At 37.1% G+C, this 72,089-nt stretch overlaps 1 protein-coding gene and 1 long non-coding RNA gene across 3 annotated transcripts; one reads left to right on the forward strand and one right to left on the reverse strand.

Moving 5' to 3' along the window:
• Positions 1-10,413: 10,413 nt before the first annotated feature.
• LOC145139214 (uncharacterized) lies at positions 10,414-28,566 on the reverse strand. The gene is made up of 2 exons (XM_079073122.1): positions 28,116-28,566; positions 10,414-10,508 (listed from the first exon to the last, which is right to left on the reverse strand). The coding sequence occupies exons 1-2, from the start codon at positions 28,564-28,566 to the stop codon at positions 10,414-10,416; spliced, it is 546 nt and encodes a 181-aa protein (XP_078929248.1).
• A 32,272-nt stretch (positions 28,567-60,838) lies between these two features.
• Positions 60,839-63,381, forward strand: LOC145138111 (uncharacterized). 2 transcript variants are annotated; one of them, XR_013721325.1, is made up of 4 exons: positions 60,839-61,063; positions 61,447-61,583; positions 62,586-62,673; positions 63,217-63,381. It is a non-coding gene; the product is annotated as an uncharacterized LOC145138111 (long non-coding RNA). The 2 variants fall into 2 exon arrangements; XR_013721327.1 differs by having other exon boundaries at positions 61,447-61,580.
• The last annotated feature ends 8,708 nt before the right edge of the window (positions 63,382-72,089 follow it).

Raw genomic sequence — 72,089 nt, forward strand, 5'->3', positions numbered from 1 at the left:
CATTTGATAGTTAGATCACATCAATGTGAGCCCTACAAAGCACAAATCAAGCAGCATTCGAGCAGCAGAGACGACTGGCACTAAAACACAATAAAATCAGGAAGATCCTCACACGAAATTCTCGATCACTATCTCCCAGCATCTCGGATACGCCTTTGTCCTGCCCTTACTCTCTCAAGAGTGGCTAACCATCCCACACGCTATCCGAACATGAACTGCACACACTCATCAGACTTCCACCAACCCTGAAGCACTCGTGTATGCTAATCATACATAAAACTAGATCCTATAGACAGTCGAATACTTGATTCTACCCTAAGCCTTTCATCAAACAAGAACAGGAAATCAGGCTAAACCAAACATTCTAAGGCTATAGAATTATAGTTATGTACAACTATGATGCATACACTAAGCAACTACAATAATGATGTCAATTTCATATAAGGAAGACCCTAGGCTATCAGGCATCATATAATCAGGCAATTCTATCATGCAATTCCTGAAGATCCCTAGCCTATCACTAGCATGATGTTCTAACATATCACAATATCAAGTAACAGTGTGGTAATTTGGGGTCTACTTACTCGATTCGGTTGATCGTACACATCGCATCCTCGTTTGGTTATTTTTGAAAGCAACTTTGAAAATTATTTTTAAAACCCTTACTTTGAAAATCATTTTTAAAACCCTTTTCATTTCCTTAGTTTGAGACTGGATTCACACGAGTGTTCCTCCAATTCACTCAAACCAAGTCTTTGATACCAACTTGTAATATCCCAAAATTTTCAACAAATTAAAACTTTTCATAACAACCCATTTACTAATAAAAGTATTTACAAATCATTGTGTCCAAAACATTATTTAAAATCAGAGTCTTCCAAGATCCAATCATTCGTAAAACCAAGGATGTCTACGATCGCCCCTTCGCCTTGTCACGGTCCTCTGAACTACTTAAATTCATAAACTAAAACAGTAAGCATGAATCTTAGTGAGTTCCCCCACAGTACCAGCACATAAACAGATAACATGTACAAATAACAGCATCTACTGGGTCCACAACTAAAAGACTGGATTACCGCTGAACCCATAATATGAGTCTGGCTTGCCTACCGGGCCCACATGTCATATTTGGCTTGCTCCTAAGTCCATGGAATAATTCTGGCTTGCCCTCGGGGCCCACAGCTTATGTACGGCTTGCTCCCTCACCTAACCAGTCATCGGACTGAAATACCCTCAAGCCCTCAGTACGCATCTGTCACACCACCTGGTCCTCAGCTCGTATCTGGAATGCACCTAAGCCCCCAGTATGAGTCTGTCATGCCCCACCCGGGCCTCAGCTCATAACTTAAATGCTCGAGGGTTTTTTGGCTACAACATAAAGCAGTACAACCTTAACGCAACACAATATGCCTCAAGCCCTCAATATGAGTCTGACATGCCAATCGGCCCTCAGCTCGTATCTGGAATGCTCCCGGGTTTGTTGTGTACAGCACAAAGTAGTACAACATCAACCCACCAGAATATGCCTCATATAATATATAACAAGCATATACAATATGTCATGCAGACAGAATTACTGGTAGCCTATAGATCTACCAGACTAAGCATATCAGCAACTAGCATATAATCATGCAGATCTATTCCATACTCAACATATCAATTTATAACAGAATATCAATCCAACGGGCCGGCCTTGGTGTCTTCGACCCATAATTATAGTGAGGAAAACTCACCTCAAACTGCCGAATATCTTAGATAAAAGCTCGGACTGCCGATCCAAAAAATCCCCACGCGCTAGCGCCAACAAATAATACCAGATTAATAATTGGTCTACAACCCATAACTAGGATTCAAGTATGATTCCTCAACACTCAGGGTAAAAGTCCATTTTACCCTTTCCTCACTTGGCCCAAAAATCCAAGGCCCACTAATAGCATCAAAATCCCACTATGGCCCAACTTCCTAAAAGATACCTAAAGCTCTAAATGGGCCCAAGCACCAAAAAGGCCCACATACAGAAAACTAGGGCCCAACAAGGCCCAAAAGCCTAAAAACCACACCTTACGTCGTGATCGGCCTTGGTCACGTCGTGCGAGATCACTCAACCATATCCCCACTCATCACGATTCAACATAGTCAACTCAGCCAAGGAAAAGTCAACAAGGCTGCCCTTACGTTGTGAGAGTCCTTTCTCACATCGTGAACCCCAAGCAGATGACAAGAAACGGGACCAAACGCTTCTCACGTCGTGAGAACAGTCTGAGGCTAAAAACCCAACTTTTAAGTCCTTAATCCATTAAGCCTTTAATCCTACTTCTTCCAGAAGCTAACAAGGACTCCAAAGGCCAATAAAACAATTGCTTGATGGACATGAATGCCCTAAGCATGTCCTAAACCCATCTTAGGTCAGAATGACAAGAAATGGCCCCTAACTCAACCAAGATTCATAAATTACAACCACACTCCAGATCCATAAGACTAAGTCATAGAGAATGACTCATTGATCTATAAAGTTTCCAACTTTATGGATCCCAAGCATGCAATCCAACATAAACATGAAAAAAGGAGCTTAGAACTTAGATTTAGAAATTTGAGCTCATAAAGATTGGATCTTAGATACTTACAATGGTCCAAAATGTGCACAAGATGATGATGATGATGAAGCCTCCTTGTTGAACCAACACTCTAGAACCTCTTCTTTTAGCCACCAAACACTAAAATGGATTCAAAATCACCAAGATGGATTAGGGTTAGGGTTTTTCTGAGTTAGGGGGTGGTGGAGGCTAAGAAATGAACCCTAAAACCAAGATAAGGGGACTTAAATACGTGGGAAACCCTAAGACTTTGTGGGCTTAGGCTGCAGCGCTCCTCACGTCGTGAGCTCAGTCCCGGATGGAATCTTCATGCGGCCCTCCTCACGTCATGAGCCTCCATGCCTCACTTCGTGAGGACCCCATTTTCACAAAAATCCAATATTTTGACCCTCCGAAACCCTAATTCGATTCATCCATGGACACATATGTTACACACACACACACACATATACATATATATATATATATATATATATATATATATATATATATATATATATATATATATAACATCATAATTTCTAGCTAGAAGTATTGTGTTTTTAGTGAATAAAAGGTTAAATTAAAAAAATAATTGAAAATCGGGAAGATGAGAAAAAAATAATAATAATAATATTATCGGTATTTGATAGTTATAAATGTTGGAAAAATAACTGGTGAATTGAAACTAATCACCAAAGTTGAGGGGTTGAATGGTGTATAATCAAAAACTAATGTTCAATTTTCGGTTACACCTAGTAACTAATAACGTTATTAAGTATAATGTCGGTTACGAATTGTGTTTTAATGACAATTTAATTGTTTATTGGTTATGGTTTGTAGTATAAATACAACCATTCCACAACCATTTGAAAAACACCAAGAATGCAACCAAAATATTTTCTTCTTCATTTTTGTCTTCTTCATTTTCTTGTTATATCGAAGGTAAAATCTAGGCCTATTGAGGGTTTGGGCGGTCTAGAAGAACCACTTTAAACTGTTGTATCCTGGGAAACAAACACTCGGTAGCGGACAAATTTGTTTTAAGGACAATGTGTTAAACCACCATTTTTATAGTTTTAGCTGGAAAACAACACAATTTTTACAATTTTGCTGAAAAACTGCATCAGATTATGAAAAAACAACATCATATTTGTTGAAAAAAGAAAAATGGGTTTTACAGTTTTGTTTTTAACTAAAATTTCAGATTTCAGATTTCATAATTTATGGTTTAAGATTTAAGATTTGAGTTTTCCGAGATTGCAGATTTTTCAGAAATAGTTTGCTGATTTTAGAGTTTAAAATCAATTTCATTAGTTTTCTATCAGAAATCAATTTACACTTCAGTTTTCCAAGAAAAATAATATCAAATTTCTGAAATCAATTTAGGCATCAGTTTTGCTTCAGAATTAGATCAGTTTCAAATATCATGATTTAAGCATTAGTTTTGCTTCAGATTCAAAATCAGTTTTTGTTTCAGATTCTTTTTGCTTCAGAATTAAAGTTTCATAATTGTTGAAATATAGATTTTGAATTCTGTTGAATTCTATCCGAGAGAGAGGCAGAAATATTTTATGGAAATTATAAGTCTAAACACTTATATTTAGTGTATAAATGATTTTATACATGACACCACCCGGAGTGGCTGTGATTTCCGAAGTGGACTCTATGTATGCTAACTCTTCTGAATGGTGGATTGATACGGGTGCTACCCGTCAGATGTGTTAAAAGAAGGATTGGTTCAAGAACTTTAAACTATGTATATTTTTTGTTTCTGTCCATGTTGAGACAGAATATTATTTGAAAATTGAGATAAACACTTAAAAGTTGGTGTTTAAAATATTCCAGAAATGGTATCACCAATAAGAGACCAAACACCTAATGATGTGTTGTATGTTCCAGAGATTTGGAAGAACTTAGTCCTTGGATGGTTGTTGCAATCATGGTTTTTTCTTGGTGTTTGAATCCAATAAGTTTGTATTAACCAAAAAGGTATGTTTGTATGCAAGGGCTATGCGGATGGTGGAATGTTTAAAATTCCATGTAATGGCTAATAAGCCTACAATCAATGAAATGATTAATTCTTCCGCTTACTTACTTGAGTCTTCTTGTAACTTTTAATTTCATAATTACCAACCACAATGTGTCCAAAAATCCCATTACATATCCATATTATTTTAAAATTCAGTTTACGAAAACTAAATGTGAAAACCATGGAGAATGCATGTCGCGCCATCAAGCCGGGCCCTTGCCCTTATCAATAGAGGTACCTGAAACATGAAGTAAAACTATAAGCACGAGCTTAGTGAGTTTCCCAACACACACGAATAATATAATCACATAATACCATGCATACATACACACATATAAATTTGCCATGGACTCCCCCCATGGTCTTCATTGGAATTCCATGGGCTACCCCCATGGTCTTATATCCCCGAGCCATGGGCTCCTCCCGTGGTCTTATCATGTGCCATGGGCTCCTCCCATGGTCTTCACATAAATCCACATATTGATCAAATAACCACAATTACATGCTCCATTACTAATCATCTCATACATATCAATTAATGGGTCGGCCTTGGTGCCTTCGACCCATGAGTGTGGTGAGAAGACTCACCTCAGTCAGCTGAACATGAAATTTGCTCACCTAACAGTCTGAAATCACACACTGAACAATAATACCATTAACCCTAAATTAGGATTATAATACAATCTAATCAAAGAGTCTAACCACCTAAGCCCAAGTCCTTCCATAGTGGCCCAAAAGTCTTCCCTTTGCTAATGGGCCTAAGGTCCATGATAAAACTATTAATGGGCCACACGGCCCAATAAGGCCCTACCAATACAATTATGGACCAACTCAGAATATCAGCCCACAACTCTAAATGGGACCAGGCCCAACACTGATTAAAGCCCGCTACGCCTACAAGCCCACACAAAGCCCAAAATCCATCTGGAGTACGTACGCCCTGCATACCACTCCAGTACGCCCAACGTACTGACTATGAAGTTGTACGCGCAACGTACAACTTGCTACGCACGGCGTACAAATAGGTTATGCACTAAACGACCATTAAGTGCTTAATACTTAAGATTTCAACGTCAAACTTCATATCTGAGTCTAATAAGATGTCCTAGGGCATAAAGTTGGCAACTTTATGTCCGTGCATGCCATGAATGACCCCAATAGACCATATTTTCCATTAACGCCTCATTTAAGACTTCTAACTTATGCATAGAGTCCAAACCACTTCAAGATGTCACCTTTATGCATCTAACAAGCTCAAGGAGCTCAGATCTATCTATTCTAGTAACTGGAGTTGCCTCAACTGACAAGAGAAGGTCTAAAATCCAAAAAAGGACTCCTTAGCAAAACCCTAGCTCAATATAATGAAAGAGATGACAAGGTTATGACTTTATACCTCCAGAAGTTCCTCAAGATGATCTAGATGAAGGATCTAAAAGCTCAATGACACCCAAAGCTTGATCACCACCTTCTCCTTCTTGAATGTTATGTAAAATGGCCACCAACACACTTTCTAAGCTCAAGAATCACACTCACAAGGAAATCTGAGGTTAAGGGACGATATGAGGCTATAGAGGCTAGTTAGGGTTTAGTCCCAATGACTTAAGGATGCTTAAATAGGTGTCATGTCCGGAAATTAGGGTTTTGAACATTAGTCACGTACGCCCTGCGTACCCCTTGGTACGCCCAGCGTATGTGCGAACCCTCCGCGATCATCCATCCTTAGTACGCTAAGCGTACTCCTGGAGTACGCCCAACGTACGAAGGGACCATTATGCAATAATTTTTATTTCAAGGGTATAAAGGGTAATTACCTGATTTGGAGTGTTACAACTCTCCCCTACTTGAACTAGACTTCATCCTCGAAGTCCGCAGACGTAAATAGATCTGGGTAATGCTCTTGTATCTCATCCTCCGGCTCCCACGTCCATTCTGATCTCTTTCGGTGCTGCCATTGCACCTTCACTAGTTTCACCTCTTTGTTACGAAGAGCCTTAGTCCTCATATCCAAAACTGCAATGGGGTTCTCAACATAGTTCAGACTCTCATCCACCTTAATGTCATCCAAAGAAATAATTGTAGCCTCGTCTAAAACACACTTCCGAAGCTGAGACACATGGAAGGTGTTATGAATCTGACTCAGCTCATCTGGAAGATCCAATCGATAAGCAACCCTGCCAACTGGGGCAGAAATCCTGAACAAACCAATAAATCGGGGCCCCAGCTTGCCCCTCTTCCGAAACCGATGACACCCTTCCAAGGTGACACCTTCAACAAAACAAAATCTCCTGCCTGGAACTCGAGATCCGAACGACTTTGGTCAGCATAACTTTTCTGACGGCTCTGTGCAACTCGCAGCCTATCGTGTACCTGCTGAATCTGTTGGATTAATGTCTAAGTCCATAACTATAATTGGTAAGACTTGACCCGACCCGGCATGGTCCATTTGGGTTGCATGGCATCATGCATTTGGATAGACTATAATGAGAGAAATAACACTTAAGGTTGGTTAATATATTATAAGTTCTAATATATTAATAAGGTTATTTAATTAGTATTGATCAAGAATTAATTTGGAATTAATTAAGTGATCAAAAGGAGACTAATTAAATATATGGGTTGATTGTGTAAATCATTCATTCTTATATATGTGGGCTTGTGATCCAAGATTCCTTATGTTGGACTAAGTCCATGGGGTGACCCATGGATACTCCATGGAGGTTAAAATCCATGGAGCATAAGGAATGGGTAAAGTTATGAGTTACATGGTGTAACCCTAATAGCCACCATATAAAAGAATCTCATGGCTCAAGAAATCGTGCACTAATGTGTGAGTGTGAGGGCTAGACGGTTTCAAGGAGTGTTCAAGTTTCTCTCAAGTTATTCCAAGTGTATTTGGTGTTGTGTGAACCATTTGAGGTGTCACACTTGGGGCACTAGGCACTGAAGCTTCATGAAGACATTCTACATCAAAGAGGTATGTATTCTATCTTGTTATATTTATTATTTTGTATGCTAGATTAGGATAATACCTTGGATGTTCATAATTGTATGTATAATAGAGAAAACATAGATCCAAGGTATTTAGGGTTGCATGTACACTTAGGAGTCTTAGAATGCTCATAACCCAACAGAATCAACTCAGTATTCTTCAGCACCACTTCGGTGCTTCCCATGACTCGATGTCCAACCTCACCCCCAACAAACTGGAGTTCTACACCTCCGACCATACAAGATCTCAAACGGGGGTCGGTCAATACTAGCATGATAACTGTTGTTGTATGAAAACTCTGCTAGCGGAAGGTAAGTATCCCAGCTCTCTCAGAAATCCAATATGCATGCCCGAAGCATATCCTCGAGCGTCTGGATCGTCTGCTCGCTCTGACCATGGGTTTTAGGGTGGTAAGCGGTGCTGAAATGCAATTGAGTACCCAACTCCTCGTGAAACTTCCTCCAGAATCTGGAGGTGAAATGAACATCACGGTCCGAGACCACAGATACCGGCACCCTGTGCCTGACCACCACCTCCCGCACATAAATATATGCTAATTTCTTGACGGAGATATGCTCAGAAATTGGAATGAAATGCGCACTCTTGGTCAACCTGTCCACAAGGACCCAAATGGAATCCACACCCCGCGTCATCCTAGGTAACTTTGTGATAAAATCCATAGTAATAGCTTCCGTTTCCACATGGGGATAGGTAAAGATTGAAGCTTACTGTGGGGCCTTTGATGTTCGGCTTTGACCTTTTTGCAGGTCAAACAACGCTCAACAAACGATGCAACCTCCTGCTTCATGCAGGGCCACCAATAACTCAATCTCAGATCTCGATACATCTTCGTGGCCCCTGGATGGATAGAAACTTGGACTTGTGCGCCTCATCCATGATCTTCTGTCTTACTCCTCCAAATGTTGGAACCCAAACCCTGTTGCACTGCATCAATAAACCCTGACTATCTCAAGCAAACAGTGGAATTTGTCCCTGAATCCTCTCAACCTTCCAGTTCTCCTTTTTCAATCCCTCCACTTGTGCCTCCTTGATTATATCCAATAAAGGTGAAATAACTGTCATTCTCAGGCAGACATGTGGGATCGGAGAACTTGCCGCCTTGCGGCTCACAGCATCGGCCACCACATTGGCCTTCCCGGGATGGTACAAAATCTCACAATCATACTCTTTTACTACATCAAGCCATCTCCTCTGCCGCATATTAAGGTTCTGTTGATCCATTAAATACTTCAAACTCTTGTGATAACTAAAAATGGTGCATCGAACTCCATATAAATAGTGCCTCCAAATCTAGTGGGCAAACACCACCCCCCCCCCAATTCCAAGTCATGAGTGGGGTAATTTGCCTCATGAGGCTTCAACTTCCTCGAAGCAAAAGCAATCACATGCCCCATCTGCATCAGAACAGCTCCTAATCCTAATATAGAAGCGTCACAATACACTACAAAGTCATCTGATCCCTCGGGTAGTGCCAGAATCGGGGCCTCGGATAACTTCTGCCTCAAGGTCTCAAAAGCCGACTGCTGATCAGGACCCCACCGAAAGGTCACACTTTTCTTAGTCAGACGGGTCAGAGGTACGGCGATATTGGAGAAATCCTGAATAAATCTCCGATAGTACCCCGCTAGACCCAAGAAACTCCGGATCTCAGATGCGTTCTTCGGAACCTCCCAACGCATTACCACCTCAATCTTGGCTGGATCCACCAAAATACCCTCGTGGTTGATGATGTGCGCCAAAAACTGCACCTCACGCAACCAAAAATCACATTTGGAGAATTTGGCATAAACCCTCTCCATCCTCAAGGTCTCCAACACCTCCATCAAATGCTACTCGTGCTGCTCATTGGTCTTAGAATAGACCAAAATATCATCAATGAAAACGATCACAGACTGATCCAACATTGGCTGCAAACCCGGTTCATGAGATCCATGAACGCCACTGGAGCATTGGTGAGCCCAAATGGCTCCATAACGAGTTCTGAACGTCGTCTTCGGTATATCTTCATCCATGATCCTCATCTGTTGATACCCTGACCGAAGATCAATCTTGGAAAACCATGATGCACCCTGAAGCTAATCGAACAAATCATCAATCCTCGGAAGCGGATAACGATTATTCACCGTTAACTTGTTCAGCTTCCGATAATCAATGTACATCCTGTGCGACCCATCCTTCTTTTTCATGAACAGGATCGGTGCTCCCCAGGGGGAACTGCTCGGACGAATGAATCCCCGGTCAAGCAGCTCCTGAAGCTGCATAGACAACTCCTGCATCTCAGGTGAGCTAGGCGATATGGTACCTTGGCTATCGGAGCCTCACAAGGCACTAAATCGATACCGAACTCTACTTGCCTCACGGAGGAAACTCCTCTGGAAATACATCAGGAAAATCTCGTACAATCGGTACACTGCTCAAATCTGGTGTGACCTTCACCCTTGTATCCGAAACATAAGCCAAAAACCCAGAACAACCCTGCTGAAGTGATATCCTATCCCTTGCAGCCGAACAGAGAGTTGGGCCATGCGAGACTCGCTCTCCATGAATAACCAGTTCTCCCTCACTTGGGGTTCGAACCCTCACCAATTGATGCTTGTAATCTATCATGGCACCATTGGACCCCAACCAATCCATCCCAATGATAACCTTCAATCCTCGCAAAGGAATCAGAATCAAGTCGATAGGAAACCTCTCCCCGAACATATTCAGAACACTCCTCCAAAAACTCACGCAGCGCTCACGGTGCGGTCATCCGTAATCTCCACCTCAAGTGGGGAATCCAAATTCCATGGATCATCTCAAAACTTCTTGTCGAGTGCAAGAGATACAAACGATCGGGTAGCCCCCGAATCAAAAAGAATCTGATCCGACAAACCATTGACCAAAAAGGTCCCTATATAAAATCATAACAACATAAGCATAACAATAAAATAAACAAGACATAAATAGATCACATACCAGTCACGATGTCAGGCACTGCTCGGTCCTCCTCAGTAGTCAGCTGAAAGCGCGGCTCCTCACTGCAGGAGATTCCACCTTGATCGGGTGGCCATCAGTAATCCTCATCGAGGTGGGCACAGGTGCCGCCAAAGCTCCTCCTCCTCTAACCAACTTCAGATAGTTGGCCTTCTTATGACCATTCTGGTTGTAGTGGAAACAAATCAAACCCTTCTTGGGGCAATCCCTACTCATATTGCCCAGCTGGCCACAAGCATAACATGTCGAGCCTGCTACCCGACAGGCTCCAATGTGCGGCTTACCACACTTGGCACAACGGTCACGACCCTGCTGGCCCCTGCTGGGAGGATCGGAGGTCTTAGGCTTCTTGGCCAAACCTACTATTGCATGAGCCTGCTCTGGCTTCCGCTTCGTGTGGAGCTCCAACTTAATTTCCCGTTCTCGGACCTACTCTACCATCTCATTCAGGATCTTGCACCCCGAAAAGCTCACAAAATCCCGAATGTCATCCCTCAACATGAAATGATACCGCGTCTTCTTCATATCCTCATCTACAGCATACTGCGGAATCAAAAGTGCCCTCTCCCGAAACTTGGCGGTGATCTCCGCCACAGTCTCGGTAGTTTGTTGTAAATTCTGGAATTCTCTCACTAAACGCTGCACCTCGATGGATGGTGCAAACTCCTGATCAAACCTCCTCACAAACTCTTCCCAAGACATCTCAGCCACACCTGCTGATCCCACCTTGCGAGTAACTTCCTCACACCAGTCTCGTTCTCAATCCCTCAACATACAAGATGTGAATGTTGGGTTTTGAGCATTTTAACACTCCTATGGTGTACATGAAACCCTATAAACCTTGGATCTATGTTTTCTCTATTATACATGCAAATATTAACTATTCCAAGGTTTCATCCTAACTAGCATATTATGAAGCATCTATACTACAAAGTTCTAGTTAGATGACATACCTTTTGATGTAGCTTGATGTCTTCAAGCTTTAAGAGCTTAGCCCCAATAGTGTGGAAGCCTCAAATGGAATCACAAATCACCAAAACACCTTGGAAGAATTTGAGAGAATATGTATGCACACTAAAATCGGCCCACTCTTATTTTCACACACTTGTTCCAATTTTGTGAGCCAAGGACCCCTTTATATATTATGGAGGATTAGGGTTACATCCATGTAAACCCTAATACCCATGACCTTTCATTTACATAGGATCCATGGGTTAAAAGCTCCATGGACCATCCATGAAAGCTTAGCCCAACCTAAATCAACTTGGCCCATTCCATATATATAAGAGTCCATATTTAATTAGTTCTTTTTGATCACTTAATTAATTCTAAATTAATTCTTGATCAATACTAATTAAATAATATGATTCCATATTAATATATTAGAACTTATAATATATTAATATAAATCATAAATATACTATTCTCAAAATACTATCCATATAAATTGTGTCGGTGAAGTGCAACCCAAATGGACCATGCCGGGTCGGGTCAAGTACATACCAAATATAGTTATGGACTTAGACATTAATCCAACAGTCTCCCACTTGGATAAGTCTAAAACTATTATTGAGTATGACTTCAAAACCTAACTGGTAATCGTAGCTCTTAAAGCCGCTGTCGAACTCTGACCTTGTCAATGACTTGTCCATTAGATAAGGGATCATATATTCCTCCATTCTAGATATCATATGGACTGAGACATGGATTGTAATCATTCTCTCTGTCCATTTTTTGTTTCCTGATTTTCGATTTATGATGACTGACTGATTGAACAAATCAAATCAGTCTTGGCTTGGCCAAGCACTCACATGTGTCATCGCTAAATCATCGAGGGGCCCACAGATATCACTTTTATCCCGAAGGTAAAAGGAATGGATAAACTTCGACTCATATGGCTTGTTCTACTACTTGTTGAATCATACACAAAGGCACATTTTATAACATCGAGTTACCAAATGCGTTTTCGTGCAATCAATGTATAACCAACTCATAGTAACAACTCATATCTCTAGGTTTGAAGAATATAAGATATTATCATCTCATGATCACTCGTGATAAAATCCATGAAGTGATTCAAATGAGCGCGGGTTGAATCTAATACTCAGAACTTATGAGCACTCATGAGTGTTGTAGCACCACTTTGTCCACCAACTTGGACCTCTACAAACCAACCCATGACAGTCTTGATTCATATCTACTTCCAACATATGACCGACTGTGGATGGTTTGAATAACTTAATCATTCAGGAAGAGCGACTTAGTTATTCTGGAAGTCAAAACATGCAAAGTGAAACACAAGAATAAATGAATCAAATATGGTATCAAACTCTATGAATATAAATAAACACTTTTATTTATCACCATACTAATTACTCATTATTCATTGTTTCGGTTTTATCAACTTTATATTTGAATTAAAAACACTAATTGTCCCATGCTCCAAGCATGTACACTATGTTTTTCTTAAACAATAGCTTTGCCATACACCAAGTATGCACTCTATGTTTGTCTATGATCCTTACTTTGTGAAATAAACCAATTGAACATAATTTCAATGATTCTAATTTCACACTCCCAAATCCTTATCGAAAAATGTGAGAATTTCAAATTCCTATCATTTATCGAAATCTGTTTAGATTTTAAACTTATATGCACTGACCCTCCTGTAATGAATATGTACAAAGTCACAAAGATTTGTCCACAGTCATTATAAGGTATTCCAATGGAGATCAACTCCATGGAAACTAAGTCTCATATTCAAAGTACATTGCTTTGGACATGCTTCTTGCATTAAGTTTTCTAATCTTACACAGATAACTTCCACCTATGGAGACAACTCCATATTCTCATTTTGACTATCACTTCTGAATAAGAGATGCCTCTTTTCAGAATATGTCAATATGGTCCTTCCAAAATTAGCACTATACTTCCAACTGTCCCTGAGCAACCAATCTTTGGTAAACCTCAGATTGTCCTCGACAATTGCTTAATCATTTTAGTCATATCCAATTCTAGACCTTTTCCCTTCTTAATGCCTCTGGGCATTTGGAAAAATTTAGAAATGACAAATATTATAGCACATGCAATCGATCCTGTACCCAAAGCAAATGGTACACGATTCATGATGTCTCACATAAAGACATGATTCTAGACCAGTCTTTTGCTACAATATTTTTATTTGCCATGTTTTCAAAATTTGACTATGAAGAGGGATGCCGTAATCATAATCGAATTTTGAGAACGCAATATATAGAATTTCCTTAAGTTGAACCAATCCAACATGAAATTCATATATATATTCTTGACTAAAGATGATTAAGGTCTCAATCTAAGCCTTTAGAACTGAAATGAAGTATATCCTCTCCCTTAATTATAGCAAAACAACTTTTTCAATCCCTGCACCCTCACGAATTGAAACTTTTGTTTTCTATAATTAACATTGCTAACTTGCAACACTAACAATAATTATCATGCTCCCACTAACATGATGATTATTAGCATAACACTTATGCTCCCACTAGCTTTGACATGTACTCAGAAATCAGCTGAACTTCTAGAAATCAATACTTTATTGACTTTCTTACCAAAGTTCAGATTTCTGATACGAGATGCTTTGATAAAAATTTATCAAACTCATACACCTTTCCTTAGATAGCATGCATGTGTGTCTAAACAATTTCAGAACTATGAAAAGGGATGTCGTCATCATAGTCTCAATTGTTTAGACCTTTTGCCATCTGCTTCAAATCTACTTGGTGGAAGTGTTTCCTCACCATCATTTTCATGAATCGGAGAGAAACCTTATGACCCTTAGATTTTATGGTGTATGTGTTCTTATCCATGTGAATCGTCAAAACCATAGTCACAAGACAAGGATAATGACAAATCCAAACTCATATGGACTGAATTTATGCAATCTTAACTTCTTGCCACCTGGCAGTACAGGGCCTGCCATTGCTTCCAAGTTGTTATGCAACCAATTGAGAACTTTCAGAACTCCTATGTAAAGCCAACTTTAACTGGAATGGGCACAGAATATGTCAACACGATAGGTTATAAACCTCAAGTCGTGTGCTAGTGAAGAACCTCAGGTTTTATTCTTGATTAGTTCTTGAAATTCTTTTTAGGATCTTTAAGACTCCCACTATCCTCTTGACATATAAGACTATCTTGCCAAATATTCAAGAGATAGTGCGGATTCTTTATCAAGACAAACACTTCACACAATTAGCCTTAGTTGGTCTTTGTTTTATCCAAAACATCACAACTTACCAATTTCAAATGTACAAGAGTAGGACACTTTTACTCTTACATTTGACAAGTGTTTTAAACCTTTCTTTAAGATATGTCACTCAAGTTACAATCTTGGAGTATGACTCTAAGAATTGTTTTGGAGCGAAGTATGACTCATCTTCCTGATCTAACCATTTTAACAATTCATGACTCCTCTTCTTAGTCATAAGAATGCACTAAGATGACCTTTAGAGGACTAATTGTGATATGATTTCTAAATCATTAAGATGATCACAAACATGATACTAAAGTACTCTCCCATCTTTTCAGATTTGAGAAACTTTTATCTTTCTGCCTAATTTGATTCTTCCCATTCGTTCTGCCATACATTGAGACTTTTCCAATGTTTCAGAATTATACTTAAACTTGTAAGTATAACCATATTTACTAAACTTTAGTAAATCAAATAGTCTTAACGAGCTTTGTGGTGGACATGACCAGTGCACAAGAATGTGTACTCGATCCCTTTAGTCCTTCACTTGACTCACACATCTATGTGAACAAGTAATTAGTCTTGATTTTCCAATGCTTGAAAGTTCTCATTCATCATACTATTCAACTTGCATGATTTCAAGTTTCGGTCAAATTGAAACTTGGGTGATGAGGAACTTTCCTGATTTGGTAAATTTAGACACTACCACAAATGAAAGAATCAAATCCATTTTCCAATATTGCTGTCAGTGGAATCATATAAGCAACAATTTTCCACAAACGTCATTGTAAGGATACTTCAAATAAATAAAATTAAACAATTTTCTTTTATTTTAAAACTTTGCGGAAAAACTTATCCTTACAATCCACATGGAAAATTGTTGTTATCTATTCTTTAGCAATATATCATAACTTCTTAAGCAACTGCTCAAAATTCTGATGCGATCGAAATCCACCTTCGCGATCAGAATCAGCATATACTTCCTTTAAGATTTCTCTCTATTCTTTGATTCTTAAAACATCAACATGTGACACAGTCACATCATGTAATGAGGATCTCAGAATAGAACTTAACAGAGTTAGATAATGGGCTCTACCTGATGTAGAGTCAAACTTATTGACTTTAACATCCTTAGGTAAATTTGGCAGCTTTGCAATCAACGCCCCTTCCTTTGGCAAAATAAACATATGGACCCTTTGGTAATGGGACTATCTCAGACTTAGCCTTTCTCTTTACCATTTGTTCAACCGGGTTGACTATGGTCAATCCCTTTCCATTGGGAAGAGAATGCTTTTTCTGGATTTCCAGTGTCACCATTGTCACTATCCATAAAGTTTTTGGGAAGTTGATCTTCTAATCAAATTTGCTTTACTATCGTTCCAAATCATTGCTGATTCAGCAGCACCAAGCAAATAGATATGATCATTAAGGTTCATGTCATAGTCTGTTTCATAGTAGTCCCAAAGGAACTCACTATGTGACTTAGAAACTTTCTCAAGACTTTGACACCCAACTCTCCCGGCTTGTCAATATGTGACTTCATCTCTAAGATGTGATCACACATTGACCTTGCTTGCCATTAGGGCTTGAGTGACCTTGAACTTGTGGGTTAGGGAGAATAATTAGAGGAGGTGGAGGAAGAGAAGTATGACTTCCATGAGCCAAACTCGGGAAGTCATATTCATTAGGAAAGCTTGGTTTGGGAAGATCATTGTTGTCTAAACCAGACATCAACAATGGGAGAAATTCACGTAAAGTTGATTTAAGTCCTTAATATAACACCCAATATGATATATTAAGGCTAGGACCCAACAAACTATTTTATAACTTGGAAGAGGGATGCCGTAATCCAAGCTATAAAATATTTGAAGGTAGGTGAATGACGATTCACCAATTTCCACCAAGATAAACGAAATGTATTATTAGGTTTTAACTGGTTTTGAAACTCCTACATTCTTTTGAGATTCATTGAACTTTTCAATGGCATGTTTCAATCTCGAGTGTGCCCTTCAGGTTTTGTGACTGGGATGCCGAGGATCACAAAACAAGGTGTGAAGTAACCATGCAAATATACTTGGTACCCTTAATATTTACCCCTCAATCGATGTGTCGGTTAACCACACACGCTCCAACGATACTATGATAAACATTAAGTTACCCTTTGCCTACCTTGTTAAGTCCAGGTTAGTGTGCCGGTTAACCACACACGCTCCACTAACAGCTTAAACAAAGTGCAAAGTGTAATTTCATGGATTAGCACCTTATTCACATTTTCCTAAGTAACTAAGATTGGGAATTTATAAGTGTTTAATTACTTAGTATTTATCATTATACTTATAATGAAGGGAGAATTATAGTCCTTGTCCTACCTGTTCGGCTAACGACCCTCCACCGGTCAAGGAAGCGGTGAGTGAGAGTGGACACCCATTAAACTGCCATTTTATAGGCAGTAACCTTATACCCCCCTTATAGACCGGCTTCGTGAATGAGGCCTACTAATGGTAAGACGACTTGCTCTTATACATATAATATATTAAACTTTTAATATTATAATAGTATAAGGGTGTATTTTAGACATTTAAAATACTTGGTGGTTTAATCTATTAATTAAACTAGACTTTTAATTTAATTAAACTCAAACCATATATTTATGGATTAATAATACTCTTTTAATTAAACGCTTTAATTAACTATTAATAAAGTCCATAAGAGTTAATTTGAACTATTCAACAAAACATCATAATTCCAATTATTAAACTCAAAATTAAAACCATTTAATTAATTGTTTAAGTTATGAACCCAAGAGTTTTAGAATTCAATTTTTTTTTTTCAAAAAAAACTTTTCTCAAATTCCAAAACTTGAGGGCAAGTTTTGTAATTCTTGAAAACCTTTGGATTCCATAACTTATGGAATTAATGGTGTTTTATGATGAAACTTTCCATGTTCCATAACTTAAGAACAAGTTATGGAATTCTTTAAAACATTAACACCAAATTTTGTCACTCCATAAAAACTTTGAATCAAATTTTTTTTTTTTTTAAAAAAACTTTCATATCCATAACTTATGGAAATTTCAAAAACCCTTAAGATCACAACTTTAAAAAAAACTTTTGAGCTCCAAAATTTTATGACAAAATATGTAACTCCTTCAAACATTTAGATCAAACTTTTAAAACTAATAAAATAATCATATCATTTTATCTTTTACTAAATTTGACCTAATTCAACTCATATAACAAATGATTCAAATTTTACAAATAATTCGTTTTTCACAAAACAAGTAATTATCTTAAAATTTGACAAACGTCATGTTTTTTTTTCCTTTTTTTTTCAACTTGAAAACAAAACATTTGCATCAATATAACAGAAAACAACCCATGGCTCTGATACCACTGTTGAGTTTTGAGCATTCTAACACTCCTATGGTGTACATGAAACCCTATAAACCTTGGATCTATGTTTTCTCTATTATACATGCAAATATTAACTATTCCAAGGTTTCATCCTAACTAGCATATTATGAAGCACCTATACTACAAAGTTCTAGTTAGATGACATACCTTTTGATGTAGCTTGATGTCTTCAAGCTTTAAGAGCTTAGCCCCAATAGTGTGGAAGCCTCAAATGGAATCACAAATCACCAAAACACCTTGGAAGAACTTGAGAGAATATGTATGCACACTAAAATCGGCCCACTCTTATTTTCACACACTTGTTCCAATTTTGTGAGCCAAGGACCCCTTTATATATTATGGAGGATTAGGGTTACATCCATGTAAACCCTAATACCCATGACCTTTCATTTACATAGGATCCATGGGTTAAAAGCTCCATGGACCATCCATGAAAGCTTAGCCCAACCTAAATGAACTTGGCCCATTCCATATATATAAGAGTCCATATTTAATTAGTTCTTTTTGATCACTTAATTAATTCTAAATTAATTCTTGATCAATACTAATTAAATAATATGATTCCATATTAATATATTAGAACTTATAATATATTAATATAAATCATAAATATACTATTCTCAAAATACTATCCATATAAATTGTGCCGGTGAAGTGCAACCCAAATGGACCATGCCGGGTCGGGTCAAGTACATACCAAATATAGTTATGGACTTAGACATTTATCCAACAGTGAACCCCACCTTTGCCGCCTCGGGGCAAAAGCTCGTGGGCTGGGCATTCTATATGTCTGCCACCCAGCGTCGACTAGTGATGGGATCCCTAACCCCGAAGAACTCAAGCGCTCCACACGCCTTAAACTCCCTGAACGAGGGAGCTCGGGCCCCAATCTGGCCTTCAGCAATCTCGGCTAGGAAAGACCTGAGCGGCTCCTCCATGATCTCCATGATGCCCTCCTTGACAGTACCAAAAATCATCGGGGTAGCGTCAAGGATACCACGAGTAACCTCAGCTGTGATGAGATCGTGCAACCTCTCATCAATGGGCTCTGCACCGGAGCCTGAACCTGATCCGGATCCTGAACCTGAACCTTGTGTGATCATCACCATCCTCAACTGAAAATATCACAATTAACAAAGATAAGGAATTCGAAATAGATTTCTCTTATCGGACTCCTAAGAACTATCAGGTCTGTCATTGATTCGGGTATAGGTCCTGTGTTTTCAGTAGTACGGGCCCAATACTACCTTCCACATCTACTGGTACCTTCCCCAAGGCCATACCTGATACCCCTAAATCATCCAATCACAATCATGACTCATAAATGCAACACTAACTCAGGTCCTAGACTACCCTAGGATTCTCATCCCTCACCAAACCAAAAACTCAGATTAATCATAACAGGTTGCCCTATGCATGCAAGTTATACACAAAGAGAATCACATAGACTTTCAAATAAAGCTTCTACCCTAAACCACAACCAAACAAGGAACATGAATAAGGCAGATTCCCTCATTCTAGGACTATGCAATCCTAAGCATGTACAACTTTGAAAGCATACACTTAGAAAATAATTCATGCAACTTTAACTTCCATATACACTATAGCATGGCTAAAAGGGAACACTTACTTGAGCTCGGCCGATTACGCGCATTGCATTCTTCCCTTTTTTACAAAATCGTTTTCAGGAAATAAAATTTTGGATTCTTTTTGAAAAGAAATTTGTTACCATTTCCTCAGTTTGAATCCTAACACACCCAAAAGTGTGCCTGAATCCCTCAAACCAAGGCTCTGATACCAACTTGTAACAGTCCAAATTTTACAGAAAATTTTGAGCTTTTAATTTTATAATTACCAAAAACAATGTGCCAAAAAATCCCATTACATATCCATATTGTTTTAAAATTCAGAGTACGAAAACTAAATGTGAAAACACTGGAGAATGCACGTCGCACCATCAAGTCGGGCCCTTGCCCTTATCAATAGAGGTACCTGAAACATGCAGTAAAACTGTAAGCATGAGCTTACTAAGTTTCCCAACACGCACGAATCATATAATCACATAATATCATGCACACATACATACATATAAATTTTCCATGGACTCCCTCCATGGTCTTTGTTGGAATGCCATGGGCTACCCCCATGGTCTTATATCCCTGAGCCATGGGCTCCTCCCATGGTCTTATCATGTGCCATGGGCTCCTCCGATGGTCTTCACATAACTCCACATATAGATCAAATAACCACAATTACATGATCCATTACTAATCATCTCATGCATATCAATTAATGGGTCAGCCTTGGTGCCTTCGACCCATGAGTGTGGTGAGAAGACTCACCTTAGTCAGCTGAACACGAAAGTTGCTCGCCTAACAGTCTGAAATCACACACACTGAACAATAATACATTAACCCTAAATTAGGATTATAACACAATCTAATCAAAGAGTCCAAACACCTAAGCCCAAGTCCTACCATAGTGGCCCAAAATTCTTCCCTTTGCTAATGGGCCTAAGGTCCATCATAAAACTATTAATGGGCCACATGGCCCAATAAGGCCCTACCAATACAATTATTGCCCAACTCAGAATATCAACCCACAACTCTAAATGGGACCAGGCCCAACACTTATTAAAGTCCACTACGCCTACAAGCCCACACAAAGCCAAAAATCCATCTGGAGTGCGTACGCCCTGCGTACCACTCCAGTTTGCCCAACATATTGACTATGAAGTTGTACACGCAACGTACAACTTGCTACACACGACGTACAAATAGGTTATGCACTAAACGACCATTAAGTGCTTAATACTTAAGATTTCAACGTCAAACTTCATATATGAGTATAATAAGATGTCCTGGGGCATAAAGTTGGCAACTTTATGCCCTTGCATGCCATGAATGACCCCAATAGACCATCCTTTCCATTAAGACCTCATTTAAGATTTCTAACTTATGCATGGAGTCCAAACCACCTTCAAGATGACACCTTTATGCATCTAACAAGCTCAAGGAGCTTAGATCTATCTATTCTAGTCTCTGGAGTTGCTCAACTCACAAGAGAAGGTCCAAAAGCCAAAAAGGGAATCCATAGAAAAACCCTAGCTCAATATAATGAAAGAGATGACAAGGTTATGACTTTATACCTCCAGAAGTTCCTCAAGATGATCTAGATGTAGGATCTAGAAGCTCAATGACACCCAAAGATTGATCACCACCTTCCCCTTCTTGAATGCTCTCTAAAATGGCCACCAACACACTTTCTAAGCTTAAGAATCACACTCACAAGGAAATCTAAGGTTAAGGGACGATATGAGGCTATAGAGGTTGGTTAGGGTTTTGTCCCAATGACTTAAGGATGCTTAAATAGGTGTCAAGTCCGGAAATTAGGGTTTTGACCATCAGTCATGTACGCCCCGCGTACCCCTTGGTACGCCCAGCATACATGCCAACCCTCCGCGATCATCCATCCTTAGTACGCTAAGTGTACTCCTGGAGTACGGAAAACGTACGAAGGGACCATTATGCAATAATTTTTATTTCAAGGGTATAAAGTGTAATTACCTGATTTTGAGTGTTACACTTCTAATGTGTGTCACGCTAGACTAAGACATGTTAATTTTGACACATTAAGATGGTTAATCAAATTTGAACACACACATTTAAGTCAAAATATGGATGCAACACATGTGTTGAATCAAATTCAACATGTCAATCATTCAAGTTTGTTCACAAGACACCTAAACCTCTTGGATTAATTCATTCAAATGTGTGTGATATGAAGTCGAATCCATCTAAATGTGGAAATAAGTACTTGATCACTTTTATTGATGATTGCACTAAACTATGTTATGTCAATTTACTTAAAAGTAATGATAGACAAGTTCAAAGTGTATAAAAGTGAAGTTCAAAATCAATTCAACAAAAAGATTTAAGTACTAAGAAGTGATTGTGGAGGTGAATATGTATATCACAATTTAAAGAATTTTTTGCAAATCATGGTATAAGACATGAGATTATTGCATCTTATTCATCACAATAAAACGTGGTATCACAGAAAGAAAAAATTGAATCTTAAAAGATATGTCATGTTGATAAGTTATGGTTTCCTCGGTCAATGTGGGGGTAGCTATCTTGTAAGCTAATTACCTTTTAAATAAGGTCACCGAAAGAAAACGAATAAAACACCATACGAGTTATGATCGGGTATAAAACCATCTAACAAATACATTTGAATGTGGGGGTGTCTCGCAAAGGGTGATATACCTAACCTAAAGGTTGTAAGGATTGGACACTAGATATAAAAGACAAGTTCTCCAAAACAATTAGGCACAAAGAATCCTCTCATGAAGAAGAAATGGAGGAAGAAATAGATCATGATGGAGTAAAATGGGACAAGTGAGAAATAATTTAGAGATGATTTATGCATGTTTATGGTTGAATGAGAGCCTCAAACTTTCAAAAAGGAATTCATTTCCTCTAAAAGATCCCAATGGAAAAAGGCAATTAAAAGTGAAATGGATTCTATCTTCCCAAATCACACATGAGAGCTAGTGGATATACATCTAGTATGTAAACCACTAGGCTATAAATGGATTTTCAAGAGGAAAATAAAAGCAGGTTGATCCAAAGAATATGAGAATCGGTTAGAACATAATCATCCATGATTTCTATAGAAATATGCACAAATTTCTTGTTTGGAAATTTAGAATCAAATGATATTTTTATACTCTAAAATGTTACTTCCATTAAATCCAATAATATTGGTTGGAGTTCATCAAAATAAGATAAAGTTTTTGATGAATATTAAGATATTCAACATGAAGTTGAAAGGACTATGAATGCGCATATGAGTATTCTAAATTTGGAATCATATAATCGTTTCTTAGAAGATCATACTGGATTAAGTTGTAAAAACTAATAATGGTTCTATCATTTAAACTATTGAGTTTGAGAAAAATCACTGCAATTTAGTGGGTTTCCAAATGAGAAGTAAGAGTTGATTACATATTTGAAATATATGTTTGAATTACAAGCATAAGAATATCTTGATTAATTTCATTTGTATGCTCGTATAATTATATGTGGTTGTAACTTCTCGAAATTTGGAAGTATGTCATTCTGATATGAAACTAAAACTTCTAAACATAGTTTTAGAAGTATAAATCTACATGGAACTACCAAACAGTTATCTTGCCCGAGGGAAAGCAACAAAATGTGTGAGTAGTAAAGTCATTATATGACTTAAAGCAAGTTTTGGAACAATGGTGTCAAAATTTTGACTATGTCATTTCAACATTAATGAATGTGTTGAAATCGATCCATTTAAATGACACTCAAAATGTTGTTCCATTTTGTGACATATTTAGGATCCTTGAGATAGGATGCCTTAATAATTTTACATGTAGATGGTTAAAGCAAGAAATTGCATTGAAAAATACGATATTTGTAAGGAGACTCATGTATGGTATATTCATAATTACATCTGACCAATGTTATTGTGAATTCACAACTACATGTAGTGCATATGCTTATCGTATTATGTTGACACAATTATGCATATTCAGTAGTGGTAACTATGGTGTAGTAATAACCATATTGATAATGGTCAACATTTGTTGGAAAATATAGAAGAGCAAGTTAACAAGTTTATCCAAGGTTGGACAATAAACTAAAGGGATTTGTAAGTTCTTGGGAGACATCCCATGATGAGCCAATAACTTCTATATATGTACATGATGATGTAAATAATGGTGAGTCTAGACATATTTTTCAAATACAAAACACCATTCAACAAAGACTCTCAAGATGACTACATAAAGTCAAAATAATATTGCGGATCCGCTAACGAAATGCTTGGAATGAGAGGTCGTTATGAGGAATGGGACTAAAACCCATAGATCAATAAGTTATTGCGAAGGAAACCCCAACCTAATTGAGTGGAGATCCCAAGATCTAGGTTCAATGGGGAAACCTACTTGCATACAACATTTGTGAATCATTGTGGGGGTTAACCGCAACCCTTTCCTAAAACAAACAGTGATGCAGGTTAAGCTTATAGTCGTGGATGATAAAATGGAAATCATCACGAATTAGCTTTTAATGATTATTATAGAATCACCTATGTGAGAGAGAAGTGGGGTCGCTTCAAAAGGAATTGTATGGGCACATTCCTAAGAGCTCTTACAGAACCAAGCAAGTGTCTAAGACCATAACGGACACATCAATGCGAATCTAACTAGGTCGGGAAAATCATGTGAGACACATATTGATTATTTACACAAACGGCAGAATAGTTCAAGGACATCAAGTCTACTGGTTATCTAGAAAAATAAATATGTATCTTAGTGGAAGTTTCAAAGGGTAACACCTACCTATCCTATGCATGATTCAACTGTTAGATTTTATCAGAGTAACTTGAAAATGTTTGATGAAGTTCAATTCATGTGGGGGATTGTTGGAAAAATAATTGGTGAATTGAAACTAATCACCAAAGTTGAGGGGTTGAATGGTGTATAATCAAAAATTGATGTTCAATTTCCGATTACAACTAGTGATTAAGAACAGTATTAAATATAATATCGGTTACAAATTATGTTTTAATGACAATTTAATTGTTTGTTGGTTATGCTTTGTAGTATAAATACAACCATTCCACAACCATTTGAAACATACCAAGAATGCAACCAAAATCACTTCTTCTTCATTTTTGTATTATTCATTTTCTTGTTATATCGAAGGTAAAATTTAGGCCTATTGAGGGTTCGGGTGGTCTAGAAGAACCACTTCAAACTGTTGTATCATGGGAAACAAACACCCGGTAATGGGCGAATTTGTTTTAAGGACAATGTGTTAAACACATGCCTCCGTTTTTTCTGTTTTCTTGTTTGTTTTTGTACATTACCGTAATATTATTCCTACAATAAAATAATAAGATTTTAGTGTCTAGCGACATATGTTTATTAGAAGGACCAATTGCATCAATCAGGTGAAACTGAGGTTTGACTAGAGAGTTAACCAACATAATAACTTGGAATAAGTTTGTGAGGAATGGGATGGGGAGGGATCATTTTGGAAGCTATTAGAAGTTCCTGTAACATCTAGTTTCAAGATGTTTCTAATTTCAGGATGACGGACCATAATTTGATCAAGTAAAGATCTTGGGCTTCAGGGGAATAAATTGTAGACCTTATTGGATGTTGATAATGTTGGTTACGTGATTTAACCCTTTGAAATGTGTTTTGGAGCCAAATGATAGAATGGGAAAAAGTGATATTTAGATTCTTTGCATGTATTAATGATTTAAGTTTAGTATTCATTAAGTAATGTAATTAGAATTATGAGTCTTTTTAATACCTTCGCGTGCATACAAACATCACTGAAAACGAATTTGAAACGAAGAAGTTATGATTGTTTAAAGTCGGAAAGGAATAATCAAAAGTCTGTCACCACGTCATGGTGATAAGGCCTCCATGGTGCGGTAGCTGTGCAGTCCAACCCCATAAATTTAAGGTTTTCACCGTATTTAAAGGAATGGTTTCGTGTTTTAGGTCATTTTCCCAACCTCATTTTCATCACTTTGAGCCTCTCCTCTCTCCTCTCATCTATTTTGTGTGATTTTTGTGACTTTTCTCAGCCAACCCCAAGCCCATAAATTTAGGATTTTCACCGTATTTAAAGGAATGGTTCGATAACTTGGTTCTTTGTGGTGAATCACAGCAACAATGTGATCATATTTTGGGTTTAGTTGTAACGCCTGGTTCCTGGTATGCTTTTAACTCATTTATTTATTCATTTTGGAAGGGTAACTCGACGACTTGGTGGCCCTAGCTCGTCGAGTAGAGGGCAGATTATGCGCGGGGTTTGAGCTATCTACTCGACGAGTCAAGAGCCCTCGACTCGACGAGTAGATTGGCCAGAATGAAACCCTAATTTTGGGGTTTTGCACCCTATTTAAGCTCCTTAACCCCCACCCCTTGGCCTCATTTCCATCCTCCTTGTCCCAAACCCTAATCCACGAAACCCTAGAGCTTTATTTGAGAGTGTGAGCCATTTTGATTGATCTTTGTGTGCTTTTGAAGCTTGTGGAAGAAGAAGAAGATAGAGGGCTCAAGAGGGAAAGAGTAGATCCAGAAACTACACTCCATTTGCTACATTTTCTGGTAATCAAGTTTCTATCTTGGCTATTGGTTCATTAGATCTATTTATGTCCTCTTTATGTGGGTTTTTGGTCCAAGAATGATAGATTTTGGAGAATGATCGACCCAAGTAGGTATTCTTCCAGATCTAGGACCTATAGGGACTGTTATGACATAAAGGTGCAAACTTTATGCCATTGGAGCCCCCATACAAGCCATAGAGTGTCATGTTGGCCTTTTTAGCTCTAAAAGGTCATGCATGTGGGGAAAGGTGGGAACTTTACGTGTCTGAGTAGTGTTAGGGTTTAGATATGAGGTTGTAAGCTTTAGTTTGGTGTATAGATGGTTTAGGGACCAAGTGCTAGGTCCCAATGAATTAGGGTTTGAGTTAAACCCTTTAAGAAGTGGTATTAATGGGTAAAGTCAGAAACTTTACCCTTAAAATGACATTTTCAGGGTTTATGTGAAGTATGAAGCTTGGATCTGAAGTGTAGGGGCTTAAGACATTAAGATATCCCAAACAGACAGGGGAACTCGGCGAGTCCAGAAAGGGACTCAACGAGTTGAAATCAGGTTGTCCCGATTCTATACCAGGTAGAACTCGGCGAGTCTATGAAGGGACTTGACGAGTTGACTCGGTTGACCTCGAGTCTGAGTAGTATAGGAACTCGTCGAGTTAGGAGGTAACTCGACGAGTTGAGTCGGCTGGGAGTTGACCTTGACTTTGACTTTAACCAGGATGTTGACTTTGACCAGAGGTAAAATGGTCATTTTACCCTAAGAAGGATTATCGGATTTTTGATTAAGTGTTATTGTGAAATTGATAGCCGGGGAGTCGTTGGAGCAGCCGTCAGAGATTCCTCACACGAGATTTCACAGCTAGCATTCGAGGTGAGTTTGCTCCAGTAGGAACGGGTCTAAGGCACCAAGGCCGGCCCGTTTAGTTAGTAATAGTTCCGGACTACGGTCCGATAACGGGCGGGGCCCGATGTAGGTTTATATGTTTTTTCGGATTCCGATCCGATGTCGGGGTGGTCCCGAGGAATGCTTGTATGCTTGATGTCTTTGTGATTTTTGCATGTGTTTGCATTATATGTTACCGGACTTCGGTCCAATGTCGGGGCGGTCCCGAGGAATGTTAGTATGTTATCGGATTACGGCACGATGCCGGGCGGGGCCCGAGGAATGTTTAAGTGTTAATGTTACATGCTTAGGTTTATGTGTATTATTATTTATGCTCACATGTATTCCGAGATGTGCTTGATGTCGGGCGAGACCCGATGCCGAATAGGGTTCGATGTCGGCCGGGGCCCGATGGGAGAAAGCCGATGCCGAGCTTGACTCGGTGTAGCAGGGGCGGGGCCCAAGATATGTTTATGTGATATGTGTATGGTATGTGGTAGTAGGGGAGACTCACTAAGCTTCGTTCTTATAGTTTTCAGTTTTGGTTTCAGGTACTTCCGCTAGTAAGGGGAAGAGCTCGGGATGACTGCATGACACACACCACAACTTTTAGCCTGGGAGGAATTTACTCTGATTTTTGACATGTGATTTTGATACATTGACAGATATTATGACATTTTTGAGATATATGGTTGTGACTTTTATGTGATGGATAATATTGATGGTTTTTATTACTGATTTAAAACGAAAATTTTGAACTATAATTTTGGGATGTTTCATTAGTCCATTGAGAAAATAAGTGACAAAGGTGTGTTCCGTAACTTGGTTACCGATATTACCTAGCAAATGGATGGTGACCTTCATCTTCTCATAGAACTCATTGATCGATAGATCTCCCATGGTCATTTGTTGAAGTTTGTTTTCAAGCTCCATGATGCGAGCATCCTTGTTGTTATGGAATAGAGCTTCAATATCAAGCCATAGCGAGTGAGCGGTGGAGCTAGGTTTGGTCACCATGTTAATGAGATATTGAGTTAGGGTTCCATATATCCACATCTTGACAAGAGAATCAAGGGTGGACCATTCTTCATCTTTGTCTCCCTTTGGTTTTGATGTCCCATCGAGATGACCATGCACACCAAACCCAGTACAGTAGGTTTGGAACAACTCCCTCCACAAATCATAATTAAGTTGATTCAAGTCGAGAATGAGTGAAAGGAAGGCTTTGATTTTGGTAATGGCGTATGGCTTCATGTTTCCACCATTAGGTTTAGATGATTCACCAGTCATGATGGAGAAGAAGAATAGTGATTGACGGTAGCAATAGATCGAGAGAAGGGCATCGGTGGCAAAAATAGGTCGACACAGTGGGTGTCAAGATATTGGGAAGAGAAATCGATAGGAACCCTTTACAACTTTGATACCATATTGTAGTTATAATATTTTCCAGTAAAACATAATTTCATTCCTTAAACATATATATACATATTACATGCATACAAGGGGTGTAACCTAAGAGGCTTACAACAAATACAATACATCGGCAATCTAGAATATGGCTAAATACATAATACAAAGTTACAAACTAATAGTAATACCCAAATTATACAAAATTTTCTGCATTAAAAATCAATAGACAAACACATACAATGAAACTGAAAAGGGTATCAAACTATCAAGAGAAAAACACATACAATGTAGATTAAAATCCACTAATTATAACAAAATGGCTAAAATACCCTTGATTACATCCAAAAATACTTTAAAGAGGCTAAAGAAAAAAAAATTAAAAAAGAAAAGGTAAGGACTAAGGATTGTTAAGTCTTCTCTTCTTATAAGTAGCTTTGAAGCAAGCTTGCCTAAGCTTCTTTGTTCTTTCTGTCAATTCCATACCTGGCAATTTCTCCATCATCTTCTTGTGCCCTTCTAACGTCTCTATCTCCTCCTTTAATCCCAACTCCTAGTTTTTAAAGGTAGATGCAATATATTTTTCATGTGAGTTCACAAAATTTACAATTAATTAAGTTTATATAAATATAAATCAGGAAATTGTAGTAAATCAATTGATTTGATGTGGCATATGCCTAGGGCCTATGTTTATGTTATAAAGAAACTAATAATTAAAATTTTAGAAAATACCAAAACTACTTTGGTTACCAAGTGCATGCATGCATGAATAATGTATAGAAGGTTATTATCGTAATTTACCTTGGCATTTTGAATGAGGGATTGAAGGCTCTTAAGTTTTCTATGAGGCCATCTGTTTATGTTTAGCTCTCTGCATCTTTTCTTCAACACTGTTAACCCTATCCCTAGTTCCTTTGCTGCCATGATTATCGGCATCTCAAAGTACTTCTGTATCTCTTCAAACTCCAGCGGGCTCATTCTCTTTGCCACCTTACGGCCACCGTGATCAGTGGTGGCAGCACTAGAACTACATGTAGCCTCACCACCGGATTTAGAGTCTTCATTGAAACTGACCAATGGTAAATTACCATCCTCCCAACAATCCCAAAAGCTTAAATCTTCAATTGGCTTAAAGTCTTGAAACCCTAAAAGATTTGTTGTGGCAGCAGCAACTTCACTGTGACAATCACTATTATCATCATTGTTACTAAGAAACGGTAAACCATCGCACCAACAATCCCATAAGCTTATATTTTCAAGGGGATCAAAATCGTGAAACTCATTTCTAGAAATGATGTTTTGATCTTTTTTAAGTACTGTGGAAACGTTCTGATCGAGCACTTCATGCAATTTTTCCGACAACTCGTAATCATGATGGTCGAGCATGCCACCACTGCAAAAATTCAAAAACTCAAGATAATCAAATCCAACACGATGAAAGACACTTTTTGATCACTAAAAATCCAAACCATGCATGTTTTGATCAATATCGACAAAATCACTTTTCTGTGCGAAAGATGGTGTAATGAGTGACGTTTATATCTACCTGAAAAGATCTTGATGATCAAAGTACTGAAACCAATCGAGGTCATCTATGGGGTTTTGATGATCTGCAGGTGGATCCATTTGTGAGGGAGAAGTTAAAAGTCGCGGTAAGAATGTGATGATTTATATAAGTGAAGTGGGAGAAGTAATTAATAGGAAATGTGGCCACGGTCATGGAAGTTACGTGCATTATCCAGTATTGAAAATTGAAATAAATAGACACATTTTCCAATTAACTCATTATTTGCCGTTCTAAAAAAATTAACTCGTTCATTATTACGCTTCATCATTATCTTAACTAAACATTAATTTCTCATACAATTACAATTAAAAGAAAGTTTTTTTTTTTTTTTTTTTTTTTGGTATTTTAGAATCAAATTAATCTAACTTTTATAATAAGGTGATATGTTGTTGCCACAAAACTGATTTAAAAAAAATAAAAATAAAAAAATAACCTAGGATCGCTCACCTTTAATCAAATATTTTCAAATTGTGCGTTGTAATTTAATTTAGAGAAATCAAATATGTTTTTGCTCCTACTCTATAACACTTAAAATTGATCACACACTTATATATCCACAACTTAAAGCAACTTGATTTAATTTATCTTTTAATTTAAATTAAATATGATAATCTTGACTCATTTTAATAAAAAGAATAGTTCAATTACGGTTCTATATTTTATATTAAATGGATCAAACAAATAAACTTTAAAAAATAACTAAAGGTAAAGCTAATCAAACAGGCAAAAAGATTATTTAACTGTTTGCGACCTTTAAAAATGTTTTATTGTAAAATACTGTTAATTTTTATATGACATGTTTTTATAATTTTTTATAAAAAAATTTAAAAAAAAATGTTAATGTTAATGGACAACCACAAAACCACACTCGATTCTATTTAGAAGTCATTATTTCTTATAGGTTATCGTGTTTTCCCCTATTTTTGCATAAATAAAATTTGTAAAATATGTAATTAGAAGAAGTAATAAATACGTGAACCACAATTAAAAGATTTGTAATGAGTGTTTAAAGCCGTCACACGGCATGCCATGCACGTGCTTCTCTCACACAAATGATGACAAGTCCTCGTTTTCCCAATGTATGCATATGGATATGGTGGTTGGTGGCTTGTTTCGGAGGATCTCCTCCGCCCTACCACCAATTACCTCCGCCTTCACCGCCCTATCCTATTTTTCTTAATGGTTGATGCATGCTGCCATGTCATCATTAAACTCATTATACTTTTTTTTTTGCGGAATTTGGTTTTAGTCATCATCGATCATACTTTATAATATGCATGATTACAAGCCAAAAGAAAATAAAAATAAAATACAAGTTATTATTCTTGAATAATTGCTACAATACTTACTAATTAACTAGAAATTGTCATCTTCCCGTTTTCTAAGAAACATATATGATGTTTTATTTATTATGTTCTAGTTACACAAAAGAAAAGTACTACTATTAATCGTTTTATTGTTTTATGAGAACTGTTTGGGTAGGGATGAGGATTGGAACCGTCGGAACCGGAACCGGAATTGGTAATAAGGTCCGGTTACCGGTTCCCAATTTTTATGAAAACCGGTCCCGGTTTTAAAACCGGAACCGATTTGATATTTTTTTCTTTTTTTAAAATGCATATAACTCACTCATATGAAGTTGGAATTAATTGATTTTTTTTCAACATGTAATTTGGAGTTTGTAATTCATTTTTGAGTGTACAAACATATATTTTGGTTAGATATTGAATCAGACACATGTCCCGAAAGAAAGAATCGATGTTGCGTTTTTTCTATTTCAACAATTTTTTGGTTTTTTTGAATCTGTCCCGTTTTTTTGAATCTGTCCCGTTTTTTTAAATATGCATAACTCATTCATACGACGTCAGCATTACTTAATTTTTTTTTCAGCATGTAATTTGGTGTTTGTATTTCATTTTAGACTGTACAAACACATATTTTGTTTAGATATTGAATCAGTTATAGACCCCGGAAGACAGCATATCAATGTTGTGTATATTCTATTTTAGCATTTTGTTTTTATTTTTTGGAATTTGTTCCGTTTTTAGAATGTGCATAACTCACTCATATTAAGTCGGAATTAGTTGATTCTTTTTTCATCATGTAATTTAGTGTTTTTGCATTAATTTAGAATGTAAAAAGTCTGAATTTGGTTAAATACTGAATCATTTACAGGCTTTGGAAGATAACATATCATTTACAACATTTCAACCGGTTTTAGTTTGAAAAAAACCAAAAAACTGAAACCGGAACCGGAACTAGAACCGGCGGTCCGGTTCCCGGTTCTTATAATAAAGGAAAACCGGTTCCGGTTCTAAAACTCATCCCTAGTGTGAGGGGACCAAAGTTGCCCACGTATGAAAGAGTATGGACCAAATTTGTGAATTTTCTATTAGGTAGGGACTATTTTTGTAATTTTCTAAACATATGGACCGATTTTGTAAAAAAAATCCACAGTGACATTTTCTATAAATTACACGGATAATTTTTGTAATTATTTTAAACATATGGATGGTTTCTGTAAAAAAAATACACAATGACATTTCTGTAAATTACAAAGACAATTTTTGAAATTTATTTTCTATACAAGGGTCAAACTTGCCAACATATAGAAAACTTAGACATATGGACTATTTTTGTAAAAAATTAACTTTACACGGACCTTTTCTATAAATTAAAAAATTATAGGGACTAAATCTGTCAAAATCTAAAACTTTTGTGGCATAACTCCAAAAGTACAAGTCATTGTTGTTCATAAGGCCATTGTTTTTTATTATTTAAAGTAATGTCAAAATTAATCAAAATAGAAAGAAATGGAACCTTTTTTAGCTTGGTTGACAGGCCGGAATTGAGATTGATCAAAAGAAGGTCGTTCCAACACACTAGCTCCTCCTCTTGATGATATAAACCCACAGTCTGAACAAACAGGAAATCGAGGGTTAAATTTTGGAAGTCGGCGAAGGATTTTTCACTTAACGCAACTTCAAGATCTTGTAGAGATGGAGGTTTGTTGTTTAATCGATTTAGAAGATGGCACAAAAGGAGGAAGAGAACGATTCGACCATAAAACGGTCATTGTTAAACCATCTGACTCCAAACCACCTGGTTTTGGAGCCGGCTCCAAACTTGCTCATGTTCATAAACCGCAATGACTTTTTTTTGGAATCGACGGTTGGTGCAACGAAAGCCTCTCCTCCGTTATTTCAGAAAGATACCGAGTTCGATTCATCCCAAAGGGGCAGATAACCCATAGGGGTCCCAGGAAAAATTCCTCCACAAGGAGCTTAATACAAGGAATTATGGGGTCTTTGAGATTCGAACTCTTGTAAACCCCGGTGCATCTCTACCAGCTAGGCTGGAGGTCATTTGCGCAATGACTTTTAATTTGTATAATAATGTTTTCTAGCTAATATGACTTATAGAAACAGACTCATTAATCATATAATAAAAATTAACATTTTGTGTAGATCTTAAAAAAAATTAATAATATATAAAAATACCATGTCTGTTATGAAATATTAATTTGTGAATAACCATTAGATTCCCCAGTTGCCCCAATATCTATCCATCATTAGTAAGCATTATAACAAACATTATTAGGAGTTTTATGAGTGTAGTTATGTACCACTTTAAAGAACATTCATAACATAACTCACATTTCATCTTCTTTGTTTTAGTATAAATAGTGAGTAATATGTATTGTAAATATTTGTTGTTTTTACCACAAGTGATAGAATAAAGTTCTTTACAATCTCATTTCCTACTTTGTTCTTTATATTAGCTTCATATTTTATAACATGTTATCAGCACACATCTACCATAAAGCTCTAACTCCTTATCGCTCTTGTCATTTTCATGTATGTATTTTTTATAAGTTCACATGTACAGCGCTTAGAAGTTATTTTATGGAATTTCTTACCAAAGATTATGTGGTGAAACTATAACCAATGAAGTCATGCTAGAGAAAAATATTTCTACTTTTCATGCCACTAACATGCTCCTGCAACAAAAATATTGTGAGAAAGGTTTTAAAAAATATATTATGAATTATTCTCATGTCTTCTTGTGTCTGAACAAAACAATGAGCTATTGATGAAAAATCATCAATCAAACCCGACCGGTTCTAGTTCATTCCATGAAGCGAATGCAACATCATATAATCATAATAGCCATGAGTCTAACCGAGGTCGTAGAGGTCATCATAATTATCGTTAAAACAATAACAAGATTACAAGTAACCACCGGAAGCTGAAAAATAACAAAAACCCACATCCTAATGATAAAAGTGGTCAAGGCAAAAAGAAAGTTGAAAATATTTGTCACCAATGTGGAATGACCGGTCATTGGTCTCGTACATGTCGTTCTCCAAAGCATTTTGTTGATCTTTATCAAGCTTCTCTGAAATCTAAAGAAAAAAATATCGAAACAAATTTTATTCAAATATTTTCACGAAGATAAACCAAAAATGGCACATTTGGATGTTGCTGATTTTCTTGTCTACCCAAAAGGGACAAGTTGTGTTATGGATGGTGATGGAAAAATAATATGTAGTTTTGTTTCATGACATGTCTTATGTTTTATGTCATAGTCGGGTCATGAGAAATGATATCACAATCTTATCAAAGTAATAAAATATGGTTTTATTTTTCTAAGTCGAATTTTTCTTTTTATTTATTTATTTATTAAAGAGAAATATGTATATTCGCAAGCGAAACGAGGAAGATATGTGTCTCGCAGACAGCGCAACAACACATAGCATTTTTAATAATAAAAAGTATTTTTCTTACTTATCAATTGGAGAAGCAAAAATTAATACAATAACGAGTAGTACAAAAATGATTAAATGCTCCAGAAGAGTGAATATAGTATTACCACAAGGGACAATAATTACAACTGTGATGCATTATTTTCATCCAAATCACCAAGAAAATTATTAAGTTTTAAGGATATTTGGTCTAACGGATATCATATTGAAACAACTAATGATGGTAATAAAGAGTATCTCAATATTATAAAAATGATATCGGCTAAGAAAAGCCTTTTGGAAAAACTATATGTATTGTCCTCCGGATTGTATTATACAAATATTAGAATGATTAAATACCATGTTATTGAAAATAAAAGTTATGATAACACCTTCAAAGCTTGGCATGACTTGTTGGGTCATCCCGGATCAATTATGATGTGTAGAATAATTGAAACTTCTAGTAGTCATTTCTTAAAAAACCGGAAGATTTTCAAGCTAATGAATTTTCTTGTAGTGCATGTTCTCAAGCAAAATTAATTTCTCGTCCATCATTGAACAAATTTGGGTATGAAAGTCCTAGTTTCTTAGAAAGAATTCAAGGGGATATATGTGGACTAATTCATCTACCATGTGGACCATTTAGATATTTTGTGGTTTTAACCGACGCCAAATAATCCGCCTAAGGGCACATTTTCCCGATTACCAAATTAAGAAAATCTGAATTGAGAATGCTAGAGAATTTGCATCACAATATTTTAATTACTATTGCATGTCGACTGGGATAACTATTGAACACCATGTTGCACATGTTCATACACAAAATGGTCAAGTTGACTCGTTAATTAAAAGCCTTCAATTAATTGCAATACCAATACTAATGCATTTTAAACTTCCTACATCGACATGTGGACATGAAATTTTACATGCATCATCACTTATATGCATAAGGCCAACTAATTATCATAAGTTCTCCCCTATTCTACTGGTTTGCGGCTAGGAACCAAATATTTCCCATCTAAGGATGTTTGGATGTGCAATTTATGTACCCATTTCTCCACATCACCGCACAAAATAGATCCTCAAAAAAGAATTAGAATTTATGTTGGATATGAATCTCCATTTATAGTAAAATATTTAGAACCATCAACTGGAGATTTATTCATAGCTAGATTTAACGATTATCATTTTGATGAATCGGGCTTTCCAACATTAGGGGAGAAATAAAGAAGTTGGAAAATAAAATCTATTGGAATGAATTATCACTTTCAATTTTAGATCATCGTTCAAGTCAATGTGAACTTGAAGTGAAAAAGATAATTCATCGACAAAGTATAGAAAATTAATTTTTAGATACATTTGATGACCCTAAGAGAATATCAAAGGTTCATGTACCATCTGTAAATGCTCCAATTAGAATTGATATCCCAAAAGAAAAAAATACAACTGCAAAGGAATCTAAGGCATGCCTGAAGCAAGGAAGACCAGCCGCTTCCAAAGATAAAAATTCTCGAAAACAAAAAGGAGCAAATATCATTCATGGTCCAAAAGAGAAAAAAAAATCTCTTGAAAATATTAGTGAAGATCTATAAGAGCCCAATTACATAACAAAAGAAACTGAGGTACCTGAAAATTATGAAAATGAAGAGATCTTAATAAATTATGTCATGAAAAGAATAAGATGAAACCAAAATAAGACAGACATTGATGGTAATTTTTCATATCATGTTGTACGCGATATTATGGAAGAAAATGAGGATCTTGAACATGGATCTATAAAGGAACGTAGGAATAGAAAAGATTGGACAAAATGGAAAGATGCAATCAATAAAAAGCTTAATTCTCTTATTCAATTAAATGTTTTTGGATCTGTGTAGTCCGTACACCAAACGGGGTAAGACCAGTATGACACAAAATGGGTATTTGTGCATAAAAGAAACGAGAAAAATGAAGTTGTAAGATATGCAAGACTTGTTGCAGAAGGTTTTACCCAAAGGCCCGAAATTGATTATGAAGAAACTGAAATATCTAGTATGCTCAAGAGTCATATTAAAGTGATATTACTAATTAACATATGATCCTAAAGGGTCACATTAATAACAACTTGATACCAGGTATTATTTATTAGAAATTGATTTTAATAAATATTCAATAAACTCTTATAATTAGTTGGAAATTATTTATTTCATGGAAATATTAATTTTCATTAGCAAGTAACATAATATATATCATATGATATGATTTATTAACTCATGTACATTATTTTAGACTAGTAAGACTTTTGTCTTTTAGCCGAAACCCAAAGTTTATATTTTATTAAAGAAGTTTACAAATTTATAAACTTTTGTCTTCTTTTATATCTTTATAAGAATGAATAAAAGAAGCTTGGCCTTTTGATTATTTTAAGTAAAAGAAAGCATGGTTTAGAGGTATGGGGAATATTAGAGACATGTAGGTCTTAAAAGTGTTAAGGCCTTAAGGGTATTACCTTTACTTTAATACCATAACATTGGGCTTTCATTTTGTCATGTTTTAGACATGCATAAACCGTAGCATCTCTATCTCTCTCTTATTCTTTTCTTTCAACGTGTTAGAGGTTATTTGTTGCTTGTATTTTTCTCTATTTAAGTCATATTTTGATATGCACTTAAAGCTTAAGAGCTAAAGAGTCTAAAGACTAGCATCATCATCAATTTGGATTATTGTTGGTGTCCACAAAGGAAAGAGTTCTAGTCACATTCTCCATCAACTTCCTAACCTCCCATTGAGGATTCAAAGGCTACAAATGTTTTTATGTTCTTCTTCTTCTTCTTTGGTTGTTGTTTTCTTTCCAAGCTTTGCAAGATGGTCCTTTGTGGATTATAAACTAGTTTTAAGATATTCATTTTAATGTCTTCCATTTGCCAAATTTTTGAGTTTTATGAAACTAATTTTGAATATAAACCCAACAATTAGTATCAAGAGCCACCTTGCATTTTTGGTTTGATTTTATGATTTTTGGAAATCTTAGTTTTTGGAGAATATGGATAACTTGTTTTTGTAAAAATAAGTTCATACATATTTTCTTTGACAACCTTTTAATTCTTATTTTATGTGACAAAAACTTACTTGCATTTTTTGTCACTTAAAGTTGTCTTAGAAAAACAAATGTTGTTTTATGTTTATATGTATTTTTTAGTGCATAAACAAGCCTTGGACCTTCTGTGTTGTTTTTTATGTGATTTGGTCGAAAATAGTTTGTAATATTCTTTTATTCATAAAGTATGTAATAAAAGTAGCTAGTTTTTATTCTTGTTATTTTTATGTAATAGATTAGTTTTAGACTAGATTTATTTTATAAAATATGTAACAATATGAAGATGGAAGCCATTATTGAAGATATCAAAAGGAGGCCACAATTTTATAAAGATTTTATAAAAGTTCATAACTTTTATAAAGTTTTTATAAAATTGCAACAAAGTTGGTTGCTATTGCAAGTGGGAGCTTGAAAATCACATAAAGAACAAGTTGTAATATTTGGTCCCCTTTGTGCATTAAGAAGGACTTAACACTTTTGTGTTGGCTCACAAAAGTGTTAACTAGATCAAGGTTTGTTTATGTTAAATGCATGTTTGTGTTGTTTATTTTTCAAGTAAATATTTTGTGTGGTTGATAATCTTGCTTTTCACAAACTCAAACTATTTTTTGGACAAAATAAACATCACATTGAGTTTGGGTTTCAATTTAAAAAATGAGAACATAAGATGTAACAAGTTATAACTTTAAAATAAAAATCAGTTTTATTAAAATGTTAATAATGGCAAATTTTGAAATTGTAAAATTATAAGTCTAAAATGGTGATTTTATAACTTATTCAAACTCCAAAAAATTAATAATAAAATGAAGTTTTATTAAGTAATAAATACGGTTATATATGGCTCAAAATTAAACTTAATATTGGATATTATCATTAAAATTGAACAACGTTAAAATATAAAACCTGATTTTATATTTAAACCTTAAATGTGATTTTTTGGAAAATCGATACCATGATTAACTGGGTGCATGCAATTATCATTATATCATATGTTTTTAAAAAATTAGAATTATAAAACATATAAAATACTATTTCAAACCTCAAATCTATGCAATTCATCTTGAAGAACACTCGCACGTCTCTCGTATGCACTAGTGAGATAAAGGTCACCTATGACCTAACCACTTAGTGTTATCTTTTGATGGTCGGGGGGTCTTCGCGATTTCTAAAACCAAGCTATAGTCCGATTACACATGTTTTTTAAATTAGATGATTTGATCGGAAATCTATTGTGATAAAGGTCACATAAGCAATAGAGTTCCGAAGCATAGCTAAGATCAAACATGTCTAATTAAATTTGTTATTAGTGATCCCATAAATCTAGGAATTATATAGTAGAATATAATTGATAATCAATATCTACTGGGTTGGATTCAAATGAATAGGATAAAGGTCACCTAACCATTTATTTGTTTTGCAACTTGGATCCTAGAATTTGATAAGTAATGTTTTTGGAAACTAAAAGGGTATTAATTATTAAAGAGTTTAAATATTGAAAATACTAAATGAATTTTGTTAAAATGTTGTAGATGAGAACTAAATCCAATCTCACTACCATGCATGTCCTTGAACTTAAAGATCTACGAGAGATCATAACATTCGATGGGTACAATATCATTCAATGGACTCGTTCCTTAAAAGAGAATCTCGAGAGATATGAGAAATTCTATGCCATAAAAGGCCCTATCCCTAAACTACCTTCTTTGTATAATTTACCTACGCATGATGTATGGTGGATACACAAATGTGATTTCGATGATGTCTGTGAGACTATTATGGGTACAATCATTCCTGCCTTCAGGAAAGAGTTGGAAGGCTTGGATGCATTTCATATGTATCGTGAGGTTACAAAGATATTCCAAAGATGCAATGACATCTGGTATGAAACAGTTCAAACATTGGAAGAAACCAAGGCTGAAAAGAGTCACCATGTGTGCTCTAAGAGGACTCAAGTTTATAGAAGGATCACCATTAGGGCCAAGAAATCCAAGAAGTCCCACATAGATGGATCTTGTTTCTTTTATGAAGAAACTGAACATTGAAAGAGGAGTTGCTCCTCTTATCTGGAAAGGAAATCTGGAAGAGACTAGTACGTTAGGTATCTACTAGATAGAACTTATACTTTTAATATAACACTTAAGTACCTGGTATTTAAATGTTAATCTAATATTTGTAAATGACTTACAAATATTTACAGAAGAGTAACTAGTTGAACACAATCAAGTTAGAACTACACTCTTGGAGTTTAGTTTATTAATTATGCTAGGAATATAATGTACTTGTACTGTAAAACATAGTTTGTTTTGGAACAATGTATGTTTTAATTTATCTTTTCAAAATATATGTCTCGGTTAATTTATGAATGATTAACTATTTACTTAAATCGTTTTTCACAACGATCACCTTCATATTTGGAAATGATTAAAATTTTGTTTTTGATACTAGATCTCTTAACAAGAATTATAAATTAAATATCAATGTTTTCTAAATAACAAGTTCTATATGCAAAGTACATTTTATCTTAAACTTGTTTTGAATCAAACACATCTTTGACATTGTTATATTTATTATATAAATGAAATTCACGTATTCCAACTTCAAGAAATGGATCTTTGAAGGAAAATAATGTAGTTTATTTGACACATTAAAAGATTCCTGATGATATTTTCACAAATTGTAGAGAAAATAAATTATTGAAGGACTATACACTGTGATGTATGACTTCATTTCTAATGAATGTCTAAGATTTAGCATAAGATACCCAATCAACTTTATTAAGAACTATAGTAGTTATAATTATATTTTACATGGTAAAGCATAATTGTGAAATCTTGGTTGAAACTTATAAATATAAATTTGAGATACAAACTGGTAAAAACTATCTAAAGCCTTAATGATAATAAATGATGAATTAAATATTACTTGCTATGATTTACTTTCTAATCGGTATAAATGTCCTCCTTTTATTTCCTTGGGATAACACCTAGAACACTATCAATTGTACCTTGAGTACAAATATCAACTAATAAGTGGATAAAACATTTTCTCTATAAGATTTTGTATGGAAAGGCTCCATCCTTACCTTATTTAAATGTTTTGTGGATTTGAAGTCAATGTTGGACTAAAGCTTCTAAACCCAATATCTACTACATATATATTTATAGAATTCTATAAATGTAGCTTAGATTATTATATACAAACCCACCAATAATACGTTCTCTTATTCCTTTGATAGCTGAGTTAGCAGAAAGCAAGCTTCTGATAACAAAGCAAGTGAGAGGCACATGGAACTTGAAGCAGCTCAAGAACCATAGCCTGATGTAGTAACAGTTCGCACTAGTTTTAACAAGGGATTGTTAAACTTGAATAATAGCTATTCATAAACACAAATTGTTCACATAATTGGTATAAATCATTTGTGACTTGAGAAATGTGGAATCTCTCATTGATGAGCTATTCTTGATGGTTTCTAGCAAATCCATCAATTACCAAAATGCTATATCTGATCTCGAATCTGATAAATGGATTAGAGTCTTGAACATGAGATGTAATCCATGTATAATAATCAAGTGTGGACTTGATGAAACTTTCTCCCTATATCAAGGCTAGAAGGAGTAAGTGATTCTTCTAGAAAGAATATATTACATGGATAACTATACACATTTAAAGCAAGACTTGTTATGAAAGGATTTTCTCTTACTCATGTCATTGACTATGGTCCTTATCATACTCATGACATTGACTATGATAAAACCTTTTTCATAAGTAGTTATGATTAGATCAACAAGGATATTATTTACTATAAATTCATATTCTTACTATGACTATAGCAAATAGATTTCAAGAAATACCGCTTTTCTTAATAGACATCTACTAGAAAACATCTATATAGATTATCCTGGAGGTTTTCTTAAACCATGTTATCCTAGAAAAATGTGTAAATCTTGTGATCCACTTATAGATATAAAGCAAACATTTCAAGGTTGCAATCATCATTTTAATATATATAAAACCTCAAGGTATGCTTTTATATCAAAATGAATAGAACATGTGTGTTTCTAAGAACTAGTGGGAGCATAGTGACATTCCTAATCTTGTATGAATGAGACATACTTAATCATGAGAAATTACTTTCTGACCATGCTAGGCCTTTTCAACTTAACTCGTGATGTGTTTCTAAGATGAAATATTTAGAAATGACAAGATACATTCTTGGAATGTAAAATCTATAGAGATAGATAAAATGAATGTTAAAAGTTTTATATCTTTATGCATATATAGACAATATCTTGAAAGGGATCAAGACACAAAGTTCATTTGGAGGAATCTTGGCATTCTCACATGGCACTAATTTTGAGCTAGCCTAAAAAGAACCTAGCTCATAGGTTTGAACTAACTAAAATGATTTATATTCAATTTTCTTGGAAAATAAATCCATCATTTATGTCGCAAGACCTGGTATATGATCATGCTATGAGCATATCATAATATACTGATTGAATACATGGTTAAGTCACCGGATAACTATAGGAACATTCTAAGAGTACTTTAGAAGAACTAAATGAATGCATGTGAGATAATTAGTTTAGAATAAAATCTTCATGTAAAGATCTACATAATATTATGATTTCTAAACAAATATAGATAATTATGAATTATAATTAAATTATGACTTCATTGTGGAATGGAGAGTAAGTTTAGTTGGAATGAGGTCCAACTAAAACATAATGACATAATATACTACAAAATAAGAATACATTACTTTAGAAGTTGAAATCTAATATGATTGGATGAATGAGTTCATTGAAAAACTATGTTGATTTCTGCCATTCAAGAATCACATAGAAATCTTTATGACTTCAAGAGTATACTTAATCAAGTTAAGAGACTCTATGTCACGAAAGAACACCAATCATATAATCCAAGATATTTAACTATACCCAGAGTAAAGTCAAATATGGAAATGATAGTATTCGTAGAATTCACACAAATTAAGTTTAGTCAAACCCATTAATAAAGTCCTTCTAGGCTAAGTATGAATGGTCACACTTTAGCTTTAAGACTTTATTATTACAAACATGGGATTTTGATTTGGATTTAGTATTTGGATATTGGAACATTGTGACAACAACTATTATATAGTGTTTTGATATAATAGGATATGATCATAACATCAATACTTGTTGTGTTATATATTAATATGTTTAATCCATGAATAATCTTATTATTCTAAAAGTTCATAGTCGGTTATAATTGCGGGAGCAACTATGAAGTAAGACTAATATGAATTGGATTGGTTGACTTTCACCAGATGAAGGTAGACATTGGGTTGTAACCAAGTTTCATATGTACTTGTCAGAGAACTAGTATTGAACTGACCCGCATCAAGATCATCTCATGGATCGCTATCATGAATGATACTTGATTAAAAGGTACTATATTTGTATCCTCAACACCTGAGATACATAATGGGACTTAAGTGTAGGGAGTGTCGTACTTTGATATGGCCAAATTTTGGTCCTTAACCAGGCAGTTATACAATCCATTTTCAGGTGTGGTGTGAACTATGCAACATGATTATATAGTCAAGATGGGATTTGTTCCTCTTATGTGTTGAGAGTTAGACATCTAAGGTGCCTTACCAAAATTTGAACACCTAATGAGATTGATCGTGATCCGTATCTCATTTTCAACATAATTTCTGTAACAAAGGGATAACTGATAAAATTACCTTATACACTAATTATAGCTTTGAGATTTTTGGGAATTGGGTATTGATCGAATGAAAAAAAGTCGTATGTTGATGGGGGTAGTGAAATGTTGCTAGACGTTCAGCACTCTCTATTTCAGTCTAAATATGAGTCTTGCGCAAATAGGAGATTGAAAGATCTAGTATGCTCAAGAGTCATATTAAAGTGATATTACTAATTAACATATGATCCTAAAGGGTCATACTAACAACAACTTGATACCATTGATTATTTATTAGAAATTGATTTTAATAAATATTCAATAAACTCTTATAATTAATTGGAAAATATTTATTTCATGGAAATATTAATTTTCATTAGAAAGTAACATAATATATAACATATGGTATTATTTATTAAGTCATGTACATTATTCTAAACAAGTAAGACTTTTGTCTTTTAGCCAAAAGCCAAAGTTTATATTTTATAAAAAAAGTTTACAAAATTTATAAAGTTTTGACTTCTTTTATATCTTTATAAGAATGAATAAAAGAAGCATGGTCTTTTTATTATTTTAAGTAAAAGAAAGCATGGCTTAAAGGTATGGGGAACATTAGGGACATGTAGGTCTTAAAACTGTTAAGACCATAAGGGTATTACCTTTGCTTTAATACCATAACATGGGGCTTTCATTTTGGCATGTTTTAGAGATGCAAAAACCATAGCTCCTCCATCTCTCTTATTCTTTTCTTTAAAAGTAGTGTTAGAGGTTATTTGTTGCTTGTATTTTTGCTCTCTTTAAGTCATATTTTGATATGATCTTAAGGCTTAAGAGCTTAAGAGTTTATAATACTAGCATCATCATCAAGTTGAATTATTGTTGGTGTCCACAAAGGAAAGAGTTCTACTCACATTCTCCATCAACTTCGTAACCTCCCATTGAAGGTTTAAAGGCTACAAATTTGGTTATGTTTGTCTTCTTCTTTGGTTGTTATTTTCTTTCCAAACTTTGAAAGATGATCCTTTGTGGGTTATAAACTAGTTTTAAGATATTCATTTTAAAGTCTTCCGTTTGCCAAATTTTTGAGTTTTATGAAACTAATTTTGATGTAGTACATACATCAGACAGGGTAAGTCCAGTGGGACATGTAACGCCCGTGTTTCGGGGCTAACCATTAGTAGATGATGTAATAGTCTAGTTCAACTATTGTAACTCTTTTTGAAGTAATAAAGATGAATTATTTGAGTATTATGTGAATTATGTGCATTTATGTGCGTATTACTTATTTATAAATGTATAATAAATAGATGATAAAAATAAGCGTCAAAAATTAAAGTGTGAGATAAGCCCGATATCTTTATATAAAGTTGTAGTGGTCGAAACAAAGATTCTGGGGATATAAAGAACGCCGAAATCCGAGTTATAACGAAGAAGTTATGACCCGTCGAAGTTTCGCGACGGAACCGGCACGGCACCGGGAAGCGTAAATAGTGAATTTAAGATAGAAGACTTTTTGGCCTTAGTAATCTAAACAAAAGTCGTAGAATATATTAAACCGAGAACATCCATAAAAAGAACGCCCAAATCTGACTTTGTATAAGGAAGTTATGAATTTTCTAAGATTCGGCATAGGAGTGCACGGCCCGAAACTCGAATTTTAGTTCGGGCGGTTTTTGGCCTACGCGACCTAAATGAGAGTTGAAGATATCATTAATAGGAACTCAGCGGTAAAAAGACAGAAGAAAACGGAGTCCGTATGAAGGAGTTACGAGTTCTTCGCGGTCATTTAACAGTCTAATCTCCTCCTACTGTTAAATTTAAGATCAGTCGAGAATTAGCCGACGGAGTCAAAATGAAAGTTGTAGATCTTATTTTTACCTACGCGTGGATATAAATAACGTCGAAACGGAGCTCATATGCGAAAGTTACGAATTTTTGAAAATCGGCTGATTTCCACCCTGTGTGCGATGCCACGTGTCAGCACCAGGCTGTGCCTGGCTGTAGCCAGCTGGCTCACGACGTGAATATCAAGAAATTCACGGCATGAATCTCCCTTCAGCCCCCTATAAATAGATGTGTCGGGTTCCATTCATTCTCACACCTTCCCATCTTCTCCTTCTCTCTCTAGAGTCTCTCTCTAAGCCCCCAAACCCCCCAAAAAGCCTAGGAAAACTTCCTAGCACTAGAAGAAAGCCTCGGAGAGCCCGGAGACTCTGAGAAAAAGAGTTTTTCGGTCTGAAACTATGCCCGCACAGAGCCCGGTTTTCAAGCAAACTTCCCGGTTTCGTCAAAGAATATTATTTTAAGAAGCGATGTGTTGTCCGAATCACTCCGTATCAGGTGAGTGTATAGTCACTTTCATCTTACACATAGATTTGAAGTATTTTATATAAATTATGTGCTATGTTTATATATATGTTATCTGTTTTCCTGAGATGTTTGCTGGATGAAAGATCTATACTTCTTTATTTCAGATCTGAAACTTTTTCCTTCAGATCTACACATCCTCATCTCAGATCTAAACTTTTCTTCAGATCTAAACTGTATACTTTGAGATCTATGTTGGATGAAAGATCTGAACTTCTTTCCTTCATATTTGAACTTTTCTTCAGATTTAGACTGTATATGTATTTTATGCCTTGAAAGTTATGTTGGATAAAAGATATAAGCTTTGATTTACAGATCTGGACCATGTATGTATTTTATATCTACAAATATGTTGGGTAGAACATGGGTAGATGAAATAGTTGGTGTGTGGTAAAATAAAATAATGAGATGCCTCAATGTTGACGTTGTTCCAGTCATATAGCGGAGTATGGATGACGACCACGGACTTTTCTAGGAAGTCCAGTGGAACGCTAGCAGGCTCGCAACCTGTAGGTGTTTGTGAACAAAGTGTTCACCGGTATACTCCACCCCCCCCCCCCATGGTTGCCTTACGGACACATATGGATGAGGAATCCCCTTAGCAGTAGTGTCCATTCCGATGGATTCCTTAGGATAGGTCCCTTGTGATAGATGCTTTAGGGACGTAAGGTGAGTATAACGGGAATGGGTAATCAGCAGCCTCGTCCGGAAGTGATTGAGCAGGTGCCGATAGTCGAAGTTGCACCTGAGCCAGTCACAATGGTTGGAGTTCAAGCCATGATTCGAGCTATGATGGCGGAACAGAGGGAAGAAATGAGACAACTGTTGCTGAATAACAGAAGTGAACCTTCAATGCCTGTTGAACAACCTGAACGAAATGACGGAGAGTCGGAAGAAGGGAATAGCAGTCGCACTGTCAGTCAAGTGGAACCCCCAGTGGTAAGAAGGAATGACCCGGAGAGGGAAATCGACCGAGATGGACGTATGTATAAGATCTTCTTGGGTGCCAAACCACCAAGTCTTTCCAGAAACCCAAAGCCTGTGGAGATTATGGACTGGATCTCCGAAATGGAGATGGTATTTGAAAGCTGCAACTGTATTGATAAGCAGAAAACCATCTTTGCGGTTCGACAACTGAAGACCGGAGTCTTGAGCTGGTGGAAATTGTTGGCGGATACGATGCCACGAGGAGAAGCCTTGAAGATGTCTTGGGAGCCGTTTATGGAACAACTGAAGATGCAGTACTGCTCCGAGATAGATCTGATCGATCTAAACAATGAGTTCCAAAACTTGAAGAAAGGGAAAATGAGCATTGATGACTATGCTACTGCGTTTACCGAGAAGATGAAGTTATTTCCATACTTGGTGCCGACTGAATTCGCCAAGATCGAGAAATTTTCTAACGGATTGCCATCAGACTTTAGCCCAACAGTCAAAATGGCAAGTACACTGAAGGTAGCCGTTAGAGCAGCCAAAAATGTTGAGACCCAGTTAAAGGAAAGGGGTCTGGAGAGAACTGAGGTGGGTGAAAAGAGGAAGTTCGAGGGATCTTCAAGATCCAACAAGAAAAGTAAATCCTCGAAGTCTGGTTCGAGAGGAGGAGGAGGCGAAGCGAAATGGTGCGAAAAGTGCAAAAAGAAACATCATGGGAAGTGTGACAGGGAGTTCACTTGCTTTAAATGTGGGAAGCCTGGGCACTATGCCAACGAGTGCACGTTCAACAAGAAAGTTTGTTATGGTTGCAATGAGGAAGGGCACCTTTTGAAGGACTGCCCGAAAAAGAAGGAGGCAGCAAGGCCTAATGTCCCACCGAAGCCAAAAGCCAGAGCTTTCCATATGACACTCGAAGCCGCAAAGGAAGCAGCTGACGTCGCTTTAGGTACCTTTCTTGTAAATGGATTGCCTGCCAATATATTGTTTGATTCTGGAGCAAATTACTCCTTTATGTCACATAAATTTGGTGGAAGACTAGCATTGCCTATAGAAAAACTTGATGATGCTCTAGTTGTAGAAGTTGCCAGTGGCAAATTCATACTTGTTAGCAATTGCATTAGGAATATCGTCATCGACTTAAACAGAAACGAATTCCATGAGGAGCTGTTACCTATTGAGCTGAATGGTTTCGATATCATACTGGGAATGGATTGGCTTAGCGCCAATGATGCCGAGATACTGTGCAAGAAGAAGATAGTAAGAGTGAACCCGCCTGGGAAAGAGTCGTTTGTGGTCTACGGGGACAAACGTAGAGTGAATTCTGGAATCATTTCCCTAATGAAAGCCAGGAAATGTTTGTCCAAAGGATGCACATCATACTTGGCATTTGTGATCGATGCTAAGAAAGAAAAGAAGGAGATGCAGCAAATACCAATGGTGTGTGATTATCCGGAAGTCTTTCCCGAAGATCTTCCTAAATTACCGCCTGATAGACAAGTGGAATTTCGAATAGACTTTTTACCAGGAACGACACAGATAGCAAAAGCACCATACCGATTAGCACCGATGGAGATGAATGAGCTTATGACGCAACTTCAGAAGTTGTTAGACAACAGTTTCATTAGACCTAGTTCATCACCCTGGGGAGCTCCGGTGTTATTCGTAAAGAAGAAAGATGGAAGCATGAGGATGCGCATAGATTATAGAGAGCTGAACAAGGCAACGGTGAAGAACAAGTACCCATTGCCAAGGATTGATGACCTGTTCGATCAGCTGCAAGGTTTGAGTTATTTCTCCAAGATCGATCTTAGGTCAGGATATCATCAGCTGAAGGTGCGAGAGCAAGATATTGAGAAAACCGCGTTCAGAACGAGGTACGGACACTATGAGTTCTTGGTTATGTCGTTTGGACTAACCAATGCTCCAGCAGCATTCATGGATTTGATGAACAGGGTTTGTAAACCGTTCCTCGATAAATCCGTAATAGTGTTCATAGATGACATTCTGGTTTACTCAAAGAGCCAGCACGAGCATGGCAAGCACCTGCGAGAAGTGTTATAAGTTCTGAAGAAGGAGAAGTTGTATGCTAAGTTCTCCAAATGTGATTTTTGGATTCGGGAAGTCCAATTCTTAGGTCACGTGGTTAACCAAGAAGGGATCATGGTTGGCCCAGCAAAGATTGAAGCTGTGATGAAGTGGGAACGACCGAAAGTCCTACAGAGATCCGAAGCTTTTTGGGATTAGCCGGATATTACCGAAGATTTATCCAAGGCTTTTCTTCGATAGCTGCACCATTGACAGCTTTGACCCATAAAGGAGCTACTTATACATGGAGCGAGAACCACGAAGAAGCATTCGAGAAGCTAAAGAAGAAATTATGTGAAGCACCGATTCTTTCTCTACCCGATGGAGTTGAAGACTTCGCAGTGTATAGTGATGCGTCGGGAGTCGGGTGGGGATGTGTTCTAACTCAAAGAGAAAAGGTGATAGCATATGCATCTCGACAATTGAAAGAGCATGAAAAGAACTACCCCACTCATGATCTGGAGTTGGCAGCGGTAGTATTTTCACTAAAGATATGGAGGCATTATCTTTACGGCACGAAATGCAAGCTTTTCACGGATCATAAGAGTCTTCAGTATCTCTTTGATCAAAAAGAGTTGAATATGAGGCAACGACGCTGGCTGGAGTTGCTTAAGGATTACGACTGCGAGATACTTTACCACCCTGGTAAAGCAAATGTCGTAGCTGATGCTCTAAGCCGAAAAGTCAACCTGGAAAGAAAAATGCCAAGAGCGTTGAGAAAAACCGAAAGGAAGAACGTTTGGGCAAAACGTTGGAGTTCGGTACAAACAGTCAAGGGCTGAAGGTATTCCAAGATAGGATTTGGGTACCTAAGACGGGAGGAATAAGGGATCTTCTGATGGAAGAAGCTCACAAGACCATGTACTCGATTCATCCCGGCAGCACAAATATGTATAGGGATCTGAAACCCTACTACTGGTGGCCGACGATGAAGCTTGATGTTGCTAAGTACGTGGCCGAGTGCGTAACCTGTGCGAGAGTTAAGGCACAACATCAAAAACCATATGGGAGTTTAGAACCTTTACCTGTACCCATGGGTAAATGGGAAGACATCACCATGGATTTTGTGACTAAACTTCCCAGGACGAAGAACGGTCATGACATGATTTGGGTGGTCGTGGATCATTTCACCAAGAGTGCACACTTCATAGCAGCCAACGAAAGGTGGTCTATGGATAAGCTTGCAAATGCTTACGTGAAGGAAGTGGTAAGACTTCACGGTGTTCCTCTGACGATTGTATCAGATCGTGATAGCCGTTTCACGTCAAGGTTTTGGAGAAGTCTACAAGAGGAATTAGGTACGAAATTGTGTTTAAGTACAGCTTACCATCCGCAGACTGATGGTCAGAGAGAAAGAACAATACAAACACTTGAAGATATATTGAGAGCATGTACCCTGGAATTCCAAGGTAACTGGGATGAGCACTTACCTCTGGTAGAGTTTTCCTACAATAACAGTTTCCACTCGAGCATCAAGATGGCACCCTATCAAGCTTTATACGGACAGAAGTGTCATACGCCATCTTGTTGGCTTGAGGCCGAAGAGAAGCAGTTTATGGGCCCCGAGATAGTCCATGAGACTGCTGAGAAGCTGAAGGTGATCAGGGAAAGGATGTTAGTAGCTCAGGATCGTCAGAAGAGCTATGCTGACAAGAAAAGACGACCAATGACTTTTGAAGTTGGAGATTCCGTTTTGCTTAAAGTCTCACCATGGAAGGGACTTATAAGATTCGGTAAACGAGGAAAGTTGAGTCCAAGGTTTATTGGACCGTTCAAAGTTCTTCAGAAGATTGGCAACCAAGCTTACAAGCTCGAATTACCCGAAGAACTAGATGGTATTCATCACACCTTCCATGTGTGTTATTTGAGGAAGTTCACGGGAGAAGTTCCCGACATAATTCCAATCTCAGAGTTAAGAATGGATGAGAATAAGAGGCTAATCGAAGAGTCTGAGGCAATCGTTGACCGTAAGACTAAGAAGTTACGACGCAAGATGGTCAACTTAGTGCTAGTCTGTTGGAAACATTCGAATGGGCCGAATCTCACTTGGGAAACAGAGAGTGACATGATGAGTCGCTACCCACATCTGTTTGCTGATGCATGATTCCGGGACGGAATCATCCTAAGGGAGAGAGGATTGTAACGCCCGTATTTTGGGGCTAAGCATTAGTAGATGATGTAATAGTCTAGGTCAACTATTGTAACTCTTTTTGAAGTAATAAAGATGAATTATTTGAGTATTATGTGAATTATGTGCATTTATGTGCGTATTACTTATTTATAAATGTATAATAAATAAATGATAAAAATAAGCGTCAAAAATTAAAGTGTGAGATAAGCCCGATATCTTTATATAAAGTTGTAGTGGTCGAAACAAAGATTCTGGGGATATAAAGAACGCCGAAATCCGAGTTATAACGAAGAAGTTATGACCCGTCGAAGTTTCGCGACGGAACCGGCACGGCACCGGGAAGCGTAAATAGTGAATTTAAGATAGAAGACTTTTTGGCCTTAGTAATCTAAACGAAAGTCGTAGAATATATTAAACCGAGAACATCCATAAAAAGAACGCCCAAATCTGACTTTGTATAAGGAAGTTATGAATTTTCTAAGATTCGGCATAGGAGTGCACGGCCCGAAACTCGAATTTTAGTTCGGGCGGTTTTTGGCCTACGCGACCTAAATGAGAGTTGAAGATATCATTAATAGGAACTCAGCGGTAAAAAGACAGAAGAAAACGGAGTCCGTATGAAGGAGTTACGAGTTCTTCGCGGTCATTTAACAGTCTAATCTCCTCCTACTGTTAAATTTAAGATCGGTCGAGAATTAGCCGACAGAGTCAAAATGAAAGTTGTAGATCTTATTTTTACCTACGCGTGGATATAAATAACGTCGAAACGGAGCTCATATGCGAAAGTTACGAATTTTTGAAAATCGGCTGATTTCCACCCTGTGTGCAATGTCACGTGTCAGCACCAGGCTGTGCCTGGCTGTAGCCAGCTGGCTCACGACGTGAATATCAAGAAATTCACGGCATGAATCTCCCTTCAGCCCCCTATAAATAGATCTGTCGGGTTCCATTCATTCTCACACCTTCCCATCTTCTCCTTCTCTCTCTAGAGTCTCTCTCTAAGCCCCCAAACCCCCCAAAAAGCCTAGGAAAACTTCCTAGCACTAGAAGAAAGCCTCGGAGAGCCCGGAGACTCCGAGAAAAAGAGTTTTTCGGTCTGAAACTATGCCCGCACAGAGCCCGGTTTTCAAGCAAACTTCCCGGTTTCGTCAAAGAATATTATTTTAAGAAGCGATGTGTTGTCCGAATCACTCCGTATCAGGTGAGTGTATAGTCACTTTCATCTTACACATAGATTTGAAGTATTTTATATAAATTATGTGCTATGTTTATATATATGTTATCTGTTTTCCTGAGATGTTTGCTGGATGAAAGATCTATACTTCTTTATTTCAGATCTGAAACTTTTTCCTTCAGATCTACACATCCTCATCTCAGATCTAAACTTTTCTTCAGATCTAAACTGTATACTTTGAGATCTATGTTGGATGAAAGATCTGAACTTCTTTCCTTCAGATTTGAACTTTTCTTCAGATTTAGACTGTATATGTATTTTATGCCTTGAAAGTTATGTTGGATAAAAGATATAAGCTTTGATTTACAGATCTGGACCATGTATGTATTTTATATCTACAAATATGTTGGGTAGAACATGGGTAGATGAAATAGTTGGTGTGTGGTAAAATAAAATAATGAGATGCCTCAATGTTGACGTTGTTCCAGTCATATAGCGGAGTATGGATGACGACCACGGACTTTTCTAGGAAGTCCAGTGGAACGCTAGCAGGCTCGCAACCTGTAGGTGTTTGTGAACGAAGTGTTCACCGGTGTACTCCACCCCCCCATGGTTGCCTTACGGACACATATGGCTGAGGAATCCCCTTAGCAGTAGTGTCCATTCCGATGGATTCCTTAGGATAGGTCCCTTGTGATAGATGCTTTAGGGACGTAAGGTGAGGATAACGGGAATGGGTAATCGGGTTTAATGACTGTTGAAAATAATAAACTTATTTATTGTGGGTTGAAAACCCTATATGCTCACCAGGCTCCCCAGCCTGGCCCACTCAGTTTCTTGTATTACAGGTAGTGGCAAAAGCATAGTTGGATGACTTGACGAGAGATTATGGAATTGAGGCCAGATTATGTTTTGTGGCCTAAGATGTTTATTTCTTTTTGGTTTATGCTTATGGTCCGTATCGATGATTGACATCCCGAGTTTTTGTATTGTAATGAAAATACATTTCTTTAAGAAATGCTTTGATAAATTTATATCATATTTTGTTTTGGGAACAAATTCCGCAATACTTTTCTTAAGAAGTTACTCTGATCTTTATTAAAAAGCATAAACGAAATCGGTCTTTTCTGGCCGTGAAAATGGAGATGTCACATGACACAAATGGGTATTTGTGCATAAAAAACGAGAAAAATGAAGTTGTAAGAAATCCAAGACTTGTTCCACATGGTTTTACCCAAAGGCCCGAAATATATATTGAAGAAATGTACTCTCATGTGGTTGATGTAATTACATTTTGTTATCTAATAAGTTTGGAAAATATGAAAAACTGGAGATGCATCTAATGGATGTAGTTAACGCATATTTATATGGATCGCTTAAGAATTATATTTATATGTAAATCCCATAAGTTTTTAAGGTGCCAAAAGCACAAACTTCTAATTCTCAGGAAGTATATTCGGTAAAAATAAATAAATCTTTGTATAGATTGAGTTCAATTGTTTAAGTACATTTTTGTTGAAATGGGGCTACAAAAATGATCCTATAATGCCATGGGTATTCATAAAAAGATCCGGATCATAATTTTTCATAATTGTTGTTTACGTAGATGATTTTAACATAACTAGAACTCCTGCAGCATTGGAAAAAGCCACTTCTTGTTTGAAAGAAAATTTTGAAATGAAAGATCTTGGTAAAATGAAATTTTGTTTGCGTCTTCAAATTGAGAACACCAAAAATGGAATTTTTGTACATCAATCCAATTATCTAGAAAATGAGCTTAAGAGGTTTTATACGGATAACTTACATCCATTCAGTAACCCAATGGTGGTAAGGCACCTAAATTCCAAAAAGGACCAATTTCGACCTTGTGAGAAACATGAAAAACTTCTTGGTCCCGAAGTACGATATATTAGTGCTATTGGTACACTAATGTATCTTGCTAATAATACAAGACCTGATATATCTTTTGCCATAACTTATTAGCAAGATATAGTTCTTGCCCAAAAAGAAGCACTGGAATGGACTCAAACACATTCTTCGATGTCTTCGAGGTAGAACAAATATGGGCTTATACAACTCAAATTCATGAAATATGAAGTTAACTCGTTATGCAAATATTGGATATTTGTCTGATCCACACAAAGCTAGATCCCAAATAGGTTATTTATTCACTTGTGGAGGTACCGTAATTTCTTGACGTTCTGTTAAATAAACTTTAGTTGCTTCTTCTTCTAACCATGAAATTATTATATCAACTCATGAGATGATGCGGCTTGTATAGCCCAATACAATGAAGGTTTTCTCAAAGGAGATAGAACCAAACATATAACACCAAAGTTCTTTTTCACTCATGATCTTCAAAATGATCATGACATCAACATCCAAAAAAATCAATCAAGTAACCACTTGGACAATTTGTTTACTAAAGCGCTTCATACATCCAAATTTGAAAAGATGGTACAAAACATTGTTATGCCGCGTTTCAAGGAAATCAAGTGATGTGTCCATCAGGGGGAGTTGGAAACACATTGTACTCTTTTCCTTAGCAAAGTTTTTCCCAGTGGTTTTCGTAGCAAGGTTTTTAACGAAGTAATTATTTCTAATGTCTATTATTAATCGTGTACTCTTTTTCCTTAATTACGAGTTTTTTCCATGAGGTTTTACCTATTAAGGTTTTAACGAGACATGATACAATCAACATTCAAGGGGGAGTGTTATGAAATATTAATTTGTAAATGACCATTGGATTCCCCATTTGTACCATAAGTCTCCATAATTAGTAAGCATTATAACATACATTATTATGAGTTTTATGAGCGTAGTTATGTACCACTTTAAACAACATTCATAACATAGCTCACCTTTCATCTTCTTTGTTTTAGTATAAATAGTGAGTAATACGTATTGTAAATGTTGGTTTTTTTTACCACGAGTGATGAAATAAAGTTCTTTACAATCTCATTTCCTACTTTGTTCTTTGAATTAGCTTCATATTTTATAACAATGTATAGATTTTCAATTTTCATATTCTTATTATTGATTTCAATTTTTTTTCTAAAAAGGTAAATGGTCCACGTCAATCTGTCTCAAACCCACATAGTATTGTATTCGATTGTATTTACATGTTTCTTCCCTATCATCATTATCGGCCAAGTAAAGTAAATAAATTTCATCCAAACAATAGAAACCTTAATAAATTAGTAAATTCAGGTTCTCTTTGTAAATTTTGTATCTCTATCACAAGTGATCGATGATATGTTGCTTACGGTTAGTTGGTCATGATTTTTTTCTTGGAGATTGTTCATACTTATTATATTATATATTATATGTTGTTAGCTACTACATGACAGAGTTGATGATTTTAAAGGTGATCCGAGTGAAAAATATATGTATCTTCTTGGTAGCGGGATAGTGTGTGGATGGTTGAGCTATAGAAGAGTATGTACATTAGAAGGAATAAACAGAGGAATAATATCAACATTAATACGGTATCACTATTGTGTCGTCGTTGATGCTATTTTTCCGCTCTAACTGGTATCACCTCCATTGAAACTTTCCCATTATCTCTTAAATTAAGAAACCCTAACTTATTTTTTTCTCTTTCAAATCAAAAATCTGGTAGACTCCTTCACCATTTTTTTCGGCCATCATCGCGCCTCATGAAAAAATTTGAAACTACTTCATAGCCGTCGTCGCCACCATTAAACCACCATCATTATCCACATAGTCTTTGTTGTCTACGACGTCGTTCCACAATATGCTCGACGACACTCTCCGCCACAAGATTTGAAACCAAAAATATCACTATCGCTCGTCGCACCAAAACCATAAGAGTTCGCGTTGTTCGTCGTACTGGAAACACAAACATTCGTCACTGTTCATCGCACCGTATCTGCAAGCGTTCCCCTTCACTCCTAACTATGTTCATCGCACTGTATCTGCAAGCGTTCCCCTCCACTCATTAGTCACTGTCTCACCCACCTACTGGCGTGAAATCACCACTATTCGCCACCTTTCCATACTTTCTTCTTTGAACTTCACTGTAACATTAATAACCCTAACCGCCATATCTAAAAAACCCTATTAAACCAATATAAATTGTTTTATTTTCTAATTTTTAAGTTCAATATGAAGGTACGAATGAATGAGTTTTATGTTTCTTATACTTTTTTTAAAGCATTTTTTGTAATAAATTGTGAATATTGTAACTTATGAAGGTATGAATGCAAGTTTTAAGTTGTGAATATAGGTATAAATGCATAATTTTTGTCTATTAACATGTGAATGTATTGTGAACACACACACACACACACACACATATATATATATATATATATATATATATATATATATATATATATATATATATATGTATATATATATATATATATATATATATATATATATATATTGTATTAAGCTGTGAATTTTATATCCATGTATTGTTATATCAAAGATACATTATTTTTAATGATTTGAAGTTATATCTATTACAAAGTTGTTATATTCATTGTTGTAACATCCTTTATTTTTGGCAATTCTAAATACTTTGTTTATAAGTAACTAAATAATTAAAATTGAGGATTTAAAATATTAAACCAATAATATTTAAATTATTAGAGTTGAGTTATGGAGAGCATAAATTTATTTGGTCGTTTAATAGAAATTATGGTAATATGGACTAGAATTGTCAAATTGACCAAACAAGTTATAGTGAACTTTTACATAGTCAAGGACTTCAATTTTTAGAGAGTTGGTACAGTGGGGTAAAAGTCTAAATTTAGTAGGTTTATTTAAAACTCTTGAAAAGTATTGTTAATTTCTGAAAAATGGTAAATCATGGGGTTATTTAGCCAATTGGTCAAATATTAGGAGAATCTAACTAATCCCTCACTCATTTGAAGGGATATCGAGACTTGAGTGCAATAAGGGTTATCCATGGAGATTTGAGAGAGAAAGGGAGATGTTGAAGAGAGGTTTTGATGATACTGAAGCAATAGAAGATACATTGTAGTTGTAATAGCTTTATAAGGTATACATCCTAACAATTTCCCTCGAAATTCGAGTTAGGTTTTAGTGTAATCACTAAATCCAAGATTCTAATCTTACTTGTTAATTTGTACGTGACTTGATGTTAGAAATTCTTAATAGAATGTAAATCCTTAAATGTGTATATTTGGGATGAGGATCATGAAGTAAATCGATATGAAACCCAAGGAAACTTGTTATAAAAAGGGTTAGGTTTTGAGAAATTATAAAACGAGAAAAAAATAGAAATACTCTATATATATATCAATGCTTAAACTAATTGAAATTATGTTTGAATAAGTCGTAATACGTGTGAGAATTCTATTTATATGTTTCAAATTTTGATTAATCAATATATAAGGAAAAATGCTAAATTGTGCTCTTATTTGGGCTCAAAATTGGGACAAAATAGGGTAAACCATATAATGGTAGTATAAAGAAGAAAAAATGTTCTAAGAGACTTGATTAACCTATTGTAACATCCGGATTTCCAGGGACATTATCGTGTATGTTAATTTTGAGATTTAAGGAGGGACTCGACGAGTTGAGGGACCAACTCGCCGAGTCGAGTCGAGTGATCGCGTGAATTTAATGAATGGACTCGACGAGTCAGAGGAGGGACTCGCCGAGTAGGTGCTGGGTAGAGAAACCCTAATTTCCCGGGTTTGAGACCTATTTAAAGGAACTTATAGCCTCATTTGCGGCTACCCTTCCTCGAGAGCAAACCCTAAACGTGTATGGAGAGCCCTGAGAGTCTTAGAAGCAAAAACTTGGAGTAAACTAGTGCATCTCTTGAGGAGAAGAGGAGGTCACCCATCAAGGGAGCTAGAGAATCAGTGGATCTGGTGTAACTTCGTGCAAGGGCTTGAGTAAGAGGTAAAAGCTTGCACCTTTCTTGTTATTTTGCTTAGATCTTGTAGATATGGAAGATTAGGGTTTCTTCCACCATTGTTGGGACTTTGTATGCATAAGGTCTCTCATGAGGCCTAGACTTCAGATCTGGACCTTGTGAGGTCCAGAGAGTCCAAAGATTATAGCTTTAGTTAACCATAGAAGAGTTATTGTGGTTAATCATCCTTGTTAGAGTTATATTGGCATTATGAGCCTTATATGCCATGTTTAAACGTAAAGCTTGCAGCTTTACGTGACAATCGACCCTCAGGATGGTAGATCTAGTGTTTGGGGTGATGGATCTGCCTTAAATCGTCTGAATGAACATTTGGTCTGAATGAACTCGCCGAGTCGATGAGCCGACTCGACGAGTTGGTTAGGGTTTGTCCCGAGGAACAGAATTAGGCGATAGCTCGACGAGTTGGGGGTCAACTCGACGAGCTGAGTTGGACTGTCACGAGATTTCTGAGGAAAGTAAGTGGACTCGACGAGTCGCAAGGGTGCACTCGGCGAGTCGGGTCAAACATGGATTGTTGACTCAAGTTTGACTTCTGTTGACTTTGGGGCTTTGATCAACATAAGTAGTAGAGACCATGGAGGGGTAAAATGGTCTTTTATTCACTTCAAAGAGTTAAAGAGAGGAAGAATAGCCTTCGGTCATTAGAGTTGTGATTAGAGTATCACTTAGAGATATTCATCCCTTGTGTTAGGTGGAGGCTAGTTCGAGATTCGGGAGCGGGGTCTTTACTTGCTGCTGGTCAGGTGAGTCTTCTCACTATACTTTACCTTGAGTGGTAAGTAGAGTTATGTGACAGAGTATCTTGTATGCTATGTATGTGATGTGTTGCACTGCATTATTTCTATGTGATTTATGTTGTGTGTATTCCAGAGTTCACAGAGTTAGGACCGGAAGGTCCACAGAGTTAGGACCAGAGGGTCCACAGAGTTAGGGCCAGTGGGCCCACAGAGTTATAGCCTCGAGTGGCTAATATGTGTTATATGTGGTATTTTGGGGAACTCACTAAGCTTCGTGCTTACCGTGTTATGTGTTATGTGTTTCAGGTATCTCAGAGGATCGCGGGAAGGCACCGACTTGATTGTACACACCAGAGAAAGAGTCATGTTTTGAGGATCCTGGCTTAGTAATGGAGTTGTGTTTTATTATTTGAATAAACGAGATTTCTATACAATATGTTACGAAAAGTATGCGATTCTAAAATAAAAATTTTGTTTGAAAAATTACGGCGTTACACCTATATTCATGTATAACAAGTGTGATAGAATCTTGAAATCCTAAAAAGATAGGACCAAAAAGATTATATATAAGAACCTTGAAAATAAAATAAAACATGAGAAAAAAAGGAGAAATTGTGTTAAACATGTCCGATGTAATATATTATGCTGAAAATTGTATTTAAAAATGTTTTAATAATTATTAGAAGTGAAATCATGCAAAAAAAATTGGTGTTTTGACATTAATACAGAGAAATAGCAAAGTAGGTTGCTATAAAAGGTAAAAATAACAAAGTAGGTTGCTATAGGTGAACAAAACTTAAAACTGGATTATAATTTGTAACACCGGTTTTCCAAAAGATATCACCTGAAGACTTAATAGGATTAAGATGGGATTTTCGGAGAAAACCCTCTGCCACAACGTGGTGCATGAATGGTCACGACGTGGCATGGGTTCTAGGATACACATATTTATGGTAAGCACCACGACGTGGCAGGTAGTGTGCCATGACGTGGTGTCTATTGCAACTCAAACCCATAAAGATTAGGGCTTCTTCCATATTTAAAGACTCTAACTCCAGGTTTAGGGTATTCCTTTCAGCCTCTATCTTCCCCTTTGATAAACCCTATCCCCCTTCTCTCTTTCCCCTCTCCTCCTTGTCATATTTTATGAAAGTGTACCATTTTGGGTGCTTGAAGGAAGTCCACCATCTCTTGAAGCTTGGGTGTGTATCTCCAGAAGACACCTAGCATATTGAACATCATTTGGACCTCTATAAGTATTTAAGTTCCCAACTTTGTGGCTTTAGCTTTCTAGATCTAGAGTTTATGTGTAACACCCCGTTTATTAGATAAATAAATGAGCAAATTAATAAATTAATAGTAGCCCTAAAATCCGTAGTGATATAGCAAGGTGTTGGTCTCGAGGGTAATTGTTACAATTTTAGAAGTTAAGGGTTAAAATTGTAAGTTTTGGATTTAAATTGAAAAGGATTTCAGAAGTCAGGATGTGTTTGGTAATTATTGGACTTGATTTGAAAGGGGTTTCAGAAGATAGGGTATAAATGGTAAATTATGTACCTAGGTGGAAAGAAATTTGTCATGAGGGGCTAAAGGGTAAATGTTGGATTTAAGTTGAAGAAGATTTTGTGAGGAGGGGCTGATTTTAGAAATGTGACACAAGTTGAAATGAGACACAGGTTTAACCCCGTATCCCATTTTCCTTCTCATTTGGAGTATCGGAACCCTAAGCTATCATCCAGCCGCCATGTATGAGGTTCCACAGCCGCCACCTCCCTTTTCTTTTCCGTCCGTGCTCCGGTCAGTCAAGCCCGCTGCCGCCGCTCCTCGCCATCACACGCCTACTGCCGGAGACGTTAAGGGGTAAACGAAGAACCGCCGAGGGCCGTAGGAACTCGTGATACTCGCCATGTGTAGGTCGTAAGCCACAGAAACGCTCGGTAAGTCGCCCCATAACCCATCTTCTTCCCTCTCTCTCGTTGTGTTCAGTGGAATCGACGTCGGAGACGTCTCCATCGTCTTCGGTGGTCGTGAGGCCACTATTTCATCTATCCGGCGAAGACTGCCGCCTAGCCGGTGGCGGTGTGGGCGTAGGTTCGAGTTTTTGCTTTGCTGTCAGTGTTTGTGTTGTTGTATGATCCATTTCTGGCCGAAAATCCAAGGAAAACCCACCGCCACCACCTCATGGTGGTGGCTGCCACTGTTTCTGTCACCCTTTGCCGCCACCAGCCACCTTAGGAGGTGGCTGTATATATATATATATATATATATATATATATATATATATATTATGTAAAAAGTTATTTATGCAATCTTTGGGCAGGAACCACTACCACCATTGGAAATGGTGGCTACCGCCGCCTTCCACCGCTCTCAGCCGCTGCTGTTGCCGCCTCTCCGGGGTTCTGCCGCTGTCAAGCGCCACCAGGTGGTGGTTGTGTTGCTATTACGAGCATGGTAGTGAGTGTGTGTTATTTCAGTGTTGTACGTTTGAGTTTGTTTAGCCGGAAAATGAGAACAGCCACTACCACCACCGTGAGTTGGTGGCTGCCGCCTCGAGCCACCGTCGACCACCGTGGTGTGGCTGTGTGTGTGTGTGTGTATTAGTTAGTGTTTGTATTTTGGATAAAAGCCTTGTAATTGTAATTAGCATGAAATAATGAAAGTAATAATAGTAACCACCACCGTAAGGTGGTGGCCGCCGCCATGAGCCGCCATTGACCACCACTACCCGAGGCGGTAGTGGGTGGTGCCCCAGAAGCAAACCCTAATGGACCTAGCAAGACCCTAATAGGCTTAAAGATTAATTTTGGGCCTCTTGGGCCATGTTTGAATGGAAACCCTAATTAGGGTTTAGAAAACCCTAATTGTGAGTAATTGGGCCTTAGACTTATTGGACCCATCTTTGGGCCATTGGGATTGGATTGTGTATTAAGCCCAAATCACTCCATATCACTTATCTAGTAGAGTAAAGGACTTAATGGATTAAGTCCTTAATGGGTTAAGTAAGAAACACTTAACCCTAGTTATCATTTTATGTGAAACCCTAATTTCACTTGGGCTTTGTGTTGGGCCATCCAAGAACAAACAAATGGACTAGAATAATTTAATGGGCTTTAGGGTAAGGCCCATAGGAGGGTGTGGGCCCAATTTGGAAAATTGGGCCATAGATGGGCCATAGTTGGGGCCTAGATGGTTGTATAATATTGGTCCCCTAGAATGAGACATGTTGGACTGGACTAATCAATTGGGCCTTAAGGGAAGTCCACGTAGAGGCTTGGGCCCAATTTGGAAAATTGGGCCATATGTTGGGCTTTGAACCCTAGTTGAATTTGGGCTTATGGATTGGGCCTTGGGCTTGGGTAAGCCAAGCTAGGGGTAATGTAGTAATTATCCAAAGTATGCATTTATAGTTATGTGTTAGAACCCAATTAGTAATTGGGTGTTATTTGGTGTTGACAGTTCGGGAATCTGTCATCCAGCAGCTGGGGTTGAGTCTGCGGGACTTCAGCAGTGTGGGATTGTGTCTACGGGACTTCAGCAGTGTGAGGTGAGTTCCCTTCTAGTAGGAACGGGTCTACGGCCACAATGTCGGCCCGTTTAGTTAGCAGTAGTTCCGGACTTCGGTCCGATGCAGTAGTTCAGTGTGCTTGATGTCTTTGTGATTCAAGCATGTCTGTGTGTTATGTGTTCCGGACTTCGGTCTGATGCAGTTGCAGTATATGTATTTATGCTAGTAGTTATGATTATGCTATGCTATGTTCAGTCAGTTCCGGACTTCGGTCCGATGCAGAGGGCAAGGCCCTGGTTAGTTCCGGACTCCGGTCCGATGCAGTTTCCGGACTTCAGTCCGATGCAGAGGGCAAGGCCCTGGTTAGTTCCGGACTTCAGTCCGATGCAGTTTCCGGACTTCGGTCCGATGCAGAGGGCAAGGCCCTGGTTAGTTCCGGACTTCGGTCCGATGCAGTTTCCGGACCTCGGTCCGATGCAGTGGGCAAGGCCCAGTAGTTGCTTTATATGTTATTGTATGGTATGTGGTAGTTTGGGGGAGCTCACTAAGCTTTGTGCTTACAGTTTCAGTTTTTGGTTTCAGGTACTTCCGCTAGTAAGGGGAAGAGCTCGGGATGATGGCATGGCACACACCACAGCTTCAGTTTGTCCTGGGAGTTTTATTCGGATATTTTGATATGTTTTGACATCAGTTGATTTGATAAATTTATTATGACATTTGTGATACACGATTCATGGTTTTATCATATGACATATGATATTGTGGGTTTTTAGTAATATTGAAACAAAAATTTTTGGGTTGTATATTTGAGATGTTTCATTATGGCTTTTCATGTCCATTTCATGGTGGTGGTTGGAGTTCATGGAAGAACTCCAAATAAAGCTTGCAATTTTGCTACATTGAATGTCCCTGGAGTGTTCTACCTTTTATATCTAGAATTTGAGTATGGTTTGGAGCCATGCATGAGTTAAATGTCACATTTTGACCTAGTTTTTTTGGAGACATGCATGTCCATAAAGTAATGACTTTTATGACTTATCTTGGTGCAATGAAGCCCTTTGTAAAGTATCATAAGTTGTCTTGATGGATTAAGCTCTTAATGAAGATTTGAGGGAAACTGCCAGTGACCATGATGTGACCAAGGAATGACCACGATGTGGTGAAGTATAGAATCGCGTTTGTTTTGTTTGGCCATGCCCACGACATGGCCAAGGAGGTTCCATGATGTGGCGATGTGTCGCATGCCATCTATTTTGACCTTTCATGCTCACGACGTGGCCAAGAGGTCTCCACACCGTGGTGGCTGTTGACTTAGTTGATTGTTGACTTGTGTTGATCGTTGATCATTGACTTTTGACCTGTTTGACTTGGGGTCAAACTTGGAAGAATTGGATTTGTGATTGAGGATTTATCTCTTTTGATGTTATTCGGTTCGCGATATTGAGTAGTGCAAGGTGTGAGAGTGTTGTGCTTTTCTGGTTCTTCAATCCAGGTAAGTTTTTCACTATGACACGTATCTCATTGTATATCCTTTACATGGTAGGATAGAGGTACTGCTAGAGTACAAGTATTCTAGTTGACTATGATAACTCCTTGTTATGCATGTACAATGTAGGACACTTGGTGTTATGGTATAATAGACTGGTAGGGTCTTGCTTGATGATCGTATGATTTTGTTAGGAGTTATGTTTAGGTAGGGTAACTAGGGAAGGCTAGTTTCCAAGGGTATGTAATATGCTAGTACATATTATGTGTTTATGTTACATGATTATGTGATAGTTATATATTGGGTTCTATGTAGTTTAAGTTGGATAGCCTGAGAACTCTTGGTCTAATGACTTATTGCGATGTTCTTGTTTGATTGTTAGCTCTCGAATAGATCATTTGTTCGATTGTCTATCTGATCCTTGACTACATACGACTTTATGAACTGTATGAAAGATCAGGATCTGATAGCTCCTGGCAGTGGAGGTTGGGTTGGGCCTGTTTACTCCTTGGGTGGGGCCCGTTATGTATGGTTGGGTGGGGCCCGTTATGTAAGATTGGGTGGGGCCCGTCAGGTTTGTTTGGGCAGGGTCGTTATGAGAGTTGGGATGGGCCCATTTACTATTGTGTTGGGCATGTTACGTATGATATATGTATATGGATAGGAGCTTTGGTTCCTCGTTGTTAGATTCGAGGATTGTATGTTTATGCATTCTATGTATGGTGGAATATGTGGTATATTGGGGAACTCACTAAGCTTTATGCTTACAATTGTGGATTAAACATTTTGCAGGTTGTTCGTGAGAAGAGCCTGGCAGGACTGTACACACGCATTGAAGATATTTGTTTCTACGGTTTTGTAAACCTAACTTTATTAATGTATGGTTTTCAATCATTCAGATGTTATTCAATGGTTTTGAAACAAAGGCTTTAATCGGTTAATCTATTTTATAAAGGAAAAATCTCTTTGAAATTTTGGGACGTTACATAATTAATTAAATACCTTATAAAAAATTATTTATGGTTCTAAACATGAAAAAAGTGTTGGAAACACAAAAGCAAACCACTAGAACTCGTGTGTAGTTTCTATAGTATATTGTTTGAGTGTTACAAGTGAAAGTTAAGTTGTAGTACACTGAATTAGGGATTTATTGATCCTAGTGTGCATCGAAGGTAAATTTTTAGAAGTGGTAAAAATAATCAACTCACTTGGAGTTGAAATGTAAAAGTTATTGTACTCTGAAAATGGTACCTCACTTAATTTTTGTGAGAAAAGTGTGCAACATCTTATGTTCATGGTTGTATAGCTCAAGATATAGAAGTTGGAATGTAACATCCTATTTCCTGCTATTTTTGAGCCATGGACCGGAATTCGACTGTGTAAGGTTTTGGGCATTAAGAAGGCAAAGTTTAGTCCTTATGGAAAGAGGTATTGGTAGTTAAGATATTTTATCCTTGAATTGGGTATTTTGAGCTATAGTTAAGCCTTGGTCTCTATTTGTTGAATAGGTGACCTGTAGAGATGGTATTCAGAGAAGTGTATTGTCCAGCTATTCGTTAGACTGTGAGGTGAGTTTTCCTCACTATACCCATGGGTCAAAGGCACCAATGTCGGCTCACTAGATTATTTATTTATTATGGTCAGGATAGTGATATGATAGTTTGTGGTTGTTCAGTAGAACCGTATGATTATCTGTGTTTGTTGGTTCTGTGTTTATATTTATTTGTTGCATACGTCGACATGTCGTGTTAGGTTGAGGCGGTCCTGCTTTGTGTTGTAGGCCAAGACACCCGGGGACGACCAGATAGGCTGTAGGCCCTACGAGGCGGTCCAGTGAGGCCGGCGGCCCGTGGAGCGGTCCGGATAGACTGTAGGCCCTGCGAGGCGAACAAGTCATGTTGAAGGCTCGTAGAGCGGTCCAGATAGGTTGTAGGCCCTACGAGGCGGTCCAGTAAGGCTGGATGCTCATATGGTATGCTCGTTTGTTGTGTGGTGTGTTGGTACTTTGGGGGGAACTCACTAAGCTTTGGCTTACAGTTTTAGTTTATGGTTTCAGGTACTTTAGAGGATCGTGGGAAAGCAAAGGCGTGATCATGCATAACTTCCTGTTTTTATGGCTTTGGGTCTTGGGAAAACTCTGATTTTGAAATAATGTTTTTGGAAACAATGTCTCTTTTTTAAACAATGATGTTAAATGGTTGATTTTGAAAATTTTGAATTTCTTGGATTTTTGGGATGTTAAATGGAATTTGTAACTTTATAAATAAAATTTGTGGTCATCATAAAACGGTACAATTACTAGTTTGAATCAACACAAATAGATACCATATGATTAATTTATGAACTTCACAAGTTTAGAGTTATATTCGCTCGTTCCTTGTAAGTTCAGGGGTTGACCTTACAAAATTAGGTAGTAAGTTCAGGTGCTTAAAGCGCGCTTATGCACATCCCACACAAATTCAAGGCAAAAACCTGCACAACCTATGCGAGGTTGGTCTGACTAAGACTTATGGGTTTTAAGCCCTTGGTATCTTATTTTCACCTAGAAACTTCCAAGTTTAGTATATGTTAACTCTAGGTGTGAAATGTGTGCGATGAAAACTAATGCTTGGTAGATCCAACTACTTTGAGCAATAAACACAACAAGTCAAAGTGATAATCAAGTTCAGATCATATCCTCTTCATGATAGATAGAAATTTTATTGATAACTTGAAGTTGAATCACGTGTGCTTTAAGGAATTAGGGCAACAAATCATGAAAATGGAATGAACAGTGGTAAGGTGTGCTCATATCCGATTGAGTTCCCAAGGACTTTTTTAGAGATTTCCATAATCGTGAGGTAAATATACTATCTCTGTCAGAGATAATAGATACAGGTACCCCGTGTAGTTTGATAATTTCTTTCAGATAAGTTTGAGTTAGTTTCTCCATCTTATCTGTTTCTTTGATTGGCAGGAAGTGGGCTGACTTGGTCAAATGATCGATCACTACCCAAATAGTGTCGTAACTGCTTGATGTCTTAGGTAGTTTTGTTACAAATTCCATAGAGACATGTTCCCACTTCCACTCGGGTATTTATGGTTGTTGTAGTAGACCCGAGGGCTTCTGATATTCTGCCTTAACTTTGGAGCAAGTTAGGCATTTTCCCATATAGGTGGCAATTTTAGCTTTCATGTTTTTCCACTAATACAACTTTTTCAAATCTATGTACATTTTGTCAGAGCCCGGATGAACATAATATCTTGATCTGCAAGCTTATTCCAAGACTAAGCTTATGATGTCACCAAACTTTGGCATCCAAATTCGGTTCATTAAGTAATGTGTTTCGTCATCCCTAAGCTCGAATTGTTTATCCATTCCTCATATAGGTTCACTCGTTATGTTCTTTTCTTTCAGAGCATCGAGTTAAACTTCTTGAATCTGAGCGGTAAGGTACGAATGGATAGTCATTTCTAAATCCCGTACTCGGCAGGTTTGATGCGTTCTTTTTGGCTCAAGGCATCTGCCACAACATTCGCCTTTCTATGATGGTAACAAAACTCACATTTGTAATCATTTAGTAACTCAACCCATCTTCTTTGCCTCATGTTGAGTTCTTTTTTATTGAAGATGTGTTGACGACTCTTGTGATCAATGGAGATGGTGTACTTGGTACCATACAGGTAGTGTCTCCAGATTTTTAACTCAAATACTACAACTCCCAGCTCAAGGTCATGGGTAGAGTAGTTGTTCTCGTGAACTTTGAGTTGTCTGGAAGCATAAGCAATAACCTTCTCCCTCTTCATCAATAAGTATCCCAACCCTTGGTGTTACATATCGCAGTATACAATGAAGTCTTTTGTTCCTTTCGGAAGGGAAAGGATTGGTGCACTACACAAACTTTGCTTCAGTTTCTAGAAAACAACTTCTTTTTCTTCTTCCCAGTCAAACCTGGTGTCTTTTTATGTCAATGTTGAGAGGGGTTTGGCTATCTTGGAGAAATTCTCAATGAATCTCTGATAGTAGCCAACAATGCCTAAGCATTGGCACACTTCTGTTGGCATCTTTAGTGCTTCCCAATTCTTAACGGCTTCAATCTTGGAAGGGTCGACATGAATCCCTTTGTTGCTGAACACATGTCCCAAAAAGTGTACTTCTAATCCAAAATTCACATTTAGAAAATATGAGGTACAACTTTTCTTTTCGTAGTAGTTCCAGGATAAGTTGTAAATTTTGGTTGTGTTCCTCCTTGGTTCGTGAGTATATCAATATATCACCGATAAATACAATCACAACTTGTCCAAGTATGGTTTGAAAAAAATGGTTCATAAGATCTATGAACACTGTTGGGGCATTCGTCAATCTGAAAGGCCTAACTAGGAACTCGTAATGACCATATCGAGTCCTAAATATTATCTTTGGAATATCTCCTTCTTGCACTCTGAGATGATGATACCCTGATTGGAGATCTATCTTGGAGTAGTAGCTAGATCCTAGAATTTTATCGAACAGATCATCGATTCTTAGGAGTGGGTAACGATTCTTGATCGTTAATTTTTTTTACTCCCGGTAATCAATGCACATCCAAAAGGATCCGTCCTTCTTTTTGAAAAACAGGATTGGTGCTCCCCAAGGTGAGAAGCTAGGCTTGATGAATCCTTTGTCAATAAGTTCTTGAAGTTATCTAGACAACTCTTGCATTTTTTATGGAGCCAACCGATAAGGAGACATGGCTATTGGATATGTTTCTGGGATTAAATCAATTTGAGATTCGGCTTGTCAAACTGGTGGTATCCAGGTAGATCTTCAGGAAACACATTGGGATAGTCGCACACCTGAGGTATATCTTTGATCTCTTTTGTTTTGCTCTCTTTATCTACAATGTGTGTCAGGAAAGTATAGTACTTCTTGTGTAGATACTTATGAGCTTTGGTGTAAGATATGATTTTGAGGTTTTACCCTGACTTGTCTCCGTAGATGAAGAGCTTCCTTGTTGGGTAAGGGTAATCGTATGGCCTTTTGTAGCACAAGATTTCGGTGCGATGAAGAAATAACCAATCCATGCCGATAATGACGTTGAAGCTTTCGATGGTCATTGGCATGAGATTGACGTGGATGGTGTAACTGTTTAGAGTTAATAAACAATTCTCTAATATTTTATGAGTGCTTCTGGTTTGACCCTTAGCCATTTCTACTTTGTATACTTCTTTTAGTTTACTAGACTCATGATTTATATTTATTTATTTATTAACAAAAAATCTAACCTACTCCTAAATTACTTCTAATTTCACTTATGTCCCAGATGGGACTTGAACCCTCGACCTCAAGGAGGGAGGGCAACACCTGGTACTGCTAGGCTAGAAGCCCTTTAGTAGACTCATGATTTATAAGTTGCCTAAATTTTAGGGTTATAAAACTCATATCGGCACCAGAGACAAAAATTATTGTAGCATATAAGTTGTTTATAAGGAATGTAGCAGTCACCACGGACGGGTCCTGGATTGTGTCCCTTGCTCCATCACAAATGCTCTGCCTCGAGTATTCCCTCCTTGGTTCTTCAACTTTGGGCAGTCTCTCTTTAAATCCCCGACTTCACCACATTCAAAATAAATTTGGCCCTCCTACATTACCTATTCATGTGTTTGTTCCCTGATTTTCTATGGCAGGTGCTAGCCTTTTGCAAAAGGTGGCAGTGTGCCCCTTCTTGTTACACTTTCTACAGGTGAAACATTCACCCGATGATGACGATTACACTTGTTGCACAATGGATGTTTCCCAACATAATGTCTCTCTTGTGTGGGTGATACAATTGCAGTTGTTGTTGATGTGGTAGCTACATAAGTTGTCACCACCTCTTGTTTCTTTCCTGAATATTTCCTTGAGTTTCCTCTGTAACTTCCACCAGACTAGTGCTTATTGTTTCCAGACTTGGGAGGGTCATCCTTCCCAACCATGGTCCCTAGATGGATCTCATTGTTGTTTAAACGGAAGGCTATGCGCTTCACACTATCATAGGTTGTTGGTCTTGAAGAGATGATCATTTCCTGAATATGTGGCACTAGACCCCAGATATATCGTTCAACCTTTTTGTATCTCGCAGTTACAAGTCCCAGAAATAGGATGGAAAGTCAGGCCCGACCCAGAGGGTGGGAGATAGGGGCGACCGTCCATGGCCCAACTTTTAAAGGGGTCCAAAATTTTTTATGGAAATTGTTATATTTAGAAGATAGTACAAGTAATTTTCTTTCAATTATTGAGTTATTATAAAAAACTTGATGATATTTGTGTATTTTAAGGGTCTACTTTTTTCTTTCGCCCTGGGCCTAAAATATGTTTGGCACGGTCCTGGGGAAAGGTCATTAAACCTAGTATGTAAGCAGAAATTTCTGAACCCTTCATGGTTAATTTCCAGAGCTCTTGTTCTAGGTTTTTCATTTCATCCCTATGACAATATTCTTCGATTAGCAGTACCTTCAATTCCTCCCAGGTCATGGCATTTGCAACGTTAAGACCTATTGTTTTCACATGGTCATTCCACCATGTTAAGGCTGCATCCATGAATATACATGCGACAAACCTAACTTTGTTGTCTTCTGAACAAAAGTTAATTTGAAAGACAAATTCCATTTTCTCAATCCATCTTGTTAGACCCACAACTCCTACATTTCTGTAGAAGTTTTCTGGTCTGCAGTTCATGAAGTCTTTGTAAGAGCAAGCTCTTGTGGGTCCTCGATTGTCACCATGGGAACTACTACCACCTCCATTTTCATTACTACTTCCATGTCCACCATTGCTACCTCAGAATGCAGTGTTTGAGATTGTTTCATAGTTACCTAGTACATCAGTGACTTGTTGTGTTATTATCTGTTCAAGTGTTGCCGAGTCCATCAGTGGGGTTACCATTAGCGGCGTTGCAGGTGTTGGTAGGGTTTGTTTAGGGTTAAGTCTTGTACTTCTTCTTCTGGGAGGCATTATTTTTGTCCTATTATAATTAGTACTCGTAAGTTGTATGAAGCATTTTGTTAGTCATCTGAGTGTGAGTGTTGGTGACTAATCGTTTACAAGAGTCAGTGTAAAAAGTTTCAGAAAATTCCAAGGATTTTTTTAAAGTTGGAAGAAGAATGTATACAAATTTTTACAATACTCAAAGAAATGGTATAAACATATGTGTCATATTTTCACATCAACAAAAAAGCGTGTGCATAGCTAAGGGTGGAAAAAGCGGTATACGTAGATTTACAAAAGTCAAAGACTCAAAATTCACAATATCAACTATACTCTTTCTGTTGGATAAGGTGTCTAAGTCCATAACTATATTTGGTATGTACTTGACCCGACCCGACATGGTCCATTTGGGTTGCACTTCACCGAAACAATTTGTATGGATAATCTTTTGAGAATAGTATATTTGTGATTTATTAATATATTATAAGTTATAATATATTAATATGAAATCATATTATTTAATTAGTATTGATCAAGAATTAATTTGTAATTAATTTAGGTATCAAAAGGAACTAATTAAATATGGACTCTTATATATATAGATTGGGCCAAAGTTCATTTAGGATGGGCTAAGCTTGCATGGATAGTCTATGGAGTTTTTAACCCATGGATCCTATGGAAATGAAAGGTCATGGGTATTAGGGTTTACATGGATGTAACCCTAATCCACCACACTATATAAAGAGGCCTTTGGCACATGAAATGGCACTAGTGTGTGTGAGAAAAAGGGTGGGTCGATTTCTACAAGTGCATACTATTCTCTCAAGGCTTCCAAGTTGGTTTGGTGATTTGTGACTCCACTTGAGGCATCCACATTATTGGTGCTAGGCTCTTGAAGCTCCAAACAATCAACCACAAGAAAAGGTATGTTATTCTACTAAGGTTTTATATTACAAGTACCCCATAACATGCTAGATAGGTTGAGAATCTTGGAAAATCAAATTTTCATGTATAATAGAGAAAACATAGATCCAAGGTTTCTAG

The sequence above is a fragment of the Lactuca virosa genome, chromosome 9, assembly GCF_052849685.1.
Source record: "Lactuca virosa cultivar CGN04683 chromosome 9, Lactuca_virosa_CGN04683_v6, whole genome shotgun sequence".
In the NCBI taxonomy this organism is placed as follows: domain Eukaryota; kingdom Viridiplantae; phylum Streptophyta; class Magnoliopsida; order Asterales; family Asteraceae; genus Lactuca; species Lactuca virosa.

Coding starts and splice junctions, on each gene's coding strand:
- LOC145139214 (XM_079073122.1), bottom strand. CDS start 28,566: ATGACTGGTGAATCATCTAAACCTAATGGTGGAAACATGAAGCCATAC. Junction 10,509..28,115: donor GGTCACCATCCATTTGCTAG/GTAATATCGGTA, acceptor GATTTTATATAG/GGACCTTTTTGGTCAATGGT.